This window comes from Magnolia sinica, chromosome 9, assembly GCF_029962835.1.
Source record: "Magnolia sinica isolate HGM2019 chromosome 9, MsV1, whole genome shotgun sequence".
Taxonomy (NCBI): domain Eukaryota; kingdom Viridiplantae; phylum Streptophyta; class Magnoliopsida; order Magnoliales; family Magnoliaceae; genus Magnolia; species Magnolia sinica.
In genome coordinates, this window is record NC_080581.1 from 69121713 (window position 1) to 69193801 (window position 72089).

General features: G+C 40.7%; 3 protein-coding genes, 3 long non-coding RNA genes and 1 pseudogene across 7 annotated transcripts in view; 4 read left to right on the top strand and 3 right to left on the bottom strand.

Moving 5' to 3' along the window:
* Window positions 1–889: 889 nt before the first annotated feature.
* LOC131255081 (uncharacterized) lies at window positions 890–28800 on the bottom strand (annotated as a pseudogene).
* On the bottom strand, window positions 28649–30844 carry LOC131255082 (putative glucose-6-phosphate 1-epimerase). The gene is made up of 5 exons (XM_058255779.1): window positions 30767–30844; window positions 30466–30618; window positions 30223–30386; window positions 29606–29740; window positions 28649–28951 (listed from the first exon to the last, which is right to left on the bottom strand). Exons 1-5 carry the CDS (start codon window positions 30842–30844, stop codon window positions 28849–28851), a joined length of 633 nt encoding a protein of 210 aa, XP_058111762.1. The 3' UTR covers window positions 28649–28848.
* Window positions 30845–42766: 11922 nt separating this feature from the next.
* Window positions 42767–43306, top strand: LOC131256427 (uncharacterized). Its single transcript, XR_009176806.1, has 3 exons — window positions 42767–42915; window positions 43005–43060; window positions 43198–43306. It is a non-coding gene; the product is annotated as an uncharacterized LOC131256427 (long non-coding RNA).
* A 3517-nt stretch (window positions 43307–46823) lies between these two features.
* LOC131256428 (uncharacterized) lies at window positions 46824–47472 on the top strand. The gene is made up of 2 exons (XR_009176807.1): window positions 46824–47086; window positions 47218–47472. It is a non-coding gene; the product is annotated as an uncharacterized LOC131256428 (long non-coding RNA).
* Window positions 47473–49628: 2156 nt separating this feature from the next.
* LOC131256429 (uncharacterized) lies at window positions 49629–52369 on the top strand. 2 transcript variants are annotated; one of them, XR_009176809.1, is made up of 6 exons: window positions 49629–49755; window positions 49867–49943; window positions 50024–50081; window positions 50172–50397; window positions 51668–52198; window positions 52291–52369. It is a non-coding gene; the product is annotated as an uncharacterized LOC131256429 (long non-coding RNA). The 2 variants fall into 2 exon arrangements; XR_009176808.1 differs by having other exon boundaries at window positions 51668–52190.
* An 11389-nt stretch (window positions 52370–63758) lies between these two features.
* LOC131255083 (putative receptor-like protein kinase At3g47110) lies at window positions 63759–68508 on the top strand. The gene is made up of 2 exons (XM_058255780.1): window positions 63759–66463; window positions 68201–68508. The coding sequence occupies exons 1-2, from the start codon at window positions 63793–63795 to the stop codon at window positions 68506–68508; spliced, it is 2979 nt and encodes a 992-aa protein (XP_058111763.1). The 5' UTR covers window positions 63759–63792.
* Window positions 68509–71836: 3328 nt separating this feature from the next.
* LOC131255601 (ABC transporter B family member 7-like) overlaps window positions 71837–72089 on the bottom strand; it is a 6216-nt gene continuing 5963 nt past the window's right edge. The window contains exon 5 of the mRNA XM_058256353.1: window positions 71837–72089. This exon is cut by the window's right edge and continues 355 nt beyond it. Coding sequence (XP_058112336.1) covers window positions 71867–72089 — 223 coding nt within the window. The 3' untranslated portion in view covers window positions 71837–71866.

The window sequence follows — 72089 nt, forward strand, 5'->3', positions numbered from 1 at the left end:
AAAGATTCATTTTTGCTTCTCTTTCTCTCTCTCTCTCTCTCTCTATATATATATATATGCGCAAAATTTTGAGTAAGTAGAACTTCAGTCATGTCTCATTGGAGACATGTAAAAGCTTCAGGACCTCTTAAGGATAGGCGTGCATATCATCACACTAAAGTGTGTAATCCTTATACCACATTTCCTAGTTCGTGATCTATGTCGTTAAGATTGAAAGTACTTGTGATCACGCTTAGTCTCACTTCGCCTATATTAAATGTTGTGACGACTACCGCGTTTCGATACTGACAGTCTTAATGAACCAGATTGAATAGCATTACTCATATTGTCCAACTATTTCATTAGTTAACTATTTGGATATTTTCTTAAAAGATCAAAACTTGTTTTCAAAATTATTCTATATGACTATCATTGACGTTGCTCAATAAAGCCGAAGTGGGAGAATGTAAGAACTCTATTTAGTGGGCCTTACTGACCAACGGTCCGAATTGTCATTCAGTTGGATAGGATGATTGAGTAGACCAGTGGGCCCCACTTCAGGTGATGCGCTGCGCAGTCTATCTACGCAGCTTTGCATACTAGGGCTAGAATACTACAGTTGTCTTACGCATACAGCAATTTGAGTTAAACTAGGATGCTGCAATGTGGAGCGTGGGAGAGAGAGTTGTGATGAGTTTCAAACTCTCTCTCCACAGACTCCATATAAGAGAGCTGGGTCTCCGATCCTACATCACGGCAAAATACGAGTCCCATCTACTATTTGCAGAAAGGGTGTGAAGGAGAGGAAGATCCTATCTTTATCTTCTCTATTATTCTCTGCAAGAATTCTGGTATTCTTATCCGGCTTCCATGGCAACGTCTCATCTAGGTACGCTATCTGAACCCCTGATCACCATGTTCCATGCACAGATAGATCCGTGGGCCTATTCCGCATATAGATTAAGTCACACATAAATGTCTTTATTATCCCCATCATCTCACTCCCCGGAAACCGCCCAAGACACCCCCTCGCAGCTGCTATCTCATCACACTCACCAACCGAATCACCACCAAAAGCCTTACTCCCCTCTCTTCGGTTCTCCTCCGATACCTCAAAATCTTCCCTAAGGTCTTCGCCGGCCTCAACTGAAGGAAGCGGAAACGAATGAAGGGGAGTTCCCATCACAACAGCCTCCCCACCCACTGCACTCACGTAATCTTCTAACCGGCACAGCGCAAACGGGACGGGTTCAAAGCTGTGGTCCCCATACTCGACCAGTGTAGAATGATCTCCAGTGACACAAAGGAGCCTGGCGAGCTGACCGATTGCTCGGTCAACAGCTTCCAACCCTCTGACTTTCAACACGCTCGCTTTATCATGGCCAGCGTCATCTATTGCATGTAGAAATAGAGACCATCTGCATGTTCAGATTGATCAAATAGCATGTGCAGATTGAAAGGCAAGGAGAAACTATTATAGTCATGTTAATCAGAGATATTACCATATTGGCCTATTTCATATGAGGGATGCTCCAGTGCTCTCAGAGCACTGTAAATTATATTGCTCTTAGTTGCTTTGGGGCACGTAGACAGTCCAATGAGTTGATCCAGACCCTTCCTTAGATCCAATGCACATTTCAGGACTGCCAGGCCAAATCAAGGATGGTTTGGATCGTCTGATTAGTGTGATTTTTGCATGGTAGTCCACAATGTGGCCTGGAGTTAATGGATAGTTCAGATTGACCAATTGGACTGTCCAAGCGAACAGATACAACTAGGAGCAATACAACTTGCAGTGAATTGAGAGCACTGGAGAATTCCTCACATCAAAAAGTTGAACTGTGCAACTGGTGTCGTAAATGGACAGGGATGTAGAACAGATTTCAGATGATTAATGCCAATCTGGGTGTCATTTTAATGTCGTTTTTCCTTCCATCCACACAATGGAGAAGATGAAAACAGAATTAGAAGAAAAGCCAAAAAAAAGAAATATTGCTTGTTCTGGGCATGGAAAAGTTACTCGAGGTTTGCTAGCCCCACATGCAGCCAACATGCTAAACTAGCATGTGTTAGACATCTGAACCATGCAAAACTTGGAAGCCACCATTCAGATGATCCAACTCAAAACAAAATTAGAGTAGACCCATTCAGCAGGCAGGTAACAAGCATATGTAGCGAGCGGACTGTCGGCAAGTTTCTTCAAAACATTCGTTGCTTTCATTGAGCGGTTGCCAGCCAAATGAGTGGACTGGCCTGATTTTTGTTCAAGGTCATCATCATGGTGAGACCTACCTTATGCGAGACTAAAATGTCCAGCACATACCTGATCGGCATGTGAGCTTCATGTAGAGAGGCGGCATGTTGGGCTATGGATGAAGATTAGATTAAACACTTAAGTGCAATGCCCACAAGAAAAACTGAAATTTGTTTAAAAATCATTGGAAAATATTAAAAATATAAAAGCTAAGGATGATATTGGACACTATCATAATGTTCTAGGTCACTCCAACAAGGCATCAAAGATGACCACTACAGATACCAATAAGATGCTGCAGGTAAAGTTGCCTGAAGCATGAAGCAATGCTACAACAAATTCAGGTGTCAGAGCAGGGAAGTGTCTGTTAAAAAAATGTTAGCAAATATACAGAATTAGGAGGTACGAGCGGAAGCATGAGACTGAAATGCAATTCGAAGTTGGAGCAGGAAACAGAAATGCAATTCAAAGCAGGAGGACCACCTAGTTAGAAGGATTGTCCAGCTAAGATCAAAAAAAAAAAAAAAAACAAACTCTGAAATCATAGGAGGAAACAGAGAAGGGACAGAGAAATGCATAAAACAAACAACACGTAATAAATAAAAGACAGCTGAAACAGAAAATAGCCACGTCACTCTGTTCAAGGTGAAATAGATTTCATCCCTGCTATGGCAACTCTCTTTTTGAACCCCACACTGCCCATACGTGCTATTGTGGTACAGTCTATGCACGGTACATCAGGTGGGCACCAATGTGGATATAATGTGGCCCAAAAGAGCAGCCTGGTATAGTCCATGTCTCTCTCTTTTCTTTTTCTTTTTCTCATGCACGTGTGGTAGACCTGATTGACCAGAGCAGCCTGATTTTCAGGTCAAGGCACATATCCCCAGTGGGGCACACCATATGAACAACTTGAATCTTTCTAGGAGAGAAGAATTCACAACCCTACTCTTACAAGTAGCCATCACATTTCTAATTGCATTTTGAACCACATAGCCTTTTCATGGTAGTTAGGAAAACAGGGAACAATAAAGGGATTATATAACTCAACAGTTACCACCTTTATGTGAAGGAAACCAAAATCATATCCATCTGCACGACCCGTTTTCTGATTGCCCCCTCCCGGTACAAAAACACGAGGGGACGGCTGCAATGGAGCAGAAAGAGCTTTTGCAATAGCTGTTGCTTTGGAGGTTAGGAGCGTTCGATAATCTCCAGTTGCTCCAGGCGCTTCTAGAATATCGATTCCCAACAACAAGCCCAGCCCTGCGATAATCTTGGTTGGAGCTACCATGCATGGCCACAAACCATGCATCTGTTCAAATGCCAGAACCTGAAAAACATGAAAGCTGACAAGGGTAAGCAAATTTGAGAAACTCCAGCCCTTTTACTACATGGCCACTCTTATTATTTTGTACGAAAGACAAAAGAACAATTTCAATCTAGTCAATGTTCAAGTGAATAGTTTATTATTTCATAAAATTCACAGAAGCACCATCATTTCAAGCTAATCTAAATATTCTTTAGTCTGTGTTTGGCTGCACAAGTTAATTGACTTCCAAACATTCAGTTTAGTCAGGAACAAATTAGACAATTAATGACATTTCCTAATTTTCATAATTGGGGAAGAAGCCCTCAGATTGCGGTTGCACAGGACTGCATTTTGGAGCTCAGAACATCAAAATTATTTGATACAGAACGAATTACAAGCTAATCAACTCCACATTATCAAACTAACAATTGCAATACAAATTGATAGCTCATCCAAACCAATGTTTCAAAATACAAACTGGACCAGACTATCGTACCGTGTTGGAAAACAACAGGAACAAAAACAAAAGTCCAGTTCACTTGAAACCTGGGTCAACTGGGATTATCATTTTTCATCTGTGAAAAATAACAAAAGTATATATCCATTGTGCTAGATGTGTGTTGGATGTTTAATCTGTTTATTCTACTATTTACAATTTTTTTAATTTAAGCAAACATCCTGAGTTAGACAATTCAACCCAGTTAGACTAGTGTATGGACTGAATTGGCATATACGTATATATACATACATACACACACACGCGCGCACACACACACACACACACACACACACATATATAGAGAGAGAGAGAGAGGAATGCTCACCTGTGCACCTTAGGTGAGCACCTGTGAGCACCTTTGCACCTGTCATGGGCACAGAATCTAAACAGTCCACGCGATGCGGCACCCCTTGAAACCTCACAAGCCCAATTTCCAGCCTGATCTAAGACTCTAGTGGGCCATAGCAAAGAGAAATGCAAATCAAGGAAGGAAACTATTTCGTCTTGCCATGGCCCACCAGAGTTATGTATCAGGCTGCAAGTTGGGCTTGGGAGGTTTAAGGGGTGCCACATCACGTTGACAATTCAAATTCTATGCCCATCCCACGTGTGCAAAGGTGCTCACATAAGAAGGTGCGCAGTTTAACATTCCCCTCCCCTCCCTCCCTCCCTCCCTCGATGTGTGTGTGTTGACCTCAAGTGTGATTTCTAACACATGACACATACACATTCTCAGTGTTGACATCAAAGCTTGATCAGGGAGAGAAACAAAAAGGAGAATGATTGAAGTGGAACCAACGGTCAAAGCTCAATTTGGATGTAATGTGGAATGGCATTTTGGTGCCGTGACTTTTACTTATCCATCAAATGGCCTCTCACATCCGGCATCCATTAAATGTCGTCTCACATCCGGCAAAGTTCAAGTCATACCTAAACATAGCTCAATGCTAAGTTCAGGTGGTAAGAAAATATCGTTATGTTCAGACGCAGCCTAAAATACAAATATTCAGAGTACAAAAGGTAGAGGACCACTAATGCAGCTAGGCTTTGTTCGCCAATATTTGGCATCTTTTAAGCTTCTTCATTACTTCTTTTTCTTTTCTTGTTGGTAGGTAAGCTGGACTCAAACCCGAGATCTTGATGTTGAAACAGACCCTGACTACCATTGAACTACAGGCTCAAAACCAGCCTCTTCATGTAATAAAAAGTCACTGAGAGTTATGAAAAATTTAATTCGATTCAATGAAGATGTCAAGAGAATGACAATACTGGGACCCAAACTACTATGTGTGTGTGTGCATGTTGTTCGCCAACCCCCTTGTGCACAAGACAAATTCACTTTTGGACTAGTCATAGATATGGTGACCATTGGACCATAGATTGGGTACCTCTGGTTGAGAGGTGGAATTATTTGTCAATGATATTTTATAGTTTAAGTGCACATGAAGATCATATTTATCTGTGCACGTGTAACATGATTCAATTTGCCATGTGAGGGAACATCCAAGTTCAAGCATCTCACATGTGCATATGTGGCGCAATGAATCTTTAAGCACTAAAAAATGTGGGACGTGTCAAATGTGCACATGGAAATGTGTAAGTGTTCCACCAACCGACCTTTAATTTCCAACACGTGCCATAGTCTATCTTGTCCATGATCCAGGGTGTTGACAAACAAGGACAGAGCAACTAGTCAGAAACAATATTCCATGATTTGGTAGCCTATGCCACGGATTGCTAGTCAAGCCACAACTTTGACGAGATCCAAACAGCCCTTGTATGCCTCCCTTTGGTCGGGAAACTATGACGAAATAATTGTTTGCACGCTTCTCTTTGCTGTACATTGAAATCAAAGTCACTACAAGAGAATAGCTGCCACTGAGTAATAGGAATTTCCTACCACCCTTGTCACCACAAGGGTGTTAATGTCAATAATAATAGACACTTCCTAAAGGATAAGACTGAAACTAAGCTATACTGACATTTCCTACTGTGTATACCAATTTTTTCTTAATTACTACTAATCGGGATTTGTAAGAATAAGAGCAAAATCCAATTACTAATGGTGATTTCAATCTTGGTGTGCTGATGAGGTCTGTTGTGGGTGTTGATGCCACTACCATAGGTTCGAGTCCTCTTGCACTGAGCTCGATAGGTTTTGGACTCCCTAAACTACTCTTTTCCTTTTTTTTTTTTTTTTGACTCCCTAACTTAATATCCAAAAATTGCAAAAGAAAAGAAAAACAATATTTAGATTAAATGTAGAAAAAAAAAAAAAAAAACAGACCTCAATTCGAATTCCACAACCTCGCAAGAGGACGACATTCACAATGTCCTTCCCTTCTTCCGCACGTTTTTTATTTAATGGGTGAGAAACTAGTATTTTCGATATCTCCTTGGATAGCTCATTGACAACAACAGCCGTGTTCTTAGCTTTCTCTGTATCATCCAGAGCTTCAGCTTTCAAAAGTAAGTGATTGTCCTTCAAAGGGTCTATCCCGGATATATTTCCACTCAGTTTAGGCCCCTTCACAACCACCCCACATCTATGTTCCGTGGCATATCTTCAAACAATGGTACTATTGTTAACCTTCTCAGTTGAATTACAAGACGAGCATTGAGAAAATGATTCATACATTTCATTTAATATGCAGATAGGTTATGATTAAAAACTCCTTCAGTTTTGACATACTTGACAGAACCGGCTGAAGGTCTAAATAACCACATTATTCATTCTTTAATTTTTTTTTTTTTTTGTTAGCTTGTTAGTACATCCATTGTCAGTTCGCACTTCACTGTTAGCCACCCCCTCTAGGAATCGATGCCAAGACCTTGGTGTTGAAACGAGGTATCTTTCACTCAGTCTACATTCATTCTTTAATTTAGAATTATCAATTCCAGCGGAAAGTGGAAAGCAATGCAAAGTGGTTGTGTTTTTTACCTAGAAAAAGAAAACAATTTTAACAATGTTGAAATGAAGTTCTGCAAATGGGTATTGGAAAATCTTTTTTTTTTTTCCAGAAACCCAGAAAAAGAAATCCTTTACTTTCTGTTGTGGTATATATTTTTTGAATAGTTCAGAATACCTTTAGAAACTGTTGAGATGTGGAGTCACATCTGGGGGCTGCTCGACCAGTCAAGTGCCCTGCTTGACTGGTCGAGTGGCCCACTCAACCAGTCGTGGACTGGCTCGACTCAAAGTCTAGCGAGCATTGGTTTTCTGGTTCCGAGGTGCTAGACCGGTCGAGGCCCATGCTCGACCAGTTGAGGGTTCGTTCGACCAGTCGAGGTTACGTAGATTCGTTTCCGGATTTGATGCGGACTGCGGATTTTTGAGTCGGTTTTCGCAGAGGTGCAAAAGGGGAGTTGCCTAAATATAAATAGGGATCCTTAGGGCTTTTCTAGGTATCATGAGAGTTATTCCAAGGTGTGAGCAAAGGGTTTTCTCTGTACTTCCAAGGGAGAGGTTAGTATATTGCTTTATAATCTTCGTTTTTCTTCATAGTGGAAGTTTGCATCCATGATTTTTTACCCTTGTTGGGATTTTTCTACGTATATCTTGTCTTGTGGCTTGTTTTGAAAGCTTTGATTCTGTTTTTAATTTATATTTCTTCTTGTTTATCATTTTTAGGTGAGACCGGAGATTGGATATCGGTTCACTGCGTTGTTGGCGTGCTTCGCAACAACTAGTATCAGAGCTATTGGTTTAATTCTATTAGGAGCGATGTCGGAAGACTAGAATTGAGAAGTTCGATGGTTCAAACTTTGCCTTCTAGAAGATATAGATGGAGGATTATTTGTATCAGAAGAACCTCTATATTCTTCTAAGAGGAAAAGAGAAGAAACCAGAGAAAATGACAAATGATGAATGGTTTTTATTGGATCGGAAGGATTTAGGAATGATCTGACTCTCTTTGTCTAAAAGCGTCGCCTTCATTATCGAAGGTGAAAACCACAAAAGAATTAATGGAAGCTCTAGCCACCATATATGAAAAACCCTTAGCGTCTAAAAAGGTTCATCTTATGAAACAACTATTCAACATGAAGATTTCAGATGGTGGGAGCGTGACTGAATATCTAAACGAGTTCAATACAGTCACGAGCCAGTTGGAATCCATTGACATTGTTTTTGAGGATGAGGTCAGGGCATTATTGATCTTTTCCAGTCTGTCAGACAGTTGCGATGGTTTGGTGATTGCTGTAAGCAATTCTTCAGGGTCAACAAAACTGAAATTTGATGATGTGGTCGGTCTAATTCTCAGCGAAGAATCTAGAAGAAAGGCATCAAGAGTTTTAAGGAATTCAGGGAATGCTCTAAACATTGAAGGAAGAGGAAGATTGCTGAACAAATAAGGTAATAAACACGGACATTCTAAGTCAAGGAAGAAGTCCAAGGGACCGAAAGACAAAGACGAGTGTTGGCATTGCAGTAAGAAGGGGCACATAAAACATGATTGCAGGGCGCTCAAGAAATTAGAAGGAAGTTCTCAAGACGGGAAGGATTCAGTGAATCTATCTGAGGAAAGCGACACAAAGGCGTTGATCTTGTTTCTTAATGCAATGAATGAGTCTTGGGTTATAGATTCGGGTGCTTCGTTTTATGCCACTTCATGTAAGGAAGTTGTGCGTGATTATGTGTCAAGTGATTTTGGGAGAGTCTACCTGGGTGATGATGAGTCGTGCAGTATCGTTGGAAAAGAAGATGTTCATATAATCAGAAAGATGGAACGGTTTTGAAATTGAAGGATTTCAGGCATGTACGTTGTTTCTTGAGCGCCCTTCAATCATGTTTATGTGCCCCTTCTTGCCGCAATGCCAACACTCGTCTTTATTTTTTGGTCCCTTGGACTTCCTCCTCGACTTAGACGGGAAGGATTCAGTGAATCTATCTGAGGAGAGCGACACAGAGGCATTGATCTTGTCTCTTGATGCGAGGAATGAGTCTTGGGTTATAGATTCAGTTGCCTTGTTTCATGCCACTTCATGTAAGGAAGTTCTGCGTGATTATGTGTCAGGTGATTTTGGGAGAGTCTACCTGGGTGATGATGAGCTGTGTAGTATTGTTGAAAAGGAAGACGTTCATATAAATCAGAAAGATGGAACGGTTTTGAAATTGAAGGATGTCAGGCATGTACCAAGTTTAAGACGGAACTTGATCTCAGTGGGGTAGTTGGCCGATACTGGTTATGTGACGACATTCACCAGTGATTACTGGAAGATCACAAAAGGTGCCTTAGTAATATCTCGAGGCAAGAAGGAATGTACTTTATACGTGACTTCAGGATCGTATAGTTCACTCTCAGTCGCATCAACTAGAGTGAATGGGTAGTTACAGCATCAAAGGTTGGGACATATGAGTGAGAAGGGGATGAAAGTGTTATTGTCAAAAGGGAAGCTACCATGGCTGAAGTCTATTGACTTGGAATTCTGGGAGGACTACGTGTATGACAAGCAGAAGATGGTAAGTTTCAAGAAGACAGGACGTGTTCCAAAGATGCATCTGTTAGAGCTTGTACACACTGATGTGTGGGGACCGGCACATGTATCATCTCTTGGTGGCTCACGTTATTTTGTTACTTTTATTGATGATGCTAGTAGAAAATTGTGAGTTTATTTCTTAAAGCAAAAATCTAATATATTTGATGTATTTAAGAAATGGAAAGTTATAGTAGAAAACGAGACATGTAAAACAATAAAATTTCTCAAATCTGATAATGGGGAAGAGTACTATGACAAGAGATTTGAGGAGTATTGTGTAACAAATGGAATCAAACATCAGAAAATGATTCCAGGGACACTGCAGTAGAATGGTGTGGCTAAATGCATTAATAGGACCATCCTTAAGCGTGGTAGAAACATGAGGTTACATGCAGGGTGCCTAAGACCTTTTGCACAGATGCTATGAATACTGCCATATATCTCATCAATAGAAGTCCCTCAAAGTGGATTGAAAAAAGTGAACCTTGCACATCTCAGAGTATTTGGTTGCACTTCATATGTTCACATTGATGTAGAGCACAAAAAGAAGCTGGATGCGAAGTCCAGGATATGTACTTTCATAAGCGATGGGCAGCATGATTTTGACTACAGTTTTTGGGATACAGAAAATAGGAAAATCATTAGAAGCAAGGATGTAGTCTTTAATGAAAAAGTGATGCATAAAGACAATGTGCAAGAAAATAAGGCCGGGGAGAAAGAATTCGTAGAGTTGAAAGAGTTACCAGACATGGGTGTTACAACGCCATAGATGATCATGCACATGAGCATTATGAGGCAGAGCCACAAACACTGGTTGTGAGGAGGTCTACTCGGGAGAGGAGACCCACGGTCTGATACTCACCCTCCTTACATTATCTAATGTTGACAGATAATAGTGAACCAGATTATTTTGAAGAGGCATTACAGTTGGATACACGGGTTAAGTGTGTGAGACCCGACCCGAGTTCGCATGTGTGCATATGTGTGTGTGAGTATGCATTTCGTTCATTTTAGTCCCGCGGTCCTACCGGTCAAATTTCGGCAACCCGCGACTTTTGGGTAGCGTTTGCGGTCATCCTTGAGTCTGGTCACGTTGACCCGACTCGGATCGGCCCGAGACTTATGCTATCTCGTTCGTATCGTCGTTGCGGTTCCAACGATGCGTCTTGTGCATTCATCCGACTTATAGATCAAAAGTTGTGAGCATTTCATCATGTGGCCCACTTTTTGTACAAAAGCATATGGACCACTCTTAGGCATAAGTTCCCATGCACACCACCCACACACATTACAATTCTTATGGAATAAACACTACCCATCCTAAACACTACCTACACCTAACCTACCCTAGCAAGCATTGTTTGTATCACCATAGGTCATGATTTCTTTCTCTAACCAAGGAGGGAGAGCAATGATGACTCTCCTACAACCTTCCCTTCCTCTCTCTCCTCCTTCATTCTCTCATTTTCCTCTTCCATGGTGGAATTTTCAGCCCTCCCTCTCCCAATTTCCAGCAACTTCCCCTTCCTTTCTTCCTCCATCTAGCCACCACAAACTCATCTTGACCATTGAACCTTTAAGCTTGGAGCTTGGAGTACCTAGTGTTGGTGGTAGCTTGAAGATTCAAGGTGGGTGTTTTCCACAAATGCTAACCTCCCTTCCCTCTCTTATTTCTTTTATTTCTTCATGTAGGGAACAAGTGGGACCCACCAACCCATGGTGGGGATCCCATCTAACCCTTTGGATGTGCCTATTGGCCATCCATCATGCATGTGTTAATCCATGATGGGGCTATTCTCCATGGACCCCATCATGATGTGTTTCATGATCTCAGCCCTCCTACGGTCATCTAGACCTTTGTTTTATGGTGGGGATGGCATCCCCATCTCAGATTTTTACTATGGAGGTCCATGCATGCATAGATCCATAGATGAGCAATTGTATGGTTGAATCTTCTTTGTGGATAAGGGATTTTTAGTGGCGTAACCCCTCTTGAATGGCCGATCTCCTCCTTTTATTTCTTCTATCTCTTTTATTCCTTCTCTCTAAATAATTGTTGGTCATGGGGGCCCACCTGATGTGCAAGGATCCAGCCGTCCATCCTTGTTGGGACGTCTATATGTCCCATTTTCTGGACATGTGGAGATCCACCTTGCTGTCCATTCACACATGCAACGCTTGGATCATTTGGGAGTATGTCCCAGATGTGTGTGGCCCATCTAGGTGGCCACATCTTGATGTGCATGAAGATTATTTTGCTAGAACTTTAATGGCGGACTGCACTAGGCAGCTATATACCTTGCTGTCCAGTTTTTTTTAAGGGCCATGTTGCTAATTGTTTGGGCCCATGTGTTGCCTTGTTTTTAAAGAAGATAAGGGTGGGTTATTGGTATGAGAACCCCACCTTAATACATGCTGAAAACCTATCTCATGCAGCCCTTTTTGGGACGTCCAAGGGCTGGGCCTAAGGGCATGGACGGTCCAACATATGGGACCGTCCAGCCATGTTGGTGGAAGAGGGAAAGACCCCAGTGCGATCTGATTTTGGGGAGGTGGCCAACTGATGTGGACCCTACCTTGTTGTACAATAATGGAGGCACCCTTCCCTCCATTTTTCCCTTGATTTGATGAGCATAGGCCCACTCCTTGGGTGATCCAAAAGGGGACAGCAATCTTTAATTATTCTGCAACATTGCTGTCCATAAATTGTATGAATTATTAAAAATACTTTCACTACTCTAAAAAGTGTAAAATTTTGCAGAGAGGTGGCCCACCCATGACAAGACCTACCTACAAAATTTTGGGGCCAATGGACACCTGTACACACCATGGTGGTGGCTGGACCGGCCCATTACAATACGGTGTCCAGATCAGTCCGATTTTTAGGACAGATTGATTTCTTTAAATAAATTAAAATATTTATATATGTCTAAAAATTCTAAAATTTTGTGGAGATATGTTCCACCCATTCTAGGACCTACTTACAAAATTTTAGGGCCAATGGACCCCTGTGCACACCGTGGCGAGGGCCGGACTGACCCACCACGTTGAGACGTCCAGGTCAGTCCGATTTTCTGGACAGTCTATTTTATTTAAATAAATTAAAATATTTCTAAGTATCCAAAAATCTTGAAATTTTTTGGAAGTGTGGGTCACCTATGGAAGTATCACTCTACAAAATTTCAGACCTAAAATACATTTGAGTTGCCCGTGGTATGGCTGGAAGTGGTCTGCTAGGCAGGGACGCCCAGGCTGGGGCATCCAGCCTGCTTCGTGGGCCCACCTTGATGTGTTGTATATCCCACCACCCATCCATGCAGGGTCCTTGGGAGATTGATTATACTTCCCCTTTTTTATTCAATTAGGGCCCATTGGGTAGATTTTTGGGCCAGACACCCCAGACCCATAGGGCTGCCTACACATGGGACATCCCTGCCTTAGGCTACTGCTGGGCCTGCATTCCAACGGTCTGGCCCATTTCATATATGTATTACATATCTTCTCTCATCTGGTGGGGCCCACAGTGATGTGTGTGAGCCATCATGAATTAATTATACTAAGAAATACTTCTATTGTTGAACTCCAACCAACCTAGAAATTTGGGTGGGCTGGAATTTGGCATTGGACCCAATAACTGTTGCCTATAGATGTTCTTTGGGGCAATATGGCCCACTAGATTTGAGGATTTATGTCAGTATCTTGCCATCTTAATTTTATATTTCTTTTGGGGTTAATTAGTGTATGATTAAAGGCCCATCCCAAATAGGATTCTTCTTGGGCTAGTCTCTTAGTTAAGTATGGGCCTTATAGCCTTGGTTGGGCTGGAACTTTTGATAGGCCCATTGAACCCTTGGGTCCTATATTTTCCATGTCATTATGATGGGCCTTATGGGCCAAATACTCAAGTAGTTGGGCCCTTATTTGCCCACTATAATAAATCCATACTTGGGCCGAGATGTGAGGCCCAATTTACATGTGTTAAAAATTTAAAGATTTCCTATATGTTGGAATAATGGGCTGCCCATTAGGCCCACCACAACGAGCGAACCTATGACCCTTATGGTTGGGCCCTAACCTTACTTAAGGGCCCACCAGGTTGCCTTTGTTTTTGAGCTTAGTGTATGGCCCACTAGGCCATGGATTGATTGTGCCTTGAACCTTTCTTTGCATATGTAGTAGGCTATCTTTTGGGACCCAGTTGAGGTTGGATGTCCTCCTTGGTGGCCCAAAGGTAGGCCCATAGAGGCCCTTATAGGTGGTTAAGGCCCACCTTGGGCCTGGCTAGGACCGTTCCTCCTTAGGATTTTGACTCTCTTAGTTTGTGGGCCATCCCAAAGTATTGGGCTCCCACTAGAGGACTTCTCTTCTTCTTAGAATACCTGTCTATGTGCCTAGATCTTAACCCTCCTTGGGACGGACGATTTCATATTCCACAGGTAGCACACTTATATCGTTGCGACCTATATGCATCATCTGTATGAATTGATTGCATTGTATAGTGGTCATTGAGGGATAGAGTTTCTCCCCTTGTGCACATTGAGTGCCTGAAACTTGTGCATGATCTGTGTGTGCGACTCATGCATTGGCATCGCATTTCATGAGGATACTGCCCTTGCTTCATTAGGGCCTTGTCTTCACAGGGACATTTGTGGATGGCCGCATGTGTGGACACCGGAAATATTACTTGAGCATACCGGGTGCATAGGATGCCCATGGGTGAGATTCCCAAAACTTCCATGGTACCAAGGATCTGCTCCAACGCCGTGACCGGGTGGAATACATGAGCGCACGAGGGTCTTATACCGTTAGGCCGCTACTCCCACTGTCGTGTAGTCGGTTGGATAGGGGTGTAGCCTTACCTGCCTGGTGTGAGGAGGCATTGCTAGGCTGAGTCTGACCAGCTCGTAAATGGGTCCGCTACCTTCAGGCCTTGTTGGTGATTGGCTGTCCACAGGCGGGTAGTCAGGTCTCTTACGCTCGTTTGACTGTGTGGGGTCTGCAGAGCGGCAGTCATTCAGCAGTGTAATGGACCCCGGTGAGTTCCTTATGATTGGAAACGTACTTGACATATGGTTTGGATATGAGCACTGACATTACTTGCATCGCATTAGCATTGGTTGTACAAGCCCCTTCATGCATTGCCTTGGTACGGCGTCCAGTACTCTTTGCATCATATTCATGGTAAGCCTGGGTAAGGCTAGTGATGTTTTCTCTGATCATGCTTCTCTCCTTATATCTCCTACTACTCTTCTGTGCACCATGATCACACACCTACACCACCCTCTAAGCTTCTATAAGCTTATGCACGATTGATGCGTGCAGGAGATTCTAGACAGGCATCGTAGCAGCAGAGCGTGGAGTAGAGCTGAGCATTTGAGGACCCTAGTGTTGCCGACCTTTTTCTCTCTTTTCCTTTTTATCTCATGTATGTCCTTTTAGACCTTATGGATGATTGTAAAAGTTCAAATTCTTAGTGAATTTTGTGATGTATGCCCTCTGTTATTCTCAGGAATACTTGCTGTGATCTTGGGTATACTTGTATTGGAATGATTATACTGTTATGAAAATCCTCCTTGTAGGATCCCAAGATTGGAACCTGCCTCAGGAGCCGAGAATGGGGTACTACAGAGGCTGTTGCGGCCAGAACCGGCCATCGAGCTACTTGTGAGTCCGGTTACCGAGTCTGGAGCGTGACAGGAGTTGGTATCAGAGCATAGCAAGTAATTCTGAGATTACTGAGGATGACATCGCATGTCTGCCAAGAACATAGGACAAGTAGTGTCCTGAGATTCTTCCTTTTACTCCATATTGAGCCTATAATTGTCCTGATTCCTTACGTCGTCATTATTTTATAGATGATGCCACGTGGACGTGGCACCCGTGGTCGTGGTGCCCGTGGACGAGGCGCCCGAGGTACTCATCCTACTCGAGCACATCTTGCTCCCGTTGTTGAGGATCCGATTCCAGAGGTCGAGAGAGCAGAGTTCCGGTGGAGACCGGAAGAGGAGGGCACCAGCCAGCAGCTTCAGGCAGCTCCGTCAGCAGAGGAGGAGGGGCAGATCAGGATTTCGACAGCCCACGGTTCAGTTAGTAGCTTCTTCATCATCATCAGCACCGCCAGCCGCTTCATCTTCCGGCCCCTTTTCTGGTGTATGCTTCGGCTGTGGACAGGTCAGGCATCGAAGGCGTGAGTGCCCTCTCCCCATTCAATAGCAGAGGCCACCGCAGTTGCCTCCTCCTCGTCCTCCTCAGCAGCAGCAGAGAGCTCAGCTTCCACCCGCCGCTCCTAGGGCTCCTCCTCAGCAGCAAAGGTAGCCAGGCAGACCTCCTCAGCAACGACAGCAATAGCAGAGACAGCAGCAATCGCAGCATCAGTAGAGGGGATATCCATATGTTCGATCCCTCGGTCCAGTGTGTATAGCAGCCCAGCAGGCACAGACTCAGGACCCTTAGTCTTCCGGGTTGCTTCCCCTACCAGCTCAGGGCCGCTTTTATTCTGCGCAGCAGGCGCCAGGCCAGGACCAGCAGTCATCGACCGGTGGAGTTATCGAGGGTATTCTTCTTGTTTCTTCCTGCATTGCTCATGTTTTATTTGATTTTGGTGCCTCCCATTCTTTTGTGGAGGAGCAGTTTTACCGATCGACTGGTATTCCACCGGAGTCCGTGTCTGAAGCTTTGACTGTTTCGACTCCCATGGGGAAGTCTATTATGTTGACCTGTCGCTGTCCTTCTTGCCCGGTGTTAGTGGGCGAGATGTTCCTTCCTGCCGATCTGTTCGTGATGCCGATGTCAGGTTTTGATGTGATTCTAGGTATGGACTGGCTTGTAGAGTATGGTATCGTCTTAGACTGTGCCGCAAGGACGGTTACGTTTCACATTCCAGGCTTGCCAGTGTTCCAGTTCGTCGCCGAGCCTAGAGAAGAGCCCTTATCTAGTTTCTTGGCGTCGGTCATTGAGGATTCTATAGCAGAGAGTATTGAGCAGCTGCCAATTGTTTGTGAGTACCCGGATGTGTTTCAGGAGATACCGGGTTTACTTCCTTGTCGGCAGGTGGAGTTCCAGATTGATTTGGTGCCGCCCCTATCTCAAAGGCCCCCTACCGGATAGCACCGTTGGAGTTGAGGGAACTGCAGGAGCAGTTGGATGAGCTCCGGGAGTTAAGTTTCATTCGTCCTAGTAGTTCACCTTGGGGAGCCTCGGTATTGTTTATGAAGAAGAAGGATGGTTCGTTGTGACTCTGTATAGATTATCGTGAGCTCAATAGAGTCACCATCAAGAACCGATACCCGCTTCCCCGTATTGATGATTTGTTCGATCAGTTGCAAGGTGCACAATATTTTTCTAATATAGACTTGCGTTCCGGTTACCATCAGATTCGAGTCCGAGAGGAGGACATTCCGAAGACAGCTTTTCGGACACGTTACGGTCACTTCGAGTTCCTGGTCATGTCGTTTGGACTGACCAACACGCCCGCCATATTCATGCAGTTGATGAACGAGGTTTTTCGGCCATTCCTCGATCAGTTCGTGGTGGTATTCATTGATGATATTCTTGTATATTCGAGGACCCGAGAGGACCATGTTGAGCACTTGCGGATTGTGCTTGAGACCCTCCGTGCCCACCAGCTGTATGTGAAGTTGGAGAAATGCAAGTTTTGGCAGGAGGAGATGAAGTTTCTCGGTCATGTGGTGATGAGAGAGGGTGTCGCTGTGGACCCCTCAAAGGTTAATGCAGTGCGTTAGTGGGGCCAGCCCACAAACGCGTCCGAGATTCGTAGCTTCCTTGGTCTAGCAGGATATTACCGACGGTTTATCGAGGGTTTCTCCCGTATTGCAGCACCGCTAACCCGGTTGACGCGGAAGGGTGTCGAGTTCGTCTGGAGTGACACTTGCGAGAAGGCATTTATAGAGTTGAAGGATCGCCTCACGTCCGCTCCTGTTCTCACTCTTCCTGATGGGAGTGAGGGTTTCGTTGTTTTCACTGATTCCTCCAGAGTTGGTTTGGGTGCTATACTGATGCAGCATGGGAAGCCAGTGGCGTATGCCTTGCGCCAGCTCAAGGTCCATGAGCTGAACTACCCCACTCATGATTTGGAGCTCGCAGCAGTCGTCTTCGCACTGAAAGTGTGGAGGCATTATCTATATGGGGTCAGGTTCGAGCTCTTCACGGATCATAAGAGCTTGAAGTATCTATTTTCTCAGTCCGAGTTGAACCTGCGACAGAGGCGATGGATGGAGTTGCTGAAAGATTATGATTTTGAACTTCAGTACCACCCGGGCAAGGCAAATATGGTGGCGGACGCACTCAGCAGTCAGCCACGAGGCCTGGTGGCATAGATGATGGTGCGTGAGTGGCAGATGCTCGAGGATGTATCAGAGTTTAACTTTGAGTTTGGTCTGCAGTCTTCCATTGTTCAACTTTCAAGCTTGTTGATTCAACCCTCTTTGGTGGCTAGGGTGATCGAGGCTCAGCAGACGGACGAGTCAGTTCAGGAGTATCGAGCAGAGGCCGCATCCGTAGAGCAGTCAGACTGGCAGATTGGTTCCGATGGTGGATTACGCTTCAGAAGCCGGTTGTCTGTCCCAGATGTGCTAGAGTTACGTCGTGATTTGATGACTGAGGCACACCGATCGAGACTTACTATCCACCCGAGCTCCATGAAGATGTATCGTGATATGAGGAGGCAGTACTTCTGGTAGGGGATGAAGCTCCAGATTGCGAGTTTTGTGGCCGAGTGTGACACATGCTAGCGTGTCAAGGCCGATCATCAAAGACCCCCTGGTACCTCGCAGCCGTTGAGCATTCCAGAGTGGAAGTGGGAGCATGTATCGATGGACTTCATCGCAGGATTGCCGAGGACTCAGCGCAGTCACGATACCATCTGGGTTATCGTCGATCGTCTGACGAAGTCGGCTCATTTCATTCCATTACGTGCTTCCTGGTCTATGGACCGGTTAACGAGGATATTCATTGAGGAGATTGTGAGACTGCACGGCATCCCAGTTTCAATCGTTTCAGACCGAGACTCCAGGTTTACGTCTCAGTTTTGGAGGAGTTTTCAACAGGCATTGGGGGTCACTTTGCATCTCAGCACCGCTTATCATCTGCAGACGGATGGGCAGACCAAAAGGGTTAACCAAATCCTTGCGGATATGCTCAGGGCTTGTGTGATCGACTTTGTGGGGAATTGGGATGAGCATATGTGCCTCGCCGAGTTCGCGTACAACAACAGCTATCAGGTGACTATCGGCATGGCTCCTTTTGAGGCACTTTATGGCAGACTGTGCAGATCTCCAGTTGTTGGACCGAGGTTGGAGAGCGTCGTCTCTTAGGTCCCGAGTTTGTGCAACAGACGTCAGAGGCTATTGATGTTATTAGGCAGAGGATGCGCACAGCTCAGAGCCGGCAGAAGAGTTTTGCTGATCGTCGGCGTCGACCCCTCGAGTTCATAGTCGGGGACATGGTGTATCTCAAGGTCTCGCCTATGAAAGGCGTGGTTCGCTTTGGTGTGAAGGGCAAGCTCGCCCCAAGATTCATTGGAACTTTTGAGATTACCGAACGCATAGGCACTGTGGCCTATAGGCTTGCCTTACCTCCTGAGTTGTTTGCAATCCATGACGTGTTCCATGTTTCTATGTTGCAGAAGTGTGGGTCGGACACTATTCCCGTGATTGATTGGCAGCCACTTGAGGTCCGTGAGGATGCTTCTTATATTGAGCAACCGATTCGTATTCTTGATCGGAAGGAGCAAGTCCTCAGGACCAAGGTCATTCCCTTAGTAAAAGTGCAATGGGGTCATCATTCGGAGGCCTAGGCATCTTGAGAACGTGAAGCCGAGATTAGAGAGCGTTATCCCCATTTGTTTGATGACTGATTGCTTGTATTGCCTTCTCTTGAGATTGATAATTGATATATGTATGATGTGTTATGCATTTTGCTGTTCTGATTTTGTTAATTTTGAGGACGAAATTTCTTTGTTGGTAGGGAGGGTTGTGAGACCCGACCCGAGTTCGCATGTGTGCATATGTGTGTGTGAGTATGCATTTCGTTCATTTTAGTCCCGCGGTCCTACCGGTCAAATTTCGGCAACCCGCGACCTTTGGGTAGCGTTTGCGGTCATCCTTGAGTCTGGTCACATTGACCCGACTCGGATCGGCTCGAGACCTATGTTATCTCATTCGTATCCTCGTTGCAGTTCCAACGATGCGTCTTGTGCATTCATCCAACTTATAGATCAAAAGTTGTGAGCATTTCATCATGTGGCCCACTTTTTGTACAAAAGCATATGGACCACTCTTAGGCACAAGTTCCCATGCACACCACCCACACACACTACAATTCCCATGGAATAAACACTACCCATCCTAAACACTACCCACACCTAACCTACCCTAGCAAGCATTGTTTGTATCACCATAGGTCATGATTTCTTTCTCTAACCAAGGAGGGAGAGCAATGATAACTCTCCTACAACCTTCCCTTCCTCTCTCTCCTCCTTCATTCTCTCATTTTCCTCTTCCATGGTGGAATTTTCAGCCCTCCCTCTCCTAATTTCCAACAACTTCCCCTTCCTTTCTTCCTCCATCTAGCCACCACAAACTCATCTTGACCATTGAACCTTTAAGCTTGGAGCTTGGAGTACCTAGTGTTGGTGGTAGCTTGAAGATTCAAGGTGGGTGTTTTCCACAAATGCTAACCTCCCTTCCCTCTCTTATTTCTTTTATTTCTTCATGTAGGGAACAAGTGGGACCCACCAACCCATGGTGGGGATCCCATCTAACCCTTTGGATGTACCTATTGGCCATCCATCATGCATGTGTTAATCCATGATGGGGTCATTCTCTATGGACCCGATCATGATGTGTTTCATGATCTCAGCCCTCCTAAGGTCATCTAGACCTTTGTTTTATGGTGGGGATGGCATCCCCATCTCAGATTTTTACTATGGAGGTTCATGCATGCATAGATCCATAGATGAGCAGTTGTATGGTTGAATCTTCTTTGTGCATAAGGGGTTTTTAGTGGTGTAACCCCTCTTGAATGGCCGATCTCCTCCTTTTATTTCCTCTATCTCTTTTATTCCTTTTCTCTAAATAATTGTTAGTCATGGAGGCCCACCTGATGTGCAAGGCACATCCAACCGTCCATCCTTGTTGGGACGTCTATATGTCCCATTTTCTGGACATGTGGAGATCCACCTTGCTATCCATTCACACATGCAACGTTTCGATCATTTGGGAGTATGTCCCAGATGTGTGTGGCCCATCTAGGTGGCCACATCTTGATGTGCATGAAGATTATTTTGCTGGAACTTTAATGGCGGACTGCACTAGGCAGCTATACACCTTGCTGTTCAGTTTTTTTTTAAGGGCCATGTTGCTAATTGTTTGGGCCCATGTGTTGCCTTGTTTTTAAAGAAGATAAGGATGTGTTATTGGTATGAGAACCCCACCTTAATACATGCTGAAAACCTATCTCATGCAGCCCTTTTTGAGACGTCCAAGGGCTAGGCCTAAGGGCATGGACGGTCCAACATATGGGACCGTCCAGCCATGTTGGTGGAAGAGGGAAAGACCCCAGTGCGATCTGATTTTGGAGAGGTGGCCAACTGATGTGGACCCTACCTTGTTGTACAATAATGGAGGCACCCTTCCCTCCATTTTTCCCTTGATTTGATGAGCATAGGCCCACTCCTTGGGTGATCCAAAAGGGGACAGCAATCTTTAATTATTCTGCAACATTGCTGTCCATAAATTATATGAATTATTAAAAATACTTTCACTACTCTAAAAAGTGTAAAATTTTTCATAGAGGTGTCCCACCTATGACAAGACCTACCTACAAAATTTTGGGGCCAATGGACACCTGTACACACCATGGTGGTGGCTGGACCGGCCCATTACAATACGGTGTCCAGATCAGTCCAATTTTTAGGACATATTGATTTCTTTAAATAAATTAAAATATTTTTATATGTCTAAAAATTCTGAAATTTTATGGAGATATGTTTCACCCATTCTAGGACCCACTTACAAAATTTCAGGGCCAATGGACCCCTGTGCACACCGTAGCGAGGGCTGTACTGACCCACCACGTTGGGACGTCCAGGTCAGTCCGATTTTCTGGACAGTCTATTTTATTTAAATAAATTAAAATATTTCTAAGTGTCCAAAAATCTTGAAATTTTTTGGGGGTGTGGGTCACCTATGGAAGTATCACTCTATAAAATTTCAGACTCAAAATACATTTGAGTTGCCCGTGGTATGGCTGGAAGTGGTCTGCTAGGCAGGGACGCCCAGGCTAGGGCATCCAGCCTGCTTCGTGGGCCCACCTTGATGTGTTGTATATCCCACCGCCCATCTATGTAGGGTCCTTAGGGGATCGATCATACTTCCCCCCTTTTTATTCAATTAGAACCCACTGGGTGGATTTTTGGGCCAGACACCCCAGGCCCATTGGGCTACGTACACATGGGACATCCCTGCCTTAGGCTACTGTTGGGCCTGCATTCCAACGGTCTGGCCCATTTCATATATGTATTGCATATCCTCTCTCATCTGGTGGGGCCCACAGTGATGTGTGTGAGCCATCATGAATTAATTATACTAAGAAATACTTCTATTGTTGAACTCCAACCAACCTAGAAATTTGGGTGGGCTGGAATTTGGCATTGAGCCGAATAACTGTTGCATATAGATGTTCTTTGGGGCAATATGGCCCACTAGATTTGAGGAGGATTTATGTCAGTATCTTGCCATCTTAATTTTATATTTTTTTTGGGCTTAATTAGTGTATGATTAAAGGCCCATCCCAAATAGGATTCTTCTTGGGCTATTCTCTTAGTTATGTATGGGCCTTATAGCCTTGGTTGGGCTGGAACTTTTGATAGGCCCATTGAACCCTTGGGTCCTATATTTTCCATGTCATTGTGATGGGCCTTATGGGCCAAATACTCAAGTAGTTGGGCCCTTGTTTGCCCACTATAATAAATCCATACTTAGGCCGAGATGCGAGGCCCAACTTACATGTGTTAAAAATTTAAAGATTTCCTATATGTTGGGATAATGGGCTGCCCATTAGGCCCACCACAATGAGCGAACCTATGACCCTTATGGTTGGGCCCTAACCTTGCTTAAGGGCCCACCAGGTTGCCTTTGTTTTTGGGCTTAGTGTATGGCCCACTGGGCCATGGATTGATTGTGCCTTGGACCTTTCTTTGCATATATAGTAGGCTATCTTTTGGGACCCAGTTGAGGTTGGATGTCCTCCTTGGTGGCCCTAAGGTAGGCTCATAGAGGCCCTTATAGGTGGTTAAAGGCCCACCTTGGGCCTGGCTAGGACTGTTCCTCCTTAGGATTTTGACTCTCTTAGTTTGTGGGCCATCCCAAAGTATTGGGCTCCCACTAGAGGACTTCTCTTCTTCTTAGAATACCTGTCTATGTGCCTAGATCTTGACCCTCCTTAGGACGGACGATTTCATATTCCACAGGTAGCACACTTATATCGTTGCGACCTATATGCATCATCTGTATGAATTGATTGCATTGTATAGTGGTCATTGAGGGATAGAGTTTCTCCCCTTGTGCACATTGAGTGCCTGAAACTTGTGCATGATCTGTGTGTGCGACTCATGCATTGGCATCGCATTTCATGAGGATACCGCCCTTACTTCATTAGGGCCTTACCTCCACAGGGACATTTGTGGATGGCCGCATGTGTGGACACCGGAAATATTACTTGAGCATACAAAGTGCATAGGATGCCCATGGGTGAGATTCCCAAAACTTCCATGGTACCAAGGATCTGCTCCAACGCCGTGACCGGGTGGAATACATGAGCGCACGAGGGTCTTATACCGTTGGGCCGCGACTCCCATTGTCGTGTAGTCGGTTGGATAAGGGTGTAGCCTTACCTGTCTGGTGTGAGGAGGCATTGCTAGGCTGAGTCTGACCAGCTCGTAAATGGGTCCGCTACCTTCAGGCCTTTTTGGTGATTAGCTGTCCACAGGCGGGTAGTGAGGTCTCTTACGCTCGTTTGACTGTGCGGGGTCTGCAGAGCGATAGTCATTCAGCAGTGTAATGGACCCCGGTGAGTTCCTTATGATTGGAAACGTACTTGACATATGGTTTGGATATGAGCACTGACATTACTTGCATCGCATTAGCATTGGCTGTACAAGCCCCTTCATACATTGCCTTGGTACGGCGTCCAGTACTCTTTGCATCATATTCATGGTAAGCCTGGGTAAGGCTAGTGATGTTTTCTCTAATCATGCTTCTCTCCTTATATCTCTTACTACTCTTCTGTGCACCATGATCACACACTTACACCACCCTCCAAGCTTTTATAAGCTTATGCACGATTGATGCGTGCAGGAGATTCTAAACAGGCATCGTAGCAGCAGAGCATGGAGTAGAGCTGAGCATTTGAGGACCCTAGTGTTGCTGACCTTTCTCTCTTTTCCTTTTTATCTCATGTATGTCCTTTTAGACCTTATGGATGATTGTAAAAGTTCAAATTCTTAGTGGATTTTGTGATATGTGCCCTCTGTTATTCTCAGGAATACTTGCTGTGATCTTGGGTATACTTGTATTGGAATGATTATACTGTTATGAAAATCCTCCTTGTAGGATCCCAGGATTGGAACCTGCCTCATGAGCCGAGAATGGAGTACTACAGAGGCTATTGCGGCTAGAACCGGCCATCTGGCTACTTGTGAGTTTGGTTACCGAGTCTGGGGCGTGACAAAGTGGGAGTAGGCCATGGATGATGAGATGAACTCTCTTGAGTCTAATCGTACATGGGAGTTCGTCACTCTACCTAAGAGAAAGAAAGCTCTTCATAACAAGTGGGTTTACAGACTGAAGGAGGAACATAATGATTTGAAACGATACAAGGCCAAATTGGTTGTGAAAGGTTTTCAACAAAAGAAAGGTATCGATTTCACTGAAATATTTTCACCAGTAGTAAAAATGTCTACGATTCGCATGTTTTTGAGTATAGTGGCTACAGAGGACTTATATGTAAAGTAGCTAGATGTTAAGATAGTTTTTCTTCATGGGGACCTTAAAGAAGATATATATATATATATATATATATATATATATATATATATATATATATATATATATATATATATATATCAGCTGATAGGATACATGACACCAAGAAAGGAGAACAAGGTGTGTAGACTGAAGAAAAGTCTATATGGCCTGAAGCAGGCCCCGAGGCAGTGGTGCAAGAAGTTCAAAAGTTTTATGACGGAAAACGGTTTTAGGAGATGTCATGCAGACCACTGTTGTTATTTGAAAAAATTTGATACGTCATATATCATTCTTCTTCTATACGTTGATGATATGCTTGTGACCGGTTCAAGCATGAAGGACATCTCAAATCTCAAAAGACAATTGTCTAGAGAATTTACCATGAAGAATTTAGGAGCTGCAAAAAAAAATCCTAAATATGAGGATAAAGCGTGATAGGGAAAAGAAGAAACTGTTTTTGTCACAGGCAAAGTACATATCTAAGGTACTTGATTGATTCAATATGGGAGGTGCTAACCTGATTAGCACTCCATTAGCCAACCACGTCAAGTTATTTAAGGAGCAAGGTGCAAAAACGCGGAAGGAACGGGACTACATGGCTAAAGTCCCATATGCGTCAGCTATTGGGAGTCGCATGTATGATATGGTGAGCACGAAGCCAGACATTGCTCAAGCAATGAGAATTGTTAGCGGGTTCATGAACAACCCCAAGAAGGAACATTGGAAAGCTGTGAAGTGGATTCTTAGATACCTGGTAGGTACTAAGGATGCAGTGTTGTGCTATGGTGGATCGAAAATTAAGTTACAAGGTTATGTGGATTCAGATTTGATAAACGATATTAACAGCAGAAGAAGCACTACAGGTTATATCTTTACTCTGGGTAGTGCTGCACTTAGTTGGGTCTCTCAGTTACAGAAGATAGTATCTATCAGTATGACCGAAACAAAATATGTTGCGGCTACAGAAGCGTGCAAGGAGATGGTGTGGATGTGAGGTTTCATAGAAGAGTTGGGTAAGAAGCAAGTAGATTACAAGTTGTATAGTGATAGTCAGAGTGCAATACACTTGGCTAAGAATTCAACCTTTTATTCAAGAATCAAACATATTGCCATCAGATATCACTTCATACATTCGTTACTGGAAGATGGATCGATTTCTCGGGAGAAGATTCATACAAGTGAGAATCCTGCGGATATGCTGACCAAGGCGGTCACACGGGAGAAGCTGAAGCTTTGTTCAACTTTGATTGGTCTTCAGACTTGAAGACGAGGAGGTGGTGTACTTCGAATGTAGAAGACGAAGATTTATGGCGATGTGTCTCTAAGTGGGAGATTATTGAGATGCGGAGCCACATCTGGGGGCTGCTCGACCGGTCGAGTAGCTCACTCGACCAATCGTGGACTAGCTCGACTCAAAGTCCAGCGAGCATTGGTTTTCTGGTTCCGAGGTGCTCGACCGATCGAGGCCCATGCTCGACTAGTCGAGCAGTCTGTTCGACTAGTTGACGTTACGCAGATTCGTTTCTGGATTTGAAGCGGACTGCAGATTTTTGAGTCGGCTTTTGTAAAGGTGTGAAAGGGGAGTTGTCTAAACTATAAATAGGGGTCCTTAGGGCTTTTTTAGGTATTATGAGAGTTATTCCAAAGTATGGGCAAAGGGTTTTCTCTGTACTTCCAAGGAAGAGGTTATTATATTGCCTTGTAATCTTCATTTTTCTTCGTAGTGGAAGTTTGCATCTGTGGTTTTTTACCCTAGTTGCAGTTTTTCCACGTATATCTTGTCTTGTGGTTTGTTTTAAATTCTTTGATTCCGTTTCTAATTTATATTTCTTCTTGTTTATCATTTGTAGGTGAGATCAGAGATTGGATCTCGGTTCACTGCGTTGTTGGCGTGCTGCACAACAGAAACATCACTACCAAGCAATTAATTTTCTGAACTTTCAGGAAACGAATATGTTGAAAAAGCTGTTATAATTCCTCATGACTAGATGCACATTTGAAATGAATTAGTCGAGAGAAAATGACAAAAGTTGTAATATTTCATGGTATTCTTAATATAAAATAATTACCCCACAAAATTCAGTTAGATTACTTGCACATACCTTCACGGAGACACTCAATATGAAGGCCATGGAAATTATAACTTAGTTATTTCCACATGGTAGCCCACAAAAAGGTATAGGCTTAATGTCAAGCCCTGGTACAAGCTTATAGTACATGGGAACTCACTTGTATCTCTACTAGCAGTGTTGGGATTCCCAGTTACTGTAGGCTTGCAGCAGGGGTCGATATTGAAGAAGTCATAGTTTTGATTGACAAGACGAGGGAGGGTGCAAGCACAAAGCTAGATTTATGGAGGAGTTCTTTGGAATCTAAATGATTTAAAATTACCGGGATTAAAACAAAGTATATGGATTGTAATTTTAGTGACAGTAGGAGTGGAGCTAAGAATTAGTTAAAATTGTTAAGCAAGAAGTTCCACAAAATGACCACTTTTGATATATTGGGTCGATAATTCTACGATTGGAGAGATTGAGAAGGATGTTGCCTATACAATTCAAGCTGGGTAGAAGAAATGTAGATGTGCCTCTAGAGTTCTATGTGGTCATCGTATACCACTCAAATTGGAAGGAAAATTTTATGGGATAGCTATAAGGTTAGCCATGCTTGGTGGAACAAAATGTTGGGAAATTAAGAAACAAAATGTTCACAGGAAGAATGTAGCTAACATGAAGATGTTGAGATGGATGATCGGCAATAGGAGAAAGGATAGAATTAGAAATGAGTGCATTCCAGAGATCTTAGGAGTAGCACCAATAGATAACAAGATGAGGGAAAGTAGATTTAGATGGTTTTGTCATGGTGCAATGGAGACCAAGAACCATGCCAGTTACAAGGAGTGGGGGCAAAGGAAAGGCCCAAAGTACGTGGGTAGAGGTGGTAAGAAAAGATGGTCTAATTGAAGTTATAGCCTTGATAGAGTGCAATGGTGGAATAGCCAAAACTAATTAATTAGGATAAGGCTTAGATGATGATGATTAGACTACTAAATGCAATTCAATTTGACGGTGCTTCCAAATGTACCTTTAAAACTTTTCAAAATGAAAACCAGGTCAGTCACTTAATGGAAAAAAAGCTCGTTTGTCAACATGTGAGAAGTTTCACACGTGGAAAATCAACAACTGCTTTTTTTTATTATTATTATGATTATTATTATTTATTTATTAAGTTTTACGAAGCGATTCACTTTGGGTAAATCACTACATTTTTTTGTAATTTTTTCTCAAGTTAATTCAACACACTCCTGATATAAGCATTTGCACCTGACTCTCACTTCATATTCAGGAAAAAAAATGGAAGCTTCATCCCATCCAATGCTGCGCATAGGATTGAGCCCTCTTCCTCAAAGTGCTTATCAGCCCTCTGCTCGTAATGATCCCCACTACGCCAAAATCGTCGATTTGCGACGGACCAAATCCGTCGTAAAACCAAATAAATGACGGATTTCGTTCGTCGCTTGGTCCGTCGCTATTTACTGGGTCTTTTTTCTCGACGGATAAAATCTGTCGTTGAATCTGCGACGGATAAGGTCCGTCGTAGATGACCAACGGATAAGATTTGTCGTAAAAAATTAAAAATCCGTCGCTGAAATTCTAAGAAACCATCCGAATTATTCGTCATTTAAAATATTAGCGATGGATAAGCGACGGACAAAATCCGTCGTTGATTTTCAAAAATTACAGACGGATTTGGTCCGTCGCTAAAATATCTGTAAATAGAGAACAAATGTCGGCAGATTTTTATTTTTATTTTTTTTGAATCTTACACCTGATAGTCATTCAAAAAATAATTCACACGATTGTTTAATAAGAATCACATTCACAAGATTCAAAAGATTGGGCAATATGAAGCTGGACTAAATATTAATGTGTTTGGATGCTCAGTAGGCCTTAACAAGAAACTGAACTAAATATATAGTAAATAGTCAAAATTAGATCAGCAAATGATGAAATAGGTAATGAAAATTGACCATTACAGCCCATAAAACAGTTCAACAACCACCTATTCTACTGGCCATTACCGTTATTGAATACCTTGGGAGCGAGAAACCACCTTATTCATCTTTCCTAACATGAATCACTTTCTGATTGCCATGGCCTCGGTGGAACCTTGGAGCATTCCTAAAAGGAAAATGTAGAGATTAATGCCTAACCAAGAGATTTACCTTATCCATGGTGAATAGAGTTATCTTCGAAGGGTGGTCGAAGCAATGATGCCTTCTTCAGTTTCTTTCTTCTAGACACACCAATGTATAGACAAAACTAGAAATAGTATAATGGCAACCGCTGCAACAGAGATTCCAGCAATAGCTCCCATTGAAATTCCTGCTTAAAAGGACATTGTATATGCAATGAGTTTCTAAAGGCATCAAATAACTTGAGAGGCTGGATTTCACATGCTCTTAACTGGTTAGAAGTTATCAGCTAGGTGGAGTATAACTTGTTGTCCAACCAGTTGGACTCAAGGGCTGTGTGTGTGTTCACACACAATTCTATGGTGTGCCCCACTTGATAGTTGGATGGGCAAAATTCCATACAAACACCATGGTGGGTCCCACATGCCAACTAGTTGTGTGGATTTTGCTAAATGTCCCCAATGTGACACGTGGGGTGCCCAATCATCAATCCAGACCGTTCATTCAGTAGTAACATGGGGAGCAAGCCATGACCAAGAATCACACCGATTGGATTTTAGGCCAGGTCATCTAAAAGGTGGGGCCCACTTGAGACACTGCTTGATTTTTGCATGTGCTTGCAAGGTTGGCATGTGTGGTCACATGTAGAGGTGTGGGTGGAGGACTGCATGTGAGCTCAGGAAGCTTCATATAAAAAATTCAATTCTGAATTTGAACACTAAGTTTGAACAACAAGACAAAAATATCAAATGATAATTCAATCAGTGGATTAAATGAAGATGAGTTCTATGGTCCTATCCAATACAAGGATGTCGATTCTAATCCAACAGAGATTTTTCCGTACCTGATGACAAAAATAGAGAAATATGTGTGGAAAGCAAAGGAGAAACTAAATGGCTTGCTGTCGAGGTTCCTAATCTGCAATATCATGGTGAGATCTCCATTTAACGCAAGAGCCACTCTAAGACGGAACTCAAAACTGAAATGCCACGGTAAATTTTTTAATTAGCAAGACATCGCATACAAAATTAATAAATAAAAGAGAAAATTTAACATGAAAAAGAGAATAGAAAAGAAGATACAAAGTTTCATCATTTTTCATCTGAACTATTTAAGGGCCAGTTGGAAGGGCGGCAATTCCCAACATTTTTTATTTTTTTTAATAGAAAAAAGATTTTAATCGAACAAGGTTAATGCAAAACAGCCCCATTAAAGGGGAAACACCTTAAAAGGGTCAACTGTATCAATTCATTTCATTTCATCTTCCCATAGAAAACAAAATACATCAGGCTAAACTTACCTGATTTGATTAGTGCCGCCCGCATGCAAACATGCCCTACAACAGAGTTCCAAATTCCAATGACCCGATGAAGTTTCAATTATTGCAAGTCCAATACTACCCAAATGTTCTAAAGACAATAACAACAACAGCCCAACTGTCTATAAGTACTGGGTCCATACCAGTGGGGCCAGCACTTCAGATCCTCTTCAGATGGTTTCAGTAGCAAGTCTATAGCAGATTTGCCAATGTACTTAGCAGGATGAAGAGGTGGAGGATCATCATCAATGGTCCAAATCTTGTTCCTTGCAAACCCATGTTGCTCCAATGATCCACTGTTTCCAAACTTCAAGAGCATTAAAACATGATGTTAGTCGGGAACTTGGAATTAGATATCATGGGAAAAGATATGAGCATGCATGAACCTGCGGGAAACAAATGGGGATTCCTCCTCGAATTGCTTTTGGTGGCTTAAATATAGCCTGCAGTAGATAAAAGACTATTTCAGCAAAAGCTAGGATGATTTCTCTAGTACATGAAGTTTGCCACATAGCTCTGCGACTCATGAATTTCATGTTCTGAAACATTATCACCATTAACTTAAATGAGTTCAAAGTTATTTTCAAGCAGCACCCAAACAGGCCTAAATTTCAATAACATGGACAGAAGATTGCTTCCTAAAAATAGCAACGCCCCTGTTAATATATCAAGTGCTAGCCTAATCACCTGAGCATGATGCCGAAATCCTGAAATGCTGCCAAAATCCAGTTGGAGAATTATGCGATCCATGAGCCTACCTTCCATTGACTCAGCTTTTGCATGAAAAAACTTCCAACTTCTGAGACAGAAAATTTGGAACCTGTGACAATCAGCAAGTTGCATAGAATGCATTGGAACGTCACTCGTTCTTTACTGACAATCTCTCTAATAAAATAGAAAGAAAATAGACAAAAATCTGTTAGGCAAAAAATGAAGCAGCCCCTTCTGGTTCTTGTTCTCATCCTGCAGATATTAAGGAAGATTAAGAATGGGAGTTTTTAGTCCAACATTCCACATAAACGCAAACTTGCAACAACCCATTTCATGAGGACCTTTTAAGAGGACTTCTGTGAGTTGCTATCTCTAAAAAATAACACATACCAGCTCTTTTGAGTTCTTTTGGTGCTTTAGACGGCAAACTAGGTGCCCTTTGAACATCACCAAAATGCCCCTGAAACACCCATTCCATAATTTGTAATTGCTAGCTAACCTCCAGGCCCAGGAAAGAAAAAACAACTTTTAGATATTTTTAATGAAAGATGTCAGAAGTTCGTCGATCCTTAATCTGAAAATAGTATTGGGCAGTAGAATGAGCAGAAAAATCAGCATGAAAAGAAAGGATGGAATGATTGATTTAAAATAAACTTTAGTAGATATTTCTGGACTGATTTAAAATAATCTTCCCAAACTGACTGACAAGAAAAGACTAAATTCCACAATTCTGTCCCCAATAATCAATACATACAACTCCATAGCCAATGCATACCAATACATTACCAAGTTTGTCTCAACTTGCAAGAAAAAAGAATAGACATATGAAAACTAAGAATGTCAAGCTATGCTAACTTCTATATATACCAACTGTATGGACTATTTATGTAGTCATGCAATAATATAGAAACCATAAGATTTTGTATAGAAGAACACAAATGGCAATATCCAATTGATATGTGTCAACAAAAGTGAACCCAGTTGGATCTTGCACCAACCTCCTTGCTATGTTAGTACACGTGCACTCAAGTATCACGCGATTCCCTAATATTATTTACTGATTCACACAGCATCATATTCATGCACATTGCTTGTTAAATGCTTTGATGTCACCATCACCTTGTATAAAATTACATATACGGAACAAAGTTATAGGCCCAGTTTGGAAAGAGTGAAGATGTGCATATGCCATTATTATTTAAAGGCTCTGACTTGCCTTTTCAGATGTGCTTTTGCTTGCTAAGTACAGACACCAACACCAATTTTTCCAATATTCACCAAGTACCTTTTATCAATTTCAATACATTTCCATTGAAAAAATGGTAGGAAATTAAAATATTTTCTTGTGTAGTTCAGTATCTATCTTACATGTATTGTGTTGGACCATGCATATCTTTTTTTTTTTAATTTCTTTCTTCTTTTTTTTTAAACTGAAACAATAACCTCTTGAGATGCACAAAAAACCAAAGAGAGATCAATGACATTTGCCAGAAGACTTGTCAAGCTACCAAAATATCATGTAAAGTTTAGAGGATCTCATGCCATGAACATTTGAGGCAGAGGATGAAAAGACTCGCATGTCACAAACATTAGCACATTGACTAATGCATTAATGAACAACAAAGACTCACATGTCACAAACAGTAAAGAAGGAACTGTGAAACAATGCATTAATGAACAATAAAAATTCGCATTCCATGGACATTAGTATCTTGATATTCTAATGTTGGAGATGTCAGAATCTTTTGAATTTATTGGTAAGGACTATAACTACTAGAGTAATATGTCAGAATCTTGCACTCCTATTTCTTCAAGGATCCACCTATCATAGCTTTAATACAACTGGAAAACAAACTCAACCACATGCAAGTGCTGTAGCAAAAGCTCATTCCACCCATGCGGTCGCCAAACAGCTTCTTTCTCTAAGATTCTCCTAGAGTAACAAAACTCCTTTTATACTCATCTTTATGAAAAAGAAAAATCTCATATGATTGATTAAACATTTAAAACCCCATATTTTTCGGCAGATAGGCCAAAAACTCGCTGTTTTGAGTAAACCAAATTAAACTTGTTTTATAAGGAGATTGCTCATTGATAAAATTGATTAGAACTTGAAATTTTTTAGTAGAGATGGACTTCTTTATGTGGATTACTTGAACCGAAAAGATTTTTAAGAGGGAAAGAACACCATTGGCCTATCTATATACTTAACAATTACACATAAACCCAACACCCAAAAAAACAGGGGGTTTCAAATCATGGGGGTTCCGAATCCAGGGGGTTTCCAATCATGGCGCTGGAAGAGAGAGATTGAGAGAGAACCACCATTATCAATCGATATAGAGAGAGATTGAGAGAACCACCGCTATCAATCGATTGAGAGAGAGATTGAGAGAGAGAACGAGAGCATTACCTGATGTTCGTGAAGAGATCGACGGGAAGAGAGAGGTGGGAGAGATCTCTAGGGCCGGCGCTGGGAGAGGGACAGACGGAGAGTGGATGAGAGGGAGACAGAAAAGGGGTCTCGTTTTAGGGGAGACGGATTGGCTACACGGGGCTAGTGGTCGGTGCTCTATGGGCCCCATCATGATGTACGTGTTTCATCCATTCCGTTCATCCATTTTTACAGATCATTTTATGGCTTTATACAAAAAATGATAGGGATATAAATCTTAGTTGGACCACACCACAAAAAAAATAATGAATTGATATTCACCATTAAAATCCTCCTAAGGCCCACTATACTGTTTATTTGAAATCCAATATGTTGATTTGGTCATAAAGACCCAGATGAATGGAAAAAATAAATATCGGCTTGATCCAAAACTTTTATCACCCCAAAACGTTTTTAATGGTCAAAATTCATTCAAAATTGTTTCTTGTAATGTGGTCCAATTGAGATTGAGATATAATTCATTTTCTTTCTCACATCATAAAATGATATATAAAAATAGATGGACGGAATGGATGACAAACATACATCATGGTGGGCCCCACAGAGCACCGAGTCAGGGGGAGTAGCCAATCCGTTCCCCATTTTAGGGGGACGTGGATTAGATACTGACAGGTTGAGTAGCGAGAGTCGCTACTGAAGTGACGTCACCAGTTCTGTGGACCCCACTATGATGTATATGTTGTATCCACAACGTCCATTCATTTGGAGATATTATTTTAAGGCATGACCCAGATAGAGAGGCAGATCCAAAGCTTTAGTGGACCCCACCAAAGAAAACAGAGGGAAGATTGATGCCCACCGTTGAAACCTTCCTAAGGCCCACCATTATGTTTTTTCGAAATCCAACCTGTTCAAAAGTTAAAAAAGACATTAAAGATGGGAAAACACAAATATCAGCTTGATCTAAAACTTTTGTGGCCTTTAGAAGTTTGTAACGGTGGTTCCACTCTCCCCACTATTTTCTCTGGTGGGGTCCACCGGATCTTTAGATGTGACTAGTTCTTTGAGTCTTACCCTAAAATGATCTCTCCAAATGGATGGACGGCATGGATACAAAACATACATCATGGTAGGGCCCACAGAACTTGGTAACGTCACTTCAGTAGCAGTGTGGCTACTTGACCTGTCGGTAGCCAATCCGTGCCCGTTTTAGGGGGCGTGGATTTCCTGCTAAAGCCTTTCGCAGGAAGTTACTGCGCAAGGATGTTGGGTGGGGCCCACCACCACGTTTGTGGTAAATCTATACCGTTAATCAGTTTATAGAGCTCATTTTAGAAAAAGATACCAAAAACAAAGTGTATCCAAAACTCAAGTGGGCCACACAAGATGAAACAGTGGGGATGCAGTGAGAACCGTTGAAACATTCTTACGGTCATAAAAAGCTGTTTCAGGCTCTTTTTTTTTTCTTTTGTATTTTCACTTATTGCCAGTGTTAATGACCTTATAAACTGTTTGGATGGCATATAAACATCAAGGTGGAGTCCAGAAGGTTTCAACAGTAGGTATTTGTTTCCCCACTGTTTCCTCTCGTGTGACCCACTTGATTTTTAGATCCAACTCATCTTTACTCTCTTGTCCTAAAATGATCTCTAAAAACGGATTAACAGAGTAGATTTTCCAAACACATGGTGTTGGGCCCCACCCAGCATCCTTGCGCAGGAATTTTTCAATGGTAGAGGTTCAATCACACTATTTCATGTGGTGTGGTCCACTTGAGCTTTGGATATCCTTCCTTTTTATTCTTTAGACCTCAAATTATCTGTTAACGTGGATAAACGGAATGGATAAAATAAATAAATAATAGTGGACCTCACAAAGTTTACTTTGGTAAAGGTAATGACTAACTCACCTAAATGTAGAGGGGTTTCTTAAAACATTCATAACCATATATTGGGTTTGCCTTAATGTGATTCACATATCCAACCCACTCATTATGTGTGTCCCACTTGGATGAGGGGTCAAACCAAGTTTTAGCCACATCCAAAACTTATGTGGGCCCCACCAAGTGCTTTTATATTTTTTATGATGTCTTGACATGGTTTTAGATGGTATGGTCCACCTGAGTTTTGTTTACGGATAATTTTTTGAGGTATCTCATAACCTAAAGGGGACACATTAAATGCATGGTGTTGATGTTCGACACACATCATGATGGGGCCCACAAAACTTATTAACATCAATTCGTAGGTTTTTGCGAGGTCAATAAGTTGGGTCACAATTTTGATAATAATATTTACCTCATTTTATATGTATAGTCCACTCACTCTATTTTATTGATCAATACCCTCAATTTGACTAGTTACTTGCCCCAATCAAGCTAGCTACATGTGAGAAAGGTATTGGGAATACAAGATTGATCAACAATTTGAGTGAAATTTGATTTAAACATATGAAGTTATTTACTCTTCAATCTAGACTAATTCAATTGTCCAAAAACGGTTAAATGTTCAATTAGTGAATGTGCCTAATAATTTATTAAAAAATATTTTTTTTTCCAGAGATAAATATCAATTTCCATTTAAAATTACATTTTTTTTTCAAAATGTATATTTTTTTACTCTTAATTTTTCTTTGAAAACTTTTAACAAAATATCATTTTTTTTATAAAATATTTCAAAAAATAAATTAAAATACAAATTCTAAATTTTTATTTTCAAAATATCTTAAATTTTCACAATTTTTAATTTTTTTCCCAAAAATTCCAAAATGCCGATTTTTTTTTCTTCAAAAGCATTATGTTGTTTTCAACTTTTCAATTTTTTTAAAAAAATTATATATATTTTTTCAAAATCATAGTATTTTTATAAATAACTTTTTCTTTTAATTTCGAATTTTGAACATTTTCAATTATTTTTCAAAATCACAGAAATTTTCAACTTATTTATTTTTCGTTTCAAAATGTTTGTTTTTTGATAAAGTATCAATTTTTTAATATCGTTTTATTTTAAACACATTCAATTCTTTTTCACTTCTCCATTTTTTTTAAAGCATTTTATTCGAACTTGTCAATTTTTATTGAACTTCACAGTTTTATTTTTTTATTTTTCAAATTTCAAACTCTCATTTTCTTTTTTAAAATATTTTCATTTTTCAACATTGTGAAAATTTTCACATTTTTTAAAATATTTTTAATTTTCTTTTTCAGGATATTAGTTTTTCTCAAAATCAAATGCTTCTTTTGTTCAAATTTCTCAACTTTATTAAATATTCTTTTTTGTTCCCACAAAATAGATTTTTATTAAATCACGATTTTTATTTTTTCAAAATCTAATTTTTTTCTCAAACATTGTTAAACTTTTTAAACTTCTCAATATTCTTTTTCGTGTGATATTACAAATCATTTAAATATTAGTTTTAATTAAAAAATAAAAATAAAAATTCCACTCATTTGATATAAAAAACAAAATAAATTTTCTTTTTGCATTCAATCATTTGTTAAAAAATAATCTTAGATACAAATATGTACAATTAAACTACTGAAATTCTATTAAAAACAATTATTAGACTACAAAAAAAAAAAAAAAAAATTAATTTTCCACCATATTCTAAAAAAAATTGAAAATAATGTAAAGGCAAAAGTCCTTTTACGACGGACCTGATCCGTCACAAAATCAACTGAAAAGCGCGCCTTGTATTTTGGGCGGGAATTGAGTGCTAATTTTCCGTTGCCAAATCGAAATTTGCGACGGATTTCATCCGTCGTCTACTTACGACGGACAAAAATCCGTCGTAAATACGTCGTAATCAGATATTAGCGACGGATTTCGGTCCGTCGCTAAATTCCGCGACGTTCGGACTACGGATATTCCAGGAAGACGAGTTTAGCGACGGATTAAATCCGTCCTTAAGGAAGAGATTTTTGCGAGTGCGAGGTGTTTTGATCCATTGTAGCAAAGTTTGACTGAATAACAGAAATAAGGTTATGTTACAACATAAAACAAGTACCAAAGCGAGAATTCTGTACTTCCTTGTTGAATAATAAAATTGCCACAAAAATAATAAAGATGGAAAATTGAGAATCATGACATCAAATGGAAGAACCGGCATAAGTTTTTCTTCTTCTTTTTTTTTTTTAAAAAAGGTAGAAGCAACATAAGTTCACAAACGAGCTTCATCAGGTATTTTGTAAAATTTTAAGAAGAAACGGATAAAACTTTAAAGACTTCAAAATGAGAAAAATCTTGCAAATGATTGTTAAATTACCTACTGGTCCAGCCCATTACAGGTAGGGCTGTTAACAGGCCAGGTTCGGACCAGGGTGAGGTCTGTCCAAGCCTGTCCTGCAAGCCAAAACCTAGGCCCAAGTCCAGCGCGGGCCAGTGATGGGTCAAGACTAACAAGCCCAACCCCTGGCCATGATCTTTATGCATTCCTGGGCGGAGTACGGCCTAAGCCTAACCCCAGCTACCCTCTTTTATGCAAGATAAGGTTGTTCATTTGGGATACCCAATCGTGCATGATTTGACAAAAATGACCTTGAAGTCACATTCAGATTTAACTGACAGTATCCTAGACACAGCTCAAGCCTATCCCGGTTAACAAACAGGCTTAAACTTTACTCCCGGTCCAACCCTCAAGCCTGGTATTTCAGCCCAAGCCCAGCCCAAAGTGGGCCAAGCAAGAAAGGCCGACGGCCCAGCTCGGCTCATTGACACCCCTAATTACAGGTGGCTTCAGGCCTAGACTCTTGGCCCTAGACTCAAATTCAGGCATGAGACTAACAAGGGCATGTTGGAGTCAAGGTTGTTCTGTCAAGTCGGGCCACACCCCGGCTGCATGTATAGAATGACATGGAGGCACAAAAACACTGCCTCCAAAGCCACTAGACCCACTCCCTCTGTGTCTGTGTGTGTGTCTGTGCACATGTGTCATTTTCATCACTATCTTAGCATTTCTCCTAATAATTTGGAGTCAGTTTAATGGTAGATTAGCAAAATTTACAATCAGCTGCCAACCAAACATCAAACTTCCTCTTTTACCCAACTTCGTAACTGATGCTGGCAAAGGCTCAGATTGACAGCATGCGAATCCACCAAAGTCCCACCCCGTTGTAACCCCAACCAACTAAGGGTGGCAATGGGCGAGATTGCATGCATGGTCCGATTAATTTTTGGGCCAGGTTTAGACTCAAGTGACCCAATGCTGCCTGACCCGAATTTTTATATACATGTGTTATATCCTACAAATATGGCGTTCTAATCCTTAGGCAACCATCTATCTTAAATCTGGATTATTGGTTTCACTCCACTAAAATGTTTTTTTTTTTTTTGTGTGCATGTGTGGCCCACTTGATAAACGGATAGATTAGAAAAATTCAACGGTGAAATAGGGATTTTATCCACTTTTGGGTCAGGCTGGATCCAATCGGGTTGGGCCCAAGCACAAACAAATTGTTTTCTGGTCAGTCTTGGGCCTGCTATGCTTGGTCTCTGCCGGGCCCAGGCCTATCCTAGCCCAGTTCAAAACCGGCCCATTCCCACCCCTACAGCCAGGTTTGGTCGAGTCGGATCCGACGAGTTGGGTCGGCTCCTGCCCACCTCTAATGGCAACACACCACCAAGGTTGTGTACAGCATGCAATCGGCTTACACAGGAGTTACACGGATTTGCCATGAAAGCCTTTTGCATATACAAGCGGTGGAGCCCACCATGATATTTGTAAGAAATGCGGTGGAGCCCACCATGATATTTGTAAGAAATGCATCCTGTTTATCAGTTTTTACGTGTCATTTTAAGACATACAGCAACTAATGCGGTCAATCAAAAATTCAAGTTGGCTGCCCGAGAGGAAAAAGTGAGAAAAGAAATGTCTACCTATGAAGCCTTTCTGGGCTCCACCTTGATAATTATATGTCATGGATGACCTAAAATCATTACAAAAAAAAAAAAAAAAAACATAGCCTGATATACGGATATCTGTGGCCATATGAATGACTGCGATTGAATGACCACCATTGAAACATTCATATGATCACAAATGTTTGTATATCACGCTGATGTTTTTATGTTTTTAGTGGTTTGGGACGGTCCACATAAAATATTCATAATCATTTATTGGGCCCAACGAGATGTGGTTCACAAATCCAGCCATCCATTGAGTGTGTCCCACTTGGATGAGGGTTCAGACCAACTTTTAGCCACATCCAAAACTCAGGTAGGCCCCACCAAGTGCTTTTATATGTTTTAGGCATGTCTTCACATGATTTTAGATGGTATGGCCCACCAAAGTTTCGTATATGGCTGATTTTTGGGATATCCTATAACCAAAAGGGGACCCATCAAATGCACGGTATTGATGTTTGACACACATCACGTTGGGGCCCACAGAGCTCCAAAGTTCTCATGAGGTCGACCTCACGTGTGTGCGTATGGGAAATGGTACCATGAGGTCAAGTGCGCAAGTGACGGGAAGCAATGACAGCTTCTCGGGGAAGAAGCCAATATGATAGGAAGATAGTTAGGGCCCACCATCATGTTGTGAGAAATCCACACAGTCCATCTGTTTTTCCATGTCATGTTAAGGCATGAGATAAAAAATGGGGTATTTACAAAACTCAAGTGGGCTGCACGGTAAGAAGCATTGAGGATTGGACGTACTCTTGTTGAGCATTTGTGGGGTTACAGAAGTTTCAGATTGAGGTAATATTTTTGTATCGCCAGTTCATCCCAGTATGAATGACCTTGTGAATGGGACGGATGGCATATAAAAATAACAGTGGACCTTTGGAAGTTTCAACCATAGGCAATTCCCTACTCACATTTTCTTATCGTGTGGCCCACTTGAGTTCTAGATTTATCTCATTATTTTTTCCACGTCCTAACATGAATAGATAAAACCAATGAACAGAGTGGATTTCTAACAAGCATTATAATAGGCCCACCTATCTTTGTGTAGATAAAATTTCAATCCCACCCCATCCAAATTGTAGGCGGTCTGTGTGTGGGGAATATATCAGGTGCAACTCAGGCCTCACGCAAGAAGTTGCGGCGCTTATCGTCGGCTCACATTGACGCATGATTTTTATATCCAAGCCGCCCATCTGTCTTTATAGATCATTTTAAAATGTGATTCAGAACCTGAAGCAGATCCAATTCTCAAGTTGACCAAACCATAGGAAAAAGTTGTGATTGACAATTAATCGGCCACTTAAAATTTGGATGAATACTATATTTGTTTTTCGACTTCATCCAAGGTTATGTAACTTATCAACAGGTTAAATGGAAAATAAGCATGATGTAAACTTTACAGTGAGCGCAATGGGAAGTTTTTAATGGTATAGTATTCAATTACCACTGTTTCTAATAGTATGGTCACCTGAGGATTGGATCTTCTTTATTTTTGGAATCAAGACTAAAATTGTCTTCCAAAACAGAAGGACGGTATGTATATACAATATGCAAGTCAAGTTGGACCCTATGGTAAGGGACGCACTCTCTTAGGTTGGCCTGCTCGCCGCACCTAATCTGCTCTCCCTTCCCCGTGAAGCCGAGTGGCTGGTGTGCCACACGCTACCGACCCTGGTGGTTTGATGTCGTAGCCAGGTTTTGTGAGCCCCACCATGATGTAAATATTATATCCACACTGTCCATCCATTTGGCAAAATCATTTTAGGGTATTGGCACAAAAATTAAGAAGATCCAAAGCTTAAGTGGACCATAACACAGAAAGTAATAGGGATTAAATGCCTACCATTGAAAACTTCTTGGGCCGCAAAAGTTTTGGATCAAGATGATATTTGTTTGGTCCCTTCATCCAGTTCCGTGTGACATTACGAACATGTTGGATGGAAAATAAACGTCATGATGGGCCATGGAAAGGTTTCAACGGTGGGCATCATTGTCTATTATGGTCCACTTGAACTTTGTATCTGCCTCAGTTTTGCGCTCATGCTCTAAAATGATCTCTTAAAATGGATAGACGATGTGGATATAACATATATATCATGGCGGGTCCCACAGAATTGGCGACAGGAACACACCCTCGAGATTGTATAATACAGATTTCTGCCCCTTTTTTTTTTTTTTTTTCTGGACACCATCTCCAGAGAATATTTTGAAATTTTATCATCCAACTGCTCAAGCGAAGACATGACTCAACCTTACATTGAGGTTGTATGCACTCGACCTCATAGTACCATTTCCATATATATATATATAGATAGAGAGAGAGAGAGAGAGAGAGAGAGAGAGTCATGCTCATGTGCGCACCTTTGAACACGTGTCATGAGTGTCTAATCAGAACGGTCCATGTGATGTGGAGTCCCATGAAACCCTAGGGGATAGATTTTCACCTGATCAAAAATTTCGGTGGACCATAGCAAAGAGAAATGCAAATCAAGGGAGGAAACTATTTTCATTTTTCATAGCCCAGCAAAATTTTGGATCAAAGTAAAAGTTGGGCTCGGGGGCTTTCATGAGGTGTTGCTTCATGTCAACCATTCAGATTTTAGATTCACATCACATATGATGAGTTCTCAAAAAAGTGAGCATTTGGGCATTCACATAAGGTATGATGAATTCTCAAAAAAGTTCTCATGAGTCGACGTGATGCAACACCTCAAGAAAACCCCGGGCCCAACTTTTACTTTGATCTAAAACTTTGGTGGGCCATAAAAAAAGAAAACAATTTCCTCCCTTGATTTGCATCTCTCTTTACGCCCACTAGAGTTTTAGATCAAGGTAAAAATTGGTTCCTTCAAGTTTCATTGGATGCTGCATCACATGAACCATTCATATTAGACACCTGTGACACATTACGAATGTGTGCACGTGTGTAGGTGAGCATGCCTATATATATATATATATATATATATATATATATATATATATATATATAGAGAGAGAGAGAGAGAGAGAGAGAGAGAGAGAGAGAGAGAGAGAGAGAGAGAGAGAGTCATGCTTACCTGCGCATGTGCGCACCTTTGCACACTTCTCATGGGCATCTAATCTGAACGGTCCATGTGATGCGGAATCCCATGAAACCCCAATGTATAAATTTTCATCCTAATCTAAAATTTTGGTGGGCCATAGAAAAGACAAATGAAAATCAAGGGAGGAAACTATTTTCATTTTTCGTGGTCCACCAAAGTTTTGGATCAACCTAAAAATTAGGCTGGGGGGTTTCATGATGTGCTACTTTACGTGGATCGTTCAGATTTAGGAGTCACATCACGTATGATGAGTTCTTTAAAAAGTACACACCTTGATTCGGACACTATTTAAATTTTGGAGTCACATCACGTATGATGAGTTCTTAAAAAAGTTCACACCTTGTGTGTGTGTACACACACACTTTGATGCGGACACTGTTTAAATTTTTACAACATAGGTAATCATTTTGTAAATTAATTTCTTACTCCCAAAATTAGTTATTTCAATACTGAAGGAGTTGTTCCCAAGAGGAACAAGACATCAACCAACAGATTATGAGGTTGTCTTTAAGCCCACCAGTTGCTCTGTTATAGGATCTTGCTAAATCCCCATTTTAAATTTAGATAAACTCAGTAAATGTTTTAGCTATTAGACTATCAAAAATACATCAAGGGCATCGATTCTCAAATTAGCAATATGCTGACTTTCATTTTGTAGGATGCCAGAGGCAAGGAGATTGAGGATGTATTGATTCTCTCGGAGATCATTTGTACCGTATGGACTATATGGACTTGGTTCAGGTTGGGCATTGCATCTCTTCCATCATTGTGCATCGAGGTTAAATTCATTTTCACAAACTTGTTAATCTTTGGAATTACTTCATTTCCAGGGCCATCATCAAAGTGGCGCAGATATTACTATTGCTTATCTCCCTATGGATGACAGGTATTAATTAGAACCAATTCTTGTGGTTGCAGAATCTGAATGAGATTTAATCCTATAAATATCTATCAACTACCTTTTTCTTAAAAAAATTAATTCATGGTTTTATACTAATTTGGAGCATCTTTCTTCCTTGACAGCCGAGCCTCAAACTTTGGTTTAATGAAGATAGACAACAAAGGAAGGGTTCTTTTCTTTAATGAAAAGCCCAAAGGAGAGGAATTGAAAGCAATGGTAATTATCCCGATACCTTTATATATGTTTGCATCTACTGATAGGATTAGACTGAAATCAGACCTCATGAGCATGAAGCGATTCTACAATTTTGCATGATTGCGTGATCTTCGTTTCAAATTCCTTGAATCTTCTAAGGTATGGTATTCAAGCTGCATGTATATTCTATGATTTTTAAAAGAAGATGAAATTGAAGTTTGATAAGAAATGTTCCCTACATATCTAATCCAGTGAACCGTCACATCTTTTGTTCGAAATGAGTGACAACGCACATGAATTGGCATGCAGAAAATATACTTGAAGTTCCTTGTGTGATTCATTACTATTATTACTCTTTTCCAAGTCATGATTCTGCTAGGACAGTTCCAGTCTCTGTGAACAATTTTCAATGTTGATTCTTCATGGAGATATGTCAAACCTCTAGTTATCCCGACACATATCCTGTGACTCATCAACCAACCCAATTTCAGCGGACATTCTTCTGGGCCTATAGATGTCCAAAAACAAAAATCAGACATGCATTTTATTCACACATCATGACACCAATTATAAATGTTGGTGAAGCAAATCATACCAAACAGCGCACAAGGAAGTTATTTGATACTCCAGCAGCACATGGTGCCTAATATGCAGGCACATCAATATGAACAAGTTAACTTCTGATGTAGAGCGGGTCGTGGACAGTTTCATGGCCAAGACGGATCAGAAAAGGCCCGGTCGACGACAGAAGTAATCCGGACCATCGGACCTTAGATTGGGCGTATCTCGCAATCCGGAATGAGTTATCTGACGTAAAATATATGATTTTGGAGTAGAACGATCTACTTTAGCTAACCAACCCTGCTATGCCGGGTTGCATAGCCCGGAATTGCGAAAAACCCCTGAATCGACGGTCGTTTTCCTGTTTTAATTTCGTTTTTACTATAATAGTAAGTTTTAGTTTGATTATAACTCTTCATCCGTCGGGCTTTAAGAGTTGCACCCAACGTGAAAAGAGCTTAGAATAATTAGGAGAACGGTTTGGTGAAGTCAAATAGGACACTTACTATTTTTTGCCAAAAACCTTGCGCACTAGTAGACATCATGACCATCTATAAATAGTAAGTTTACTATTTATAGTAAGTTGCGAATTCTAAGTGTTTTAGTTGTAGTTTGATTCTGATTTCTTTTCCATTGCTTGGTACCCCTATTTAAAGGGTTGTGAACTCATTTTTTATTCATTCATTAATCAATTTCGAATTCATTAGAATTTATTTCTATTTTCTGCTTTCTTTCCTCGTGGATTCGTGAAGTCTCTGTGAGGAGTCCAGAGAAGTTCCGTGGATTCGGAATAGTTATCCTCTTGAGGAAGATGGTGCTCGACCTCACGTCCTCCCCTATGTCAACTTCACACATCCGGTGCAAGCAGGTCTTGCTGTCAGTGTTCTCTTTAAAGCTGTCCAAGTATCTGTTTGAAAATTATTGATAAAGAATAGAAAACCAGACTGCAGAAAGGAAAGATTGATCAATTCAGAACACAAATATTACTTGACTGATTCATGTGCTGTTTGGATGGATAATTCACACCTACAGTCCAGATTGAGTAATTACTCCATTCTTGCTATTTCTATATTTGAAATCTCATGATTTGTACCCATTTCATGTCCCTATTGCAGGCTGCTCCACAGGCAAGCTCACAGGTTCAGAATATTTACATTTGTTATTGAGTATTTACATTTGTACCTTCCAGGTTTTTGTTTTTTAAGTTTTACTTTAAGTTGTACATTTCTGCTTGTTCTTTTCATGTAGACACTAGTGATTTGCTTTGCTTGTGAAACTCATGGAGTTTCATTGTAAGCCGAACCGATTGCAAATGAAAACAATGCGGTTCCAAGTAAACAACAGTTACGAACATTTTCTTTTCTTTTCTTTTCTTTTCTTTTCAGATTTTTGAAACTTACATGTGCACAGGCAATGCTACACCTTACGTGTGAGTACGTGCAAAGGCACTCAGGGGAGTTGAAAGGGTAAAAATGCCCTTGGCTTGAAGGGCTGCACGAGGAAAAAAACAATTCAATGTCACTCCTCTGCAGCCTCCAAGCAAAGCCCCCCAAATAGCGACATCAGGTTCAAAAGGCATCTCTCTAGCTAGCAAATGTGCTTCCTCGAGCCTACCATTTCGGCCAAGCAAATCAATCAAACACCCATAATGCGCGATCTTTGGATTCATCCCAAAATCTCTCTTCATACTAAATTTTGCTAGGGCCCACTATGATGTTTATTTGCCATCCAACCTGTTCATAAGGTCATACAGGCATGGATAAAGAAAGGAAAACACAAATATTAACTTGATCCAAAACTTCCGTTAATTCAAGAAGTTTTTGAAGGTAGGCCTTCAATCCCCACTGTTTCTTGTGGTGTGGTCAACTTGAGCGTTGGATCCACTTCATTTGGGATCATGCCCTAAAATGTTTTGAAAATATGTATGAACGGCGTGGATAAAACTAATAAATCATGTTAGGGCTGATTTTCAGTCCCTTGTTCTAACATTGGGTGTTCCACTTGATGGTGGAAATGGATTTCAAATTAACACCATAGGCAGGGCCCATCTGAATCTTCAACCCTTTGTGACCTGAAATTACTCGTACATCTCTCGTGGTATTCATCTCTCAAACCGAGTGGTGCCGCCTGCGCAGACAACCATCCTCGTATTTTTACAGGGCCCACCGTAATGTGTAAGTAAGATTCGCTCCCATCATTAGATGTGTTATTCCATTCCTAGCCTAGAGCCGAAAAATCATGCTAACCTTTGATTCAACTCGGCCACGGCAATGGAAACGGTAGAGAGAGATGTCCACCCTTGATTTTTACCAAGCTCAACATGACAAGAACGTTCAATCCACTCCAACCATTAATATGACACTAAAAATCTATGGCTTATGTCCAAAAATCAGGGGTATACGTGATTCAGGTGGGCTGAACCAATGAAAATAGTTTGGAGGGTGAGTTTTTCTTGTACACTGTTTTTAAGCATGAGGTCCACTTGAACCATGGCTGAGGCTGATTTTTTATACATGGTTCTAATATGGGGTGACTCACCTGATGGTTGGGGTGGATTTCATATTAACACTATGTTGTGGCCACCATAGCTAGCTACTTTTCCTCTTAGAATAACTTTTGTGTGTATTGTTATTAAATAGCATTAATTAGTCTTGGAATTCATCAACTACACTACAACAAAATAGGGCTTAGCCGACTGATGGGCTTACCCTTTGCCCGCAGCCCGTTTTAACGGCTGCGGGTAAAGGGTCCCTTTCTATTTTTTTAAAAAAAAACATAAAGTCGTATCTCCCTCTCTCTGCCTCTCCCTCTCCATTGCCTCTTGCTCTCCTTCCCTCTCCCTCTCCCTATCACACGTTCTCCCTCTCCCTCTCCCTATCGCACGCTCTCCCTCTCCCTCTCCCTCTCCCTATCGCACGCTCTCCTTCTCCCTCTCTCTCTCTCTCCCTCTCCCTCTCCCTCTCCCTATCGCACGCTCTCCTTCTCCCTCTCTCCCTCTCCCTCTCCCTCTTGCGTGCTCTCCCTCTCCATCTCCCTCCTTCTCTCTGCCTCTCCGGCCCTCTCCCTCTTGCGTGCTCTCCCTCTCCCTCTCCCTCTCCCTCTCCCCTCGCCCTCCTCTCACTCTTTGAAGTTTCAAGTGTTCCTTCATCTCCACGGCGGAGATCGGAGGAGTTGGTAAAAAACAAGAAAAACCCTAGCTCTCTTTCGCTTGCTTTCTGTGAGATCTCGATCTTCCTTCGATTCCATCATAAGCAGGTGATTTTCCCATCTCTACCCTAATTTTTCTGCTTTCTGCACTGGATATTTTGTAGATGTGTTTTCTTACTGCGATTTCCAACTTGAGGCTATTTTCTGTGCATTGAGGGTTTCTGTATTTGATTTTTCAGAATTGACAACTGGAAACGTGAACATATACGGTAGTCCCTGAGAGAGAAGGTGAAGCCTGGTGCATCAGCAAGCTAAGATTTGAATCTCAGGTTCCGTTTCTCCTCTCTTAATTGCTATATAGGAGTCTCTGTCCTATTTGATTTAGTTTCAATAATTAGATTTACTCAAAATTTCAAATTTGCAATTATGATGTTGGGGTGTAGCATCTTAGCTTTCCATTTCATTATGGAATATAATTGCGCAGATTTTCTACTTGGGATGATGCCACTCTTGCTTCAAACCGCTATGATTTCTCCAAGGTCATTAATGTCTTTTCCTGTTTCCTACTTCTCCAAGGTCAAACCACTGTGATTTTCCTGTTACCTTGACATATTGGTTGACGAGACTTGAGACTTGAGAGAGGGAAAATGCTAAATTGGTGGTTTGGAAGAAGGCTTTAGAATCTAGAGGCTTAAAAATTAGTAGAAGTAAGATTGATTAATTGGAATGCAACTTCATTAGGAGTTATAGAGGGGAAGATTTGGTTAAAAATGATGACCATGAAATTCCTCAAACTGACCTGATTTGTTACCTTGGTTCTATTATTTAAAAAATGGAGAGATTGATGAGGATGCTCCCACTGGAATTCAAGTTGGTGGTGGGAGAAGTGGGGACATACCCATGGATAGCTGCGTGACTGCCACATGACCATGGTATGAAAAATTGTCCCATACAACAAGATGTCCCCTGACCAGTTTCAATTGGAAGCCTAGGAACCAGTCTGAGGTGGACGTCTGCTATGCATAATGTATGCGACTCGGTCTGACTTGTTCCGAATCAGAATGAGTTTTTCCTTATCTGGATATGTTGGTTCCGAGTCTGGTGAGCCATAATTGATTTTGGTCCAATTGTTGAGTGTCCATGAGTACTATAGATAAGGCAAAATGAGTAGAGTATGAGTGTTATGGATAAGGGAATGTTGAGAATGAAATGGATGTGTGAGAAAATTGGGAAGGATAGAATTAAGAATAGAGTCATCGAAAGTAGCGTAGGAGTAGTCTCAATAGAGATAAGTAGATGGATAGTAGATTGAGATGGTTTGGTCATGTGTGCAATTGGAGACAACTTCTATAAGGAGAGAACCTCAATTATGGTTGAAGGGCCTGGATACAGATGAGAGGAACGCCTAGAAGGACTTGGATTGAGCTAGTGAGAAGAAATACAAATGTTTGCTCACGTACTGAGAATAGGGCCTTGATATGTTGGCGACACATGATTTGTAAAGTTGATCCCAAATATTTGGAACAAGGCTATAGTTGTGTTCGTGGTGGTGATATAATGATGACTTGATAGAACCTTGTCCTAACTATTTGGTGTCAACACCGTGAACACGGCAAGAGTGGTGATGATGGTGGTTAATATTGATGATGCTGATGACTCATTAGAGTGGCTTTCATATAAAAGTCATTAGTCTTGTCAAGATGTTTGGGGTAGGCTTTCCCAATCCTTTTATCCATTTTTTTCCTACTGAAGGGTTCCTTTTTATCAAATTATTTTGAAGATTTGAAACAAGAATTCCAGTAATTAATTTGCAGAAGTTCAATGACCTGCTCCCTTCATCAGCCCACAAATTGTTATGAGCATTGCCATTTCCAGTTCCAATCCCAAGTAAATGAGGAAGGTTGATGTGTAGTGGGCAGTCGATTGTAGAACTTTATACTTAAAGGTTAACTCCAATGGCTGGGAGAAACGCTAAGATGATGATGATGCTGACAATGATACAATGCTACAGATTTGAAAGAAACTTGGACAAACTCAAGGAGTATTGGAGCCGATTCTTGGTTCAAACCATGTATTCTGATGTATTTAGGGCTTGGTTGCACGAACTTTCTTCCCAGCCGCCTTTCCTACTTTCAATCATGCATTGGATTTGTGCTTCCGCTTCCAAACTGTTTATGCTTCATAATATTTTGAATAGATGCTTCCTACTCATGCACCTGAATCTGTTGCTGCTTCCTTTCTTCCTCTGTGTAACTAAGTCTAAGTGGATCTTTATACATTTGCCCGTTATGAATTAGGGCATGGTTTTATGGCCAGCTATGCCTTTCGGAAAATTTAATCATCTGTCATTTCATGGTTGACAAGGTGTGTATGACCCCTTGTAGGACTGCATGTGGGCTTAGAAAAGCGCATGTTTATTGTTACTAGTGGAGAAGACATTTTACCCTGGGTCTAGCCTCGACTTTCTTGTTGACAGCGCAATTAATATTGTCAACTCAGCCACTAGTATGCGATAGTGCAACTGCCACGGTCTTGTGCATGGTATGGTTGTGAGATTAGAACTGCTTATGAAGGATGAAGCAAACCGCATGAATGGTTTTCGGGTTTGGTGGGCTTTGGTTCGACCAAAAGGTCAGTGCTTGTTCATCCTGTTTCTTTGATCTCTACCTTAGATTCCTCGGTTTTGTTGCTTGATTTTATTTTTTGTTTTAATTCAAGCACTAGCAGAAGAAGTGAGGGCACGGTATGACAAAGCGATATTTAAAGTCGTTGATCTGGTAATTTGATTTTTTTTTTTCACTGATCTTGAGTAACATCTGAGAATTTGTAGTTGTTGGATCGGTTGTTAGATGGTTAGATGTTGATGAAAGGATTGAATTTTGTGACAGGATGATTATGCGGCCGATGACGATGAATATGAGGAGAAGATGAAGAAAGAAACTATATCATTTTTCTTTTTAGCAATGTAAGTTAGAGTCTTTTTTAGATTGGTTTAAATTCCTGTTCTCTTAATTTTTATTTATGTATCTATTTTTTAAAATTCAGATATGGAGATGGTGAGCCAACAGATAATGCTGTAAGGTTTTACAAATAATTTACAGAGGTGAATTTTGAGAATTTCAGCTGAGATGATCTCCTTTTATTTCTTTTCTTTTGAATTTGCATGGTAATTTCTATTACTTGGTTTTTTCAGGGGAATGAGAGGGGAAACTGGCTTCAGAATCTCAAATATGGTGTTTTGGGGCTTGGAAACAGGTAGTATGAGCATTTTAATAAGGTTCGGGGAAAAAAAAGATGTTGAATATTACGGGCTTTTAGTCAACACTTCTTTTACCTTTTGGCTACTGTTGACATTTGGTTTATGCTGTGTTTTAAAAAATAAATAGCTAAGGTGGTGGATGACTTGATTGCAGAACAGGGTATGTGTTTTGTATAGCCTGATTCCCTTTTTTTTTTCTTTATTATTTTTTTCTACATTTGGACAAGATGGGCTTGTTGAGGTCATTGAACTTGATTAAGTGATATCTAACTGTGTCATCTTTGTATGCGTTATTAAATACCTACCTATTTCCATGAATTAGTTATAAAATCTCATCTTAACCAATGAACTTGCCTCTATCAATGGTATCTGCCTTACATTTGCTGGATTAATTTTATGGTTTACTTCAATTGATGAATTCATGACCCATTGTAATTGGTTGGAAGTTCTATTTGTGTCTTTTTCTGTTGAAATAAAAATTGGGGCATTGATTCAATTGGGATTTTGATCAATTTAGTGATTTGTTACGGATTAATAAATGTGATTTGTATTAAGTGCCATTCATTTCTCCTCATTATGTTACCTATTAACGTCATGAGGAAAATGTGTCTTTTTAACCGATATAGGGCAGGGTCTTGTTCATTAGCTTTGTATTTTTTTGTTTTTAATATTATGTTTACTGAGTTTTGGTGATGCTGGTATGCTCACCCCTCTCCAGATGCACCTTTATGTGCAACACGTGTGCTAAGAGAATGAATGTAAAATTATGATTCGGGATAGTCTGTTTGGCATGCATCCTCTGAACGGGTGTACAAGGGGCCCCTAGCAGCAAGATGAATGAACACAAAAATTAGGATTCAGTATGGTGCATTCATGTTGCTCCACAATTATACATTGAATGGGCACTTTGGCAAGTGTATTTTTAGCCATACATTCCTTATTTTGTATGCATTCATCTGCATGGTGGGGATCACCTTATGCATTGTTGGATATCCCACGCACTTGCCAGGTTGGCACTTGTGTTGTGTAAAGATGTGTTTGCAGATGATTTTGCTTGCTCATTGATATTTTAAGTTAGATAGTCTTTAAAATATTTCTGTATAATGTGCATAATAGTACATTCAAATTACACTACAAAAGAGGTGTTGTATTTATGGAGTTCTAGAAAGCTTGACCATTATCTAGAAACAATTGCATGTGAAATATGTTTGGAACCAAAAGCATTTTTCAGTCTGGATGTGTATGATGTTCATTGTATTTGATGGATCACTCTCTTTTTTAATTTGGGAGTTTGCAATCAACAGGGCAAGAGTATTACTGAGTTTGCTTGTTTCAGTTTTGATAGAAAGTGATATTGTACATCCCATTGCTTTTCTGCAATTCTCTTAATCCATTGATGGTAGCTCATCTCTTTTTTTCCTTTTGTACAGGAGGAAAGCGGCTTGTCCCGGTGGGTCTCGGAGATGATGATCAATGGATTGAGGATGACTTCACTGCATGGTGTGGAGAACTTTCATATTTCTCAGCATCTCTTTGATAGACTATAACCCTTCCACACTAGATAATACCGGATGAACCTAACATTTGTAAAAATAGTTTGACTTACCTCATCTATTTTTCTTGATGCCATTTATTTTGTATATTCATGTCTATTCCTTATTTTGGAGCTAATTTGTTCAATCTCCATTCGATAAATGGTTGTCATGGCTGTTCGTGGAATGCATGTGTCATATCATTATTCAGGATTGTCCCAGCTATTTGGTGTTGGCTATTGAATGCGTCTGTTTCTTTGTGCTTGTGGTGGTGAGCATCTTCTTTGTTGCATCTCATATATGACGAGTGAACTGTGGCATTCTGTTTGAAGCTCAACTTTAGGGAACTATTCAGGACCACCTACAAATATTCAACATTGAGACGAAGGAAAAAATGAAATAACATCAGATGCCTGAGCAGGTGATAATGTCATCCAAACTTTATTAGCTCACTTTTCTATTTGTTTCATAGGTTGTTTCGTTTCTCAATTAGTTTCCATGCTATATTGTTATATTCACAGGTTGTGTTTTGGAAGTGGATTACGCCAAAGATGTTGGGGCTGGTCACACAAACATCAGTGTATCATTGGTCAATAGAAGGTAATATTGCATTTTTCTTTCGTACAAGGGTTCTTTTGAACTACATTCAGTTTCTTGCTTTTCTTTTTTGATAAATCAATTTATATTTCAGTTAGGAACTTCCATTACATTGTTGAATTGCTGGCTTTAAAATTTACAAAACTTATTTGTAGGTGATTCAGAGTGTATATAAAGATTTGTTTCAGATATTTTGTTTTGTAACCATGTGCTAATATTTGTTATATGTTCTGTACTTTAATTCACAGAAACTGTTCAATTAAGGTTTCATTTATTTCACTATAGGCATTGTCTGCCTGTAATATGTTAGTTAAAAACTGAAATAGGAAGCAATTTCTTTATCGTATATGCCTAGTAGGGCTTCCATGAATTTTATTTATTGCCTATCATATACCTAGAATAACTAAGAGTTTCCTTGTATCTTATTAGAGTAAGCTGATATGGATTCAACACTGCCGTATCAGCTGATGTGAAACTGATTTTCTGAACCCCACTTAGCAGGCTATGCATCTACCGTGGCTACGGTCGTACTGTGGGGCTAGTCATATTTAGCTACGGACTTTAACCATAGCTTTTGACCAATTTTGCAACAAAAAACTGATGATTTAGTGGCGTCCAACACAACTGTCAGTAAAGGTCCTGGCCGCTGGTAAAGCCTTTACTGACTGAGGCTTCACCGGCTGTTAGATAACCGCAGGCAAAGGATTTTCTGGCGGTTTTCTTAGCCTTTGCCGGCGGTTTTGACCGCCGGTAAAGTTCACTTTTCTTGTAGTGTAGTTGGACGAAAATGCAATGTACACACACAAGGATGGTGAACAAACACCACAAAGATGGCTGGTATAAGGCACTTGGGTGCCCACTGTGATGTATGTGTTTTATCCATGCTGTTCATCCGTTTTCCGGTTCATTTTAGGGCATGATCTAAAAAATCGATGTATTTACAAGGATCAAATGGACCATGCCAAAGAAAACAGTGGGGATTACTGTTGAAAATGTTCTCGGGCCCACGGAAGTTTTGGAAGAAGCTAATGTTTGTGTTTTCCCTTAATACAAGTCTTTGTGTCCTTATGAACAGGTTGAATGACAAATAAAAATCACTGTCCTTAATACAAGTCTTTGTGCCCTTATGAACAGGTTGAATGACAAATAAAAATCACTGTAGAACTTAGGTAGGTTTCAACCGGGACATCATTTTCCCCACTGCTTCCTGTAGTGCGGTCCACCTGAACTTTGAATATGCCTCAGTTTTGCATTTAAGCATTAAAATGAGCTGTAAACAAGATGGACGGCGTGGATTAACACATACACCACGGTGGCCCCCCTGGTGACATGGTCGCCGGGCAATCCGCTTCCCAAATGCGCAGGCCCAGTATTAAGGACGCGGATTTCCTGCTAAAGAAGCTCCTGTGCTGGGAACCTAGGTGTGCCCACCTTGATGTTTGTGAGAAATCTACCCGTCCATCCATTTTTTGATCTCATTTTATTACATGATGCCAAAAATCAGCCGGATCCAATACTCAAGTGGGCTGAAATCGTGAGGATTAAACGTCCACAGTTAAAATGTTCATGGGGCCACAGAACTTTTAAATCAGGCTAACATTTGTGTTTCCAGTTCGTCCCAACAGGAATGACGTTAGGAACGGTATGGATGGCATGTAAACATCACTGTTCAGCTCAAGGAGGTTTCAACGGTAGGAATTTCTCTACCTACCTTTTCCTTTAGTGCGGCCCACTTGAGCCTTGGATACTCCTAACTTTTGGTCTAAAGTCCTAAAAAAAAAAAAAAAACCGATGGACCGGGTGGATTTCTCACAAACATTATGGTGGCCCCACCTAGCCTTCCAGCCCAGAACATCCTGCTAAAGGCCTTCGCAGGAAATGGGCATCCCAGTAATAGTTTTTCATCCAAGCGGACGGTCAAATTAAGATGAGTGCAGATGCAATGCTTTTTCTTTAGCTTAAATATTTAAGTCTTCCTTTTTTTATTCATGCCATGTGTTTTTTCCTCTTCCTCTTTTCCTTTATACCGAGTCTTCCGCTACCTTTTCTTTAATCTTTCTCTTTTCCTTCTTTTATTTTTCTTTATATCAAGTATTACACTACCATTTGTTTTATATTTAATTTTCTCCTTTTCTTTATACCGTGTCTTCCACCTCCATTTGCTTTTTTGTCTTCCCACGGTCTTTTCAACATCAAGGTAAGCTACGTTGATATATGGATCAGATCTGTCTATGTTGATTTAGACTCTACAAATGTTTGGGGCTGCTGTGGATGGCTCGTGAATTAAAATTCAGTAAAAATAGCTTAAAACAGCTATAACGTGCAAAAGGAGTTGATGTAGGACATGGCCACAGATGCATTCTTTGCATGGCGGGATGAAAAGAAACCCAAACGAATGAATGCGGAAGTAGTCGGTTGTAAAAGGATTCAGTCCTACGTAGGTCATCACATAACTAGTCATAAGCGTATTTGGTTCGAATAGATTCATTTGGATACAGAGAAATCGACATTTGAAATGTGGATTGTAACAATAACTTTTGATCTGGACATCGATATGAAATACACGATCTATCAATCTTTATGTAATGGTAGTTTTAGGGTCAAGCGACCTGCACAGTAAGTCACGAAAAACACTCTTCTCGAGAGTCAATTAGAATTTTAGAAGAATAAAAAAAAAATACTATTTTTAGAAATTTTCATTCTCATCGTATTTCTTTATTCTTGTAATTTTAGTATTTTTGTTTCATTGAGAAGTTGCTTGTAATAATACTAAAATGTTCTAGTATGGTTTATTTAGTATTTTTACTTTTGGCAAAATTAGTTTTTCAAGAGATTTTTTTATATAGTAATTTTGAATTTAGGTTTTGGGTCTTTTATAGGAGTAATGTAATTGAGCAATTATAAATCATTATGCAATAAAATATTTGAATATTTTATCTTATTATTTTTTGGAGATTCAAAAACTATCTTATGGATTCAAGGTTTTGCGTGCTTTTTTTTTTTTTTAGCTTATTAGTACACCCCACTGTTAGTTCACATTTCACTGTTAGCCACCCCCACTAGGGATCAATAATATTTCTTTTTACTGTTTTATGTTCTTCCTTGCATCATACCTGCTATGGGTAAAAATGGATTGACCAAATGTACAGACTCGAAAACTATGAATTACTTAAGGGCTGAAAAAACACCCCGACCTTGGGATCGGGTACTAATTTCGGAGGTCAGCCTTGATCAAAGAACTTGACCTCGTAAACCAACTTTGGAGGTCGGCCTCGAATACTGACCTTGGCCTCGGGAACCAACCTCAGCGTCGGATAGAAATACACTTTAAATATATAAAAATTTTATTATCTTCCAAAGATAGGATTATCTTTCGAGATATTTGCCAAGGATATAAGAAATCAATCACGACACGTTCAGAGAAAGATCTCTTCCTCAATACGCATCTACCATAGAGAGGCATTGCCATATACACCACCGTCTCCAAAAGGTTATAAAGGTTATAAATAAGGACTCCGCCTGCAGTAAAAGGTACGCATATGTTAGAACATAAAATTTGGTTAAAGGAAAGGAATCAAAGAAGGAAGATTGAAGATTGAAGTGAAGTATAAGAGAGAGAGAGAGAGAGAGAGAGAGAGAGAGAGAGAGAGAGAGAGAGAAGTTGAGTTGCGCGAATTATGAGTTGTGCTGGAGTAGGAGTAGCGCCGAACAGATCTCAAGGTTTGGACGGTTCATCAAGTGTTTAGAAGGCTGGTTGATACCTTTGAAGTTTTCCATTAGTTAACCCAAGTTTTTCAACTGGTTAATTGAAGTTTTTCAACTCTTAATTTTTATCTCTAACTACTATTTTGTTTTAAATAATATTTGATGGACATCTAATAGTTGAGATCTTACATGAGCATGTGAATTGCATGGGGATGGTAACTACTAGTAGTAAAAGAATTTGTACAGCTGTGGTGCGTGAATTAAGTAAAGAGCCGGACATCCTTGATAGTAATGTGCACAAATGGTCAGTAGCATGGTGGAACACCATATGAGGTGCATCCTCTTGTTACCCAAACTCCTTTTAAATACTTATCCAAAAGGGTAGGGGTGAGAGAGCCTTGCACATTCAAACCTCCCGCATACCTATGGACGTTCCCTGCCAAAACAAAAATGAGAAAGTGAGAAAGAAGTGAAAAGGAGAAAGAGAAAGTGAGCCACGCCCAAGCCCAAGCCCTTTAAGGTCAAGACCCCACTGCATACATAGGCTAGTCATAAGATTATTAAGACATCCAAATCATTGACCCAATTGTGAACAGTACATGGCTTATAAAACCTGTAATTAGTAGATGATAGTATCCACCAACTTTACCCATGCAATTTGAACCTCACTATTTTATGTTTAACCATTTACTAGGTAATCATGACTTGTATGGCTAGCAATATTACATCATCCATGTGATTTTTGAGATACGTTTCATCATATGCCCCCACAATTTGGATGGTCCATAGACTCATACAAACATGCTTCATGAGAGTAGGATAGGTCACAGCTACCATACAAACATGCTTCATATAAGAGTAGGATAGGTCACAGGTACCATGTCTCATCTACAGTTGCTCCCACAAGTTGTATGCTTTCAACCATCCAACCATCCATCCTACTGAATACCATTGAAAGCGACCTATCTCTGGTTGAATACAATTGTTGGTTGACAGTCTTAATCGACTGGCCCACCTACGAGGCTTTAGTCCCTGGTATGATGGAGACAAATCAAGCTACGATTTGGGATTTTGTGTTCCACGTGACTCTGAAGCCTTGATTTGGATTTTCTTTTTTGGGATTTTTAGGGAAAAATTCCTCACCGTTATTAACTTTACCAAACAGTCTCCACCTTTCTAGGGTTTTTAGTTCGTAATGCTCCTATTGTTTTTTTTTTTTAATAGAAGTGTTATACGTTGTGACGCTGATTGCATGGTGAACAAACACCCCAAAAGATGCCTGATGTAAGGACTAATGGGAGTCTACTGTGATGTATGTGTTTTATCCATGCCGTTCATCCGTTTTCCAGCTCATTTTAGGGCATGATCTCAAAAATTGATAGATATAGAGGGATCGAATGGACCATGCCAAAGAAAACAGTGGGGATTGAATGCCTACAGTTGAAAAAGTTATCGGGCCCACGGAAGTTTTGGATCAAGCTGATGTTTGTGTTTTCCCTTAATCCAAGTCTTTGTGTCCTCATGAACAGGTTGAATGACAAATAAAAATCACTGTAGAACCTAGGTAGGTTTCAATAGTGGACATCATTTCCCCCGCTGCTTACTGTGGTGTGGTCCACTTGAGCTTTGAACATGCTTCAGTTTTACATTCATGCACTAAATTGAGCTGTAGAAAAGGATGGACGGCATGGATTAGCACATACACACTGCTTCCTGTGGGGTGGTCCACTTGAGCTTTGAATATGCTTCTGTTTTACATTCATGCACTAAATTGAGCTGCAAAAAAGGATGGACGGCATGGATTAACACATACACCACGGTGGCCCCCCTGGTGACATGGTCCCCAGGCAATCCCCTTCCCAAATGCGCAGGCCCAGTAGCAGTTTTCTTCGTCCAAGTGTACGGTCAAAATAAGATGAGTGCAGATAGACAAAGCCAAATTCCTGGCTATAGAATGCTCTCTCTTTAGCTTAGGTCTTTTCGTTTTCCTTTTTTATTCATGTCATGTGTTATCCCTTGCTCTTTGCTTTTCCTTTTACTCTTTTTCTTTATATCGAGTCTTCCACTGCCTTTTCTTTTATCTTCCTCTTTTCCTCTTTTTTCTTTATATCAAGCATTCCACTACCATTTGCTTTATAATTTTCTCCTTTTCTTTATATACCGTGTCTTCCACTTCCATTTGCTTTTTTGTCTTCCTGGCCACGGCCTTTTCGGAATCAAAGCAAGCTACGTTGATATATGGATCAGCTCCGTCTATGTTGTTTTAGACCCTACACATGTTTGGGGCTGTTGTGGATGGCCCATGAATTAAAATTCAGTGAAATTAGCCTAGAACAGATATAAAATGTAAGAGGAGTCGGTTATACTCTGAGTCAGTCCCAGACACATCTGAGTCTTAAAACCATGTGTGAGACCCATCATTATATGTAAGTGGCATCCAACCCGTCCATCATTTTTGCCGTATCATATGAACATGTTAGTGCAAATATTCCGATGATCCAAGACTCAAGAGGGCCACACCACGGGAATAGTGTGAATGGGATGCTACAGTAATTTTGATGAATCGCTTTTCAGAAGTGATCTCCGCACGGACCATTAACCTATCACGGACCATTAACCTATCACCGTTTGTTAAAGGCCAGAAATAACAAAAATAAATAGAATCAGTACGTCCCCACGCACATTCCAAACACAAAATACCCAATACAGTCAAGTAATTTAAAGATTTATGCCAATGAAATACATGCAGCTTACAAGGTTGTCAACAGATCAGGTTCGGATCAAGTCCTATAATACTTGTACCAGAGTTAATATTCACTTCCAATAGCTGTAAATCAAGAATGTTCTGATTGCAAACATACCTTTTGTTACGTGAGAATATGCAAATGCCCCATTATTGAAGTGGGGCTATGCGATAACCCCTTTTTGTTCTTGTGATGATGGTCCATTAAGAAACATGTATAAAGTGCCAAGATCTGAATGATTTGTGAAATTTTATGGAAGTATAGTACTGGTACATTGTCTAGTAATAAAGGGCAAAATTCTTGCAAGTTAATTATGCAGAAGATTTCCATTGTCACGGACATGGCTTCATGGTAAGATCATCTCGAGAATGCCTCTGATTTGCCCCAACATGGCTAACTGATGTAGAGTGGGTCGCGAAAACTTTCATGTAAAAGATGGACCAAAGAAGGCCTGATCGGATGCAGAAGTGATTAGGACAATTAGAACCCTAAAGTAGGCATATCTCGTAAATCAGAATGAATTATTTGACATATAATATATGATTTCGGGGTAGGAGAAGCTACTTAGGCAACCAACCCCACTACGCCAAGTTACCCATGCCGGATTTACGAGATTCCATCATATCAATGGTCGAAAGTCTATTTTATTTTTATTTTTATTATTTATAGTAAGTTTTAATTCAATCATAACTCTTAATCCTTTGAGTTTTAGGAATGGTGTCCAACATAAAAAGGACTTGGAAAAATTAAGAGAATAACGTGGTTAGGCCAAATTGGACATTTACTATTTTTGGCCAAAAACATAAAGTCTAGTAGAAATAATGACCGTCTATAAATAGAAAGTCACATTTTTAGGGAGTTTGAGTTTAAGTCTTATTTTGAAACTATTTCATAAATTTGATATAATTATTTAAATTATTGTAATTCGTTTTTATCATCAATCAATTTATTTTTTAATTTATTAGAATTTATTTCTATTTTCTTATTTTGTCTCGTGGATTCGAGATATGTTTGTGAGGAGTTCAGAGAAGTTTCATGGATTCAGAGTGATTATCCCCTGAGGAAGATGGTGATCAACCTCATCATGTCCATCCCTCTATTAATTGGTCGATGACTCCACTTAGGCTAATGGTAAATAACGAAGTAATAGACCAAAATCCCATGGACAGTGATGCTGGATTCTTTATTTTTGAAAAGAATAGAAGCTTTCTACTAGGAGAGTTAGTTGACCATCCAAAAGTTACAAGTATTCTCGTTGTCTTATGGATATACTAATTTCGCCCCTAACCCAAGGTAATGCTCAGCGCCAGTGGTTGTTGTACGGCATAACCCCGATTTCTACAGGGCACTTCCACAGGTGAATCATTACGCTACCCCAAATGAGTCGAGCTCTAGCGACGAGGACATCAATGACGACTTTTTCTAATAACCAGTTCATAGAGGGGATCAGCTAAAACATACTGAAAAAGATTATTGAGGTAAGGCCAAACTCAGTTTTAATGGCTTATTATGTGTAGATTATTTTCTCGACTGATTAGCTAAAATAGAACGATACTTTGGTTACATGGACGTACTAGAACATAAAAAAGGTGAAATTAATAGTATTCAAATTAAAGTTTGGTGCTTCTGTATAGTGGGAGCAATTACAACTCACACGTGCTCGACAGAACAAGGCACCCATCGGATCATGGCCACGGATGAGACGCCTTCTTCGATTACGATTCCTCCTTAGTAATTATGAGTAGATATTATTCTAGCAATATCAAAATTAGCGACAAGAGAATTAAACCATTACAGATTGCACCAAAGAATTCCAGTAGTTAACAATGATGAATGACATGTTAGAAACCGAATCATAAAAGGTAGCAAAGTTTATAAGTGGGTTATGATCAACAATTCAGGACTGAATTTAGATGTACTTGATCGGGACTGTGAATGAAACGGTTCAGTTGGCAAGTAGGGCAGAAACATAACTTCTAAGAGTCCCTACTTGGTTTTATCTTTTGACTCAGCCCCACATGACGGATCGCACACAAGATTTAGAGCTTGCACGAGGAAATGAATCAATAGGAGGACGTCATCAATCTCCTACAACTACAAACCATGACACGTGGAGTGGTCCATCTAGGCCTCAACGTCTGACACCCAAAGCAGCGAGTCCAAGTAGGATTCTAAATCTTTATGGTCAGCCAAGGGCGAATACTTGTTTCCGATGTGGCTAACCGGGACACTTATCAAATACTTTCCCTCAATGTCCCACAGCCCACTTGACCATTAACGAAGATGGTACTGAAGGTGATGCAGTAGCAAAAGGCCTTAGGTTTGATAAAGATGAACAAGCCACTGAGAAAGGAGCTGGTGACTAAGAATGGTTGGCCGATGATCATGGCATATGCATCTGCCGATTCACTTCCCTTAATCAAGGAGCACTTTTGCTAAAACCATGGCTTAGTAAAACAATAGATTTCCTTCTATATTTGATCCTGGTAGAAGAAACCAAAATTTACAAGTGCCAAAGACATGGACAATGCACCAACTATGACTGAGATGAATTCTAGATGGCCCACTTAACCTTTTTAGAAAGACAAAATGGTCTAAAAGGAAGATTGGCTAATCATAATTCATGCAGGATCTATGTACACTCTTCTACTTCCCATAATGTGCTATACGCATCAATATCATGATTTCAGTGTTGAGTGGTCAACACACAAGGAGAAGAAAATACGAGATGTGCATTAATAAATCTCAACATAAATACAATGTGCAGTTACATGTTGCACCTGGATTAGGAAATAATTTGCACAACTATGCAAAACTGCACATGCCGTTGATCTACGCATCAATCGATCGAGCACTCATGTTCGAGCGATTCAACATGCTCAAAATTATCTAGAGAATTTACAATTAATTTTTAAATTTTCAAATTTTGTCAATCGATTGAGCGGAGAGTTCGATAGATTGAGATTATAAAAAATGATTCAGAGACTCATATGTTGAATTCATGGTTCACTGGATTGATCAATGGAACCCCTATTCTATCTATAAATTTGAGACATAAGACAACAAGTGATGATTGAATGCTCACCATTAAAAAATCCTATGAGGATAGGAAAGTTTTGAATTAAACTGATATTTTTGTTTTCCCTCCATGAGGTCTTTGCGGCCTACTCAACAGGTTGAATGGCAAATAGATATTGCTGTCGTCCTTAGGAAGTTTTCAACAGTGGGTGTTCAATCACCACTATTTCCTGTGATGTGGTCTGCTTAAGATTTGGATCCGCTTAATTTTGGGCTCAACCCTTAAAATGAGCTGGAAAAATAAATGGACGGCATGGATAAAACAGACATCATGGTGGGGCCACCAAATATTTCCAACCCCAACGTGGTGTTTGAAGGATGGCGTCCAGTCCGAGTGGAAGCCGATTAGGTGTGACCCGGGAGTAGAGATATCTCTGTGGACGGGGCTGTGTGGGGCCAAAGAGATGTTTGCAACAAAAAAGGCCACATTTAACTGGAAGTTAAAAAACCAGGCAGATTCAAAATTCAGGTGGGGCACACCACACGAAACAGTGAGGATTGAACCTCTGGGGTAATAGAAGCTTTGTATCAGGATGATATTTGTGCCTATAGTTTATCTAAGTGTTAATATCCCTATGAATGGTTTGGATGGAAAATAAAAATCAGGGTCAACTCCACTAAGGTTTCAACTGTGGACGTTCCGTTCCCACTGTTTCGTGTGATATCGCCCACCTGAGTTATGGATCTTCCTGATTTTTAGGCTCCTCTGTCTTATTGTGGTCTTTTAAAATATATGGACCGAGTGGATTTTTCATGACAATATCTGTGGGCCCCACACAGCCCCGGGTAGAGAGGATCATAGGCAATTCGCTCCTATCCGAGTCCGTTTGCACAGCTCACGGAACTGCACGTTTTTAGAGTATTTTGCAATATTCATTTATTATCACTAGCCTCGTCAGGGGACTCCCCTGCCACCAGCCAACGGTTGGTGTTGGTGCTCTGTGGGCCCCACCATGACGTATGTGTTTCATCTATGCCGTCCATCTATTTTTCTATGTCATTTTGTGGTATGCGACCAGAAACGAGGTACATGGACGGTGTGGATATATCCCACACATCATGGTAAGACCTACAACAACTTGCTAACATTGAGTGAAATTGGCACAGGACACGTAAAATTCCATTTAATGCGATTTCAAGCTTTTCCCTTCTTCCCAAACATAGGGTGGAATTGGCACAGGATCAGATGAATCCCATCCCACCTAATCCCTTTAATCCCACCGCCCAAACAGACCCTTATTGTCACCAGCATCGTCATGGGACTCCCCAGCCACCAGCCAACGGTTGGTGGTTGGTGACGGTTGGTGGTTGGTGCTCTGTGGGCCCCACCATGACGTATGTGTTTCATCTATGCCGTCCATCTATTTTTCTATGTCATTTTATGGTATGCGACCAGAAACGAGGTACATCCAGATCTGAAGTGGACCACATTATAGGAAACAGTCTTAAATGAACGTTGACATTAAAAACTTTTTGGGGGCCATAAAAGTTTTGGATCAAGCTGATCTTTGTTTTTGTCTTTCAAATGGGTCTTTATGACCTAATCAACAGATTGGATTTCAAATAATACAGTGGGCCTTAAGAGGATTTTAATGGTGGATATTCAATCACTATTTTTTGATGTAGTGTGGTCCACCTGAGATTTAAATCCCTCTCATTTTTGGGATCAAGAACTAAACTGATCTGTAAAAATAGATGAACAGAATGGATGAAACACATACATCATGGTGGGGCCCACAGAGCACCGGCCATCAGCCACAGGGTTGGTGGCAGGGGAGTAGCCAATCCGTTTCCCTCGTCACGTCATCAACGGACCGGGCCCTTCACTGTAAATAAAGGAGAATCCACTCCATTTTTATCTGCGATCACTTTGGCTTTCCAGCATTCACAAACTTAACAATGGAGCTCCCGTCGACGAGCCTACCTGCTGCAATTTCGTCATTTCTCCTCTGCACCATCCTTCTCTCTTCTATGGACGTATCATGGTCGTTGGGATCTGCCTCTAACGTCTCCTATGAAACCGATCGTCTTGCTTTGATCAACTTCAAACATCTCATAACCAACGATCCTCTCCAATCTTTGAGCTCGTGGAACCATACTCTCCACTTCTGCCAGTGGAAGGGAGTCACATGCGGTCGCCGACATCCTCAAAGGGTCACCTCTTTGAACCTCAGTGGCCAGAACTTGGTGGGCCCCATATCTCCTTACATTGCAAACCTCACCTTCCTCAGCATAATCGATCTTGCAAACAACAGCTTCCATGGGATGATTCCTGAAGAGATTGGCCGTTTGTCGCACTTGCAATCTCTCATTTTGTCCGATAACACATTCTCTGGAGAAATTCCAGCAAATCTGACCCACTGTTCGGAACTCAAAGTCCTTAATTTTCGCCGGAACCAGATCACAGGGAGGATTCCAACTGAGCTTGGCTCTCTATTGAAGCTCACCTCTTTGCGCCTTTCCCGCAACAGTCTTACAGGAATCATCCCGCCTTCACTTGGAAACCTTTCATCTCTCACTGTCCTTGTTCTCTCAAGAAATAGTCTGGAGGGCAGCATCCCAGAAGACCTTGGTCGGTTGGTGAGGTTAAGTACTTTTGGCATTAGTTTAAATGAACTGTCAGGTACGATTCCACCCCAACTATACAATATCTCCTTTATTAACCTTTTGGGAGTGGTAGGGAACAAATTGCATGGAAAGCTTCCACCAAACTTAGGCCTCACTCTTCCTAATCTCCGAGAGCTTTACGCCGGACTAAATCAATTCACAGGATCCATACCGGTTTCATTATCCAATGCTTCAGGACTTGTATTTATTGAGCTTGGTGATAACAGAATTAGCGGTTCGGTGCCTATGAATTTTGGAAGCCTAAAGGGTCTCAACAAGCTGTATCTAGGCGGCAATCAGCTCGGACTTGGGAATGCTCGTGACTTGAATTTTCTCGATTCTTTGACCAATTGCAGTAGCTTACGAAAACTGATAATAGGCAATAACCGTCTCAGTGGTGTGTTGCCCGACTCCATGGCTAATCTTTCGACTCAACTGACACGGCTGAATATTGAAAGTAACAGGATATTCGGAAACATCCCATCTGGGATTCAGAATCTTGTTGGACTAACAGCACTGGTAATGGGGCAGAACTTTCTAACTGGTAATATTCCCATTGGTGTTGGGAAGCTTAACAAGGTGGAGGTACTATTATTGGGTAGAAATGAATTATCGGGGCAAATTCCGTCTTCCTTGGGCAACATCTCACGACTGTTCAAACTCGACTTATCAAGAAATAATCTAATGGGGAGAATACCTTCAAGTCTCGGAAATTGTACATACATGCAGCTCATATACCTCCAAAATAATAATCTTAGCGGTAGCTTACCCAAACTGCTTTTCAGCTTTACCTCTTTAATTCAACTCCATGTTGGAAACAACTTTTTTACCGGTAATCTGCCAATGGGAACCGGCAACTTGCAAAGTCTCCAGATATTGGATGTTGCTAATAACAAATTGTCAGGAGAAATTCCAAGCTTGCTAGGCAATTGGCTTAGCCTAGAGTATCTCTGGTTGGATGGGAACTTCTTTCAGGGATCAATTCCTTCAGCATTTAGTACTCTAAGAGGCCTTCAATCCCTTGATCTTTCATGTAACATCTTGTCTGGAAAGATTCCACAGTACCTGGAGAACCTTTCTGCATTGCAGTATCTAAATTTATCTTTCAACAATTTCGAGGGTGAATTACCAAAACAAGGGGTCTTTGGAAATGCCAGTCAAATTTCAGTACTCGGAAATAGTAAGCTTTGTGGGGGTATTCATGAATTGCAATTACCAGCATGCTCAAAAAGGGGGATATCTCTTGCTTCAAAAGTGAAAATCTCGATAATTAGTGTTGTCATGTTTCTTATTTCACTATCATGTTCCTTTACCACTCTTTATTGGGTAAGAAAGTCAAGAAGGAAACCCCTTGATGTTCCTTCTATGGAGGATCCTTTCATGAACGTGTCATATGCAGAGCTCTATAAAGCGACAGATGGCTTCTCTTCTACAAATTTGATTGGCAGTGGAAGTTTCAGTTCTGTATATAAAGGAAGCCTAGATCGAGATAGAATTGTTATTGCAGTGAAAGTCCTCAACCTTCAGCAGCAAGGAGCTATGAGAAGCTTTATGGTCGAATGTGAAGCCTTGAGAAATGTTAGGCATCGGAATCTGATTAAAATCTTAACTTGTTGCTCGAGCATTGATTATAAGGGCAATGAATTCATGGCTTTAGTTTTTGAGTACATGCCCAATGGAAGTCTAAGCAAGTGGCTGCACAGAGATGGGCATGATCAGTTGGGGAGGAATTTAAACTTTATTCAAAGGTTAAATATATCTATTGATGTGGCTAATGCACTGGATTATCTACATCACCATTGCCAAACACCGATCATTCATCATGATTTAAAGCCGGATAACATTCTCCTCGATGATGACATGATTGCTCATGTGGGTGACTTCGGGTTAGCGAGGTTCCTTACTGACGTTCCTCAAACCAGCTCTGTTGGCGTGAAGGGATCTACTGGGTACATCGCTCTAGGTAACTATTTCATCTATTTTCTTTTATTTTATTTTCTTAAGTATGTCCTGTGAAGTTGTAAATTTTTTTTTCAAGTAGTTTTCCAGCACACACAAACCTTATGCCAGACTTGGGTGCCACATGATATCTAACCATGTGGTAAATTGATGTTGGGGCCCCTACCATAAAGATAACCTTCTGCAAATGTGAGGTTTTTTCCACTCACAGTGACAGCTTACAAAAAAATACTTGTTCAAGGCACATATCTAGCCTGCCTGATGAGTGGATTGCCGGACTTTTGCAGACTTTCTGCTTAGAGGACCCGTCACATCTCAAAAATTGTGCATATATGTTAGCACGGTTTTGTGCGTGGGGTAGCAAAATTCTAATTTTAAATTAGTAGGAAACAGATAAGGCTTTAATTAACATCGATAATAAGTAAATTAGTTAATGCTTATTTAGAGGAGAAATGTTCATGTGCCACATTGTACGTGAACTTTCACAGTCAGTGCTTTCTTTCTCACCAATGAGCTTTCAACTTGTAAATGTATCAATTGTATAGAAACCTGAGCCATGCAAACAATGGCTCTAACAAAAATATCACTTAGGTGAATAAAATTGGACCAAATAAGATATTAGGCGAGCCATGATCTTATTTAGTTAGACAATTCGAATGTTCATTAATTTTGATGGTTCAGGCTTCTGAATGAATGGACCATCCTAGTTTTTGTCCCAAGTCAGGTGCACCCACCTTTTGCAGGATGGATATTCTACACCACGTTACACATTGTTAAGAGAAAAACATTCTACACCAAGTAACACGTTGTGGATTATCAAATGAATGGATGGCTTTTCTTGGTGGCATATGTACAACAATACTAAACTATGCCATTGTGGCACACATTCATAAAATCAGAGCAATTGTGGCACACATTCATAAAATCAGAGCAATCCATCCACCGAAACCCATTTCAAACAAGCATTGGGCTAACATCATGCTCCTGAGTTGAATTGATAAGACTGATGTACATTGATCAGCTACATGTGCCTTGATTATCAAACATCGGTCATATAGCTCTAAGTTTCCAATTTTTCTCATGCTCGAGGCCCAATTAATTAATGCAACTTCTTCTATCTTAGTCCGCTAATTTCATAGTGGGTCCAACCTGTTCAATGGCATACATTTATACATTCCACATATGACAGAGGCTTGTTCATAGGTGGGCTCTTGTTGGTATGTTGCTTAGCCTAATCGCTTTGGTGATCAGGTAGGCCACTTGTGCATGTTGAATGTGGACCACTGGTAAATCTTCTAATTGTTTTTTTTTTTTTCCTAGTACAACTTTGGTAAATGTTTATGATAAATCCTCTAAATTTCCTTTTTTCTACTACAATTCTTGCAAGCATTTAGATAAGACCATCCAAAATTCTAGGCCATAGCACATTCATAGATGTTAAGTGAGAGTGTGTTCCTATAGCTACAGATAGTAGGATTCTGAAAGCTAATCAAGTAATTAAAAAAAATAACATTAATAATAAGATCAGAAATAAGATCAGAAATGAGTACCGCCTCTCAAACCAAAGTTTATAGCACATGATCAATTGATATTAGAAATTTCGACCTTTAGGAAAAGCAAAATTGTTAATTACCTGTGTTTAAATTGAATACTCCCTCCCTCCCTGTGTCTCCTTCAAAATCTATTTTTATTTGTATTTAAATGGTTGCTTTCATGCAAATATGATATGTATAAATTACAGAGTATGCGATGGGTGCTAAAGCATCTACACAAGGTGATGTTTACAGCTATGGAATCCTTCTATTGGAGATGATAACTGGAAAGGGACCAACTGATGACATATTTAAAGATGATCTAAGCCTTCATCATTTTGCTAAGTTGTCATTGCCTGAAGGAGTAATGGACATTGTCGATCCAGTTCTCTTAGAAGAAGCCGAAGTTACTCAAGGCAGTGGAAATCATACTAACACAAGAAAAAGAATGCATGCTTGCTTAATTTCAATGGTTAGAATTGGTGTGTTGTGTTCTTCAAAATCTCCAAAAGAATGAATGCAGATGAAAGATGTTGTCACAGAAATGCATAAAATCAAGGACTTGTATCTTAGGGTTAGAATTCATGGAGACTAACAAGTTAGTTCACAACTGTCAAGTGAAGATCCATCTTACCTCAGTTATTACTGAGATATTATTGGTAGTTATATTGAGAAGATTTCAAAATAAAATGAGCTTATTGAAAATACTTTTCTTAACAAGCTTTAGACATGTTTAGTATTGTCATAGGAGTGTGCTTTTAGTATTTACGGTGAATGATGGAAAGATGTCTTCTTCTTCTTTTTTCTTTCTTTTGTTTCGTGTAATTCAAAGGGAGATCATGCATGTAATGAGACATAGACATCAACTTTTTACATTAAGAATACTATTAGGATATTGAGATGTTTGATGGAAAGATGTCTTCTTCTTCTTTTTTCTTTCTTTTGTTTCGTGTAATTCAAAGGGAGATCATGAATGTAATGAGACATAGACATCATCTTTTTACATTAAGAATACTATTAGGATATTGAGATGTTTAATAGCTGTGACATTTTTTCAACTCTTTTCAAAATGTCATCACAATCCAGTGGAAGTGCTCCTGAAATTGGACTACCCACTAGAGAGTAATCTGAGGAAGTATTCATCAAGTGAGTCCCATTAAAATATTATGATGTTCTGCCATGAATGTGAAACATTGCTATACTTTCAAAGCAAATCGATTGCTGAAGGTGGCCGCAACGACAGTAATTGAGTGCAAGCTCAGACCTAGGAAGTGGATTACATGGATGAAGATGATAAACGACCAAAATACACTCAAACCCATTTGCATAAGCTGTTCCTCTGTTTATTTTTATGTGCGAGATGCATAGCCAACGCTTATATTTATGGAAAATGATAAGTTGACTCATCTCTTGCAGCTGCCCCAATCAGGAAACGGATTGGCTACTCCCCTTGCCACCGACCTATGGCTGATAGTCGGTGCTCTGTGGGCCCCACCATGATGTATGTGTTTCATCCATGCCATCCATCTAATTTTCTAGATCATTTTATGGCATGGGACCAAAAATGAGATATATCCCAATCTCAAGTGGACCACATTTACAGGAAACAGTTTTTAATGAATGTCGACCATTAAAAACTTTTTGAGGGCCATAAAAATTTTGGATCAATCTAATCTTTGTTTTTTCCATTTATCTGAGTCTGTATGACCTAATCAACAGATTAGATGTCAAATAAACAATACAGTGGGCCTTAGGAGGATTTAATGGTGGATATCCAATTACTCTTGTTTTCCTGTGGTGTGGTCCATCTGATATTTATATCACTCTCATTTTTGTATCAATCCCTAAAATTATCTTTAAAAATGGATGAACGGAATGGATGAAACACGTACATCATGGTGGGGCCCACAGAGCACTGACAACAGCCACCGGTCTGGTGACAGGGGGAGTAGCCAATCCGTTCTCGCCCAATCAAGTCCCACCGCGTGGGGTCACCGTGTAATCTACGTCCAAAATCAAAATACATGCGTGGCCCACCCGATAAGTTGTTGGAAATGACTTTTAAATTAGTACATTCATTGACGGGCTTATCAAATGAATATTCTCAATTTCGCACAGGTGTGTCACTGGCACATGTGGGCTGTTTATATTTGACTCTTGACTTCCTGGACTTCGGTAATGTGTACAGGTGAAACACGTCTGATGAATGTATTATCCATGACATCTCTTCATTTTGCCTGATATGATCATATCGGGGCATGAGCCCAAAAATGAGATAGATTCAAAGTTCAGGTGGACCATATTCTAAGAAGTAACGGAGATTGAACTTCTGCCAATGAAAACTTCTTACTGGTCACAGTTGTATTGGATTAAGCTGATATTTGTCTTTTCTCTTCTTTCATGTCCGTGTGACCCTGTCAACAAGATAAATGGCAAATAAACATTACCGTGGGACCAAGAAGTTTCGACCCTAGCATCATTATGACCCTGTTTTTTGTGGTATGGTCTACTTTAGCTTTAGATCTGCCTCATTATGGCTCATGCCCTAAGACGATGACAAGATGCAAATAGATAAAACACATACATTAGGGTGGGCTCCACATAAGTTCTGTACATATAGACAGCACTGACATAAGTGATGTGTTCTACACTAAGCAATCCAAGTTCCCTTGTGTTTTCCACATGCGTGTGTGGATATACGCGTGCACTGTTGCAACGAGAAGTACAAAAGCTCTCTTCCTGTGGTTGAACGGACACGCCACCATTTGAAATATTTGTATGGCCACAGTTTCATATCAAGCTAAGTTTTTGGTGTTTTAACTTCATCCCAGTGGGAATGACCTTATAAACAGTTTGGATGGCATATAAACATCAAGGTAATTTTAGAAAGGTTTCGAGAAACTCTTTCTCTGACTTTCATCTACGGCCCACTTGATTTTTAGATGCACTTCAATTTTAGTCTGGTGTCTTAAAATGAGCTCTCACCATGGATGGACGGTGTGAATTTCTCACAAACATCACAGTGGGTCCCACCTAATATTCTGCGGAAACTTAGCTGCAGAGGCTTTAGCAGGAAATTCGCGTCCGACTATCCTTTTCAGCGATATTTTGACGAGAAAATTTGTAGCCATTATCACTATCTCGTGCTGGAACGCAGATTAGCTGCGACCCCAGAACGAGCCAGGTGGTTGCAACCCTGACCATGGGGCCCACCCCGATGTATGCAGTTTATATCCGATCTGAGGATCCATTTTTCTGGCTTAATTCATGATGTGGTCCTGAAAATGAATCAGATACAAATCACAGGTAGACTACAACACAGGAAAAAAATGTCCATTACACTACAAGAAAAGGGGGCTTTAGCCTCGGTTCAAAACTGTGGCTAAAAAGGTTAAAAACTGAGGCTAAAGCCTTTAGCCTCAGTTTTGCCTCAGTTATCCGAACCGAGGTTGAAACCCCTGTGGCTAAAGCCTTCAACCTCAGTTAAGTGAAGCTAAAAGAACCTTTTTAGCTTCAGTTTTCTCGAAACGAGGCTAAATCAAAATTTTAGCCTCCATTGTTTCCAACTGAGACTATATCCAAATTTTAGCATCAGTTGCCTCCAATTGAAGCTAAATCTATTTTTAACTTCAGTTCTCAACAACCGAGGGTAAAGCCTTTAGCCACAGGAGCTGTAGTCTCAGTTTAGGTAACTGAGGCAAAACTGAGACTAAAGATGGATTTAGCCTTTGTTGGCATCAACTAAGGCTAAATTCACTTTTAACCTCATTTCTCTATCAACAAATGATTGAGCCTGTGCATATTTCACCCATTTAACATTCATCAAGACAATAATCAGCACAATATCAACAAAACAATTAATTTACCAAAACAAACTATAAGTGTCTTCCTTTCCTAGCCTTCCACCCACAACATCTTTGAGAGAGTAAGATGAATTTACCAAAAAGAAAAAAAGAGTACAAGCAAGTGACCTGTAGCATCTTGTCTATGAACCTTGCAGCATTAGTGATCTCAGTTACTATTCTGATTTCTTCCAATGTAGCACCCGCCTTACCATATGCGATATTCTCCTTTATAGTAGTTGTGAATAAGATGGAC

Excerpts from the sequence above, each read along its gene's own strand:
- LOC131255082 (XM_058255779.1), bottom strand. The coding sequence starts at position 30,844 with ATGGAAGGTAGGCTCATGGATCGCATAATTCTCCAACTGGATTTTGGC. Across the intron at positions 29,741-30,222 it reads CTGAAGTGCTGGCCCCACTG|TTTTGAGTTCCGTCTTAGAG; the intron begins GTATGGACCCAG and ends GTGGCATTTCAG. Across the intron at positions 28,952-29,605 it reads TTCTCTATTTTTGTCATCAG|GAATTTCAATGGGAGCTATT; the intron begins GTACGGAAAAAT and ends CCTTTTAAGCAG.
- LOC131255083 (XM_058255780.1), top strand. The coding sequence starts at position 63,793 with ATGGAGCTCCCGTCGACGAGCCTACCTGCTGCAATTTCGTCATTTCTC. Across the intron at positions 66,464-68,200 it reads TACTGGGTACATCGCTCTAG|AGTATGCGATGGGTGCTAAA; the intron begins GTAACTATTTCA and ends TATAAATTACAG.